The sequence below is a fragment of the Ananas comosus genome, linkage group 5, assembly GCF_001540865.1.
Source record: "Ananas comosus cultivar F153 linkage group 5, ASM154086v1, whole genome shotgun sequence".
NCBI lineage: Eukaryota > Viridiplantae > Streptophyta > Magnoliopsida > Poales > Bromeliaceae > Ananas > Ananas comosus.
In genome coordinates, this window is record NC_033625.1 from 9,985,449 (window position 1) to 10,057,537 (window position 72,089).

The window sequence follows — 72,089 nt, forward strand, 5'->3', positions numbered from 1 at the left end:
ACCCGACCAAATTGGCGGGGATTGGGGCGTGACAACGGCCCTCCACCAAGTATGGAAAAATTCGGAATACAAATCGAACACTCGAACCTCGCAATTTGCAAAGGTCCAGCGTGCTACAATCTAAGGTGTAGGGAGAGTTGAGAGAAGAGAAATGAGGGAGAGAGATGGTGGAGTGGCTATATAGGCTCTCTATTGTAACAAAATCCAGAAAAGTTCCTCTACTTTGCAACCTGTGCAAAGCCCGAACTGGGCAGATTTCGCCCAGAGGGACCGGTGTCTCCCTGCTTGGGACCGGTCTCTCAGGTCCATCCGGCAAAACCTGCTCTCGGGAATCGGTCTCTTCCCGCATGGGACCGGTCTCTCCCCACGAAAACGCGCTCGGGGACCGGTCTCATCCGCCAGGGACCGGTTGCCTCGCAAACTGCGGCAACACTGTTCTAAGGGGACCGATCTCTCCCATCAGGGACTGGTCCCCGAGAGTAAAAACTCTAAGGACAAAGCTGAATTTTCAGGATTCGAACTTTTTAGGTCGAAACACCTTCTACAACCCTCCACAAAGCGTGGAAAAACTCGGAACACATCCAATCACTCGAACCTCGCAATTTGCACAGGTCCAATGTGTTACATAATACTGACATCATCAAAGACAAAAGATGACATATATATATAGGGTATGCAACTGAGCAAAATGAAACCACCTCGGGCGGTCTCTGTCTATGGCGCGATACCTTTACCGCGATCGTCGGCAAGCTCACTCGGTCCCGGCTCTGTGGAAATAGTGGGGTAAGAACTACAACAAAGTTTTCAGTGGGTTCGGCCGCCGACCTCGCCGACTTTCTCACTAGGTCTAAATCATGCATAATAGAAGAATAGAGATAGATTGTAACACACTGGACCTTTGAGAATTGCGAGGTTCAAGTGTTTGGTCTGTGTTCCGAGCTTTTTCAGATATTCTAGAGGGTCGTTGACAGTGTTCCGACCTATGGCTTGCATCCCGAGAATCGAGGTTTTAAGCTTAGCGCCGAAGTCTCTCAAGTGAAGATTGTTGGCTGCTCTCGGGTTGCATTCTGCAGGGTTGTGTACCAGTACAACATTGAAGTTGTACCGGAACAGGCGGTTGTACTAGTACAATATTGAGTCTGTATCGGTACAGCCAGCAGCTTTCAGCCAACCCGAGGCTAGGGTTTGCGCATACCCTGGCTTTGTACCGGTACACTTTTTCATGTACCGGTACACAATGCAGCTCGCATACTGCTTTTTCTGGGAGGGTGTTTTTGCAATTGTAGCTTCCCTACGCCACTATCGATTGCAAGAATCGAACAGTAATGTTTAGAGAGCCGGGGCAGGCGGAGGTTGTGTACCGCGGATGCCAGAGTTCGCTGTTTGCAATGACGATTAGCTTCTCTCGAGCTAGACAGTTGATCAGCAGAGGCTGCGTAGCCTATTTGGCTACTGTTGTGTTGCGGGGTGATGCAGACGCCCCTAGGATTGAGGATATCCCCGTAGTATGGGAGTTTGGAGATGTATTTCCAGCAGAGGTACCAGGCATGCCACCGGATAGGAAGATTGAGTTTGTGGTAGATCTCGTTCCCGGAACTACTCCAATCTCAAAGGCGCCCTATAGGATGGCACCGGCAAAATTGAAGGAGCTGAAGGCACAGTTGCAAGATCTTTTAGATAAGGATTTTGTGCGACCGAGTGTGTCACCTTGGGGGGTACCGGTCTTGTTTGTCAGGAAGAAGGATGGGTCATTTCGCTTGTGTGTGGATTATCGTGAACTTAATAAGGTCACGATTAATAACAAGTACCCGTTACCGAAGATCGACGATCTGTTTAATCAGCTTCAGGGATCGAGTGTGTACTCCAAGATCGACTTGCAGTCGGGGTACCACCAGTTGAAGATTACACCCGATGATGTGTTGAAGACGGCTTTTAGAACACGGTATGGACATTACGAGTTTACGGTTATGCTGTTCGGGCTCACTAACGCCCCGGCAGCTTTTATAGATTTAATGAACCATGTTTTCAAGCCTTATTTACACAGGTTCGTCGTGGTGTTCATCGACGACATTTTGGTTTATTTTCGAAGTGATGCGGATCCCGAGAAACATTTGAGGCTAGTACTTCAAGTGCTTCGGGAAAGGAAGCTTTATGCCAAGTTGAAAAAGTGTGAGTTTTGGCTTAGAGAGGTGGCGTTTTTAGGCCATTTGATTTCAGGATCAGGTATAGCTGTGGATCCTAGGAAGATTGAAGCCATCAAGGATTGGCCGAGACCGACGAGTGTTACCGAGATTCGGAGTTTTCTTGGCTTGGCCGGCTACTACCGACGGTTTGTCGAGGGATTCGTAAAGTTATCTACTCCCCTCACAAAGCTCACACATAAAGGCACCAAGTTTGTTTGGAATGATGCGTGTGAAAGGAGCTTTCAAGAGTTGAAGCAGAAATTGACAACCGCCTCGATCCTAACCTTGCCAACTGCTGGAGCAAGGTATGTGATTTATAGTGATGCTTCTTTTAATGGATTTGCTGTGTCTTGATGCAGGACGGGAAAGTGATCGCGTATGCATCTCACAAGTTGAAGGATTATGAAAGAAACTACCCTACTCATGATTTGGAGTTTGCGGCCGTGGTCTTTGCATTGAAGCTATGGCGTCATTACTTGTACGGCGAGCGATGCGAAATATATACGGATCACAAGAGTTTAAAGTATCTATTCACTCAGAAGGAGTTGAACTTGAGGCAGCGCAGATGGTTGGAGCTACTCAAGGATTATGACTTGACTATCCTTTACCACCCGGGCAAGGCTAACGTGGTGGGGCAAGCGCTAAGTAGGAAATCGACGGAAAACTTAGCGATGCTTGTTGTTACTTAACCATCGTTGATCGAGCATATGAAGCGGTTGGAGTTGGAGGTGGTGGCACCTGATATACCCTTGAGACTGATGACCTTGGTGGTGCAACCTACACTTTTGGAAAGGATTAAAGAAAAGCAATCTCACGATGTGGAGTTGTAACGTATAAGAGCTAAGATGATTGATGGTTGCACCGGTGAGTTTACTGTGGACGGTGGTGGATTGATGCGATTCTGCGGACGGCTATGTGTGCTGACGGAATTGGGTATTAAAGAAGACATTCTTCAAGAAGCATATTGTGCACCGTATGCTATACATCTGAGAGGCACCAAGATGTACAAGGACTTGAAGTTGCTTTATTGGTGGCCCGAGATGAAAAAGGATGTTGGCGAGTTCGTTGCTAGATGTCTAACTTGCCAACAGGTGAAAGCTGAGCACTGAGTTCCCGCGGGGAAGTTACAGAGCTTACCGATTCTGGTGTGGAAATGGGAGAAGATCACCATGGACTTTGTGATGGGTTTGCCCTGCTCGCAAGCCGAGCATGATGCTATTTGGGTGATCGTGGATAGGTTGACGAAATCGGCACATTTCATAGCTATCCACACTACTTGGACTGGTGAGAGACTCGCACAGGTTTACTTGGACGAGATTATGCGATTGCACGAGGTACCTACTTCTATAGTATAGGATCGAGACCCTCGTTTTGTATCTCATTTCTGGAGGAGCCTACAGGATGCTTTGGGCACGCGCTTGATTTTAGTACATCTTTCCACCCTCAGAGTGACGGGCAGTCAGAGCGTACTATACAGACTCTTGAGGATATGCTTCGAGCCTGTGTGATTGACTTCCAGGGAGGATGGTCACAGCATCTACAGATGGTAGAGTTTGCTTATAACAACAGTTATCAAGCAAGCATCAAGATGGCACCTTTCGAGGCACTCTATGGACGGAAGTGTAGATCGCCACTTCATTGGAGTGAAGTTGGCGAGAGATTGGCTTTAGGCCCAGATGTGCTCCAGGAAGCAGAAGATAAGGTTCGCGTTGCTCGGGAGCGACTGTTGACAGCCCAAAGTAAGCAGAGGAGTTATGCTGATAGGCGTCGACGAGACTTGGAGTTTCAGATTGGTGATCATGTCTTCTTAAAAGTCTCGCCGACCAGATGGATTAGAAGATTTGGGATCCGGGGTAAGTTGAGCCCTCGATACATTGGACCGTATGAGGTTTTGGAGCGTGTAGGCCCAGTAGCGTATCGACTTGCTCAACCACCGAACCTATCGGGTGTACACAATGTATTTCATGTATCGGTCCTTCGGAAGTACATCCATGATCCAGCTCATGTGCTTGAAGCGACGCCATTGGAGCTGAAGGAGGATTTTAGCTTTGAAGAACAACTCTTGAGGATTTTGGCTCGTGAGGTGAAGAGATTGCGGAACCGTAAGATTCCCTATGTGAAGGTGCTTTGGAGCAACCATGATAAGCGCGAGGCCACTTGGGAGTTGGAGAGCGCACTATGGGAGCGCTATCCCCATCTCTTTCAGATGGAGGCTTGAGGTACTTTACTTTTCGAATTTCGCGGACGAAACTTCTTTTTAGGAGGGGTGAATGTAACATACTGGACCTTTGCAAATTGCGAGGTTCGAGTGCTTGAGCTGTGCTTTGAGCTTTTTCAAATTTTTTGGTGGGTTGTTGACAGTATTCCGACCTATGGCTCGTACCCCGAGAATTGAGGTTTGAAGCTTGGCACCAAAACCCAAAAGAATGGATTTTTGGTCAACTCTCGGGTAGCTTTCAGCAGGGCTGTGTACCGGTACAGGTTGATGGCTGTACCGGTACAACCATCAACACTGGCAGCCTGCACGCCAACCCGAGGCTCGGGTTTGGCTGTTTCGCAGGTGTTGTACCGATACACGGGCCCTTGTACCGGTACACAATGCAATGTGGGCTGGTTTTCGGGGAGGGGGTTATTTGCAATTGTTGCAAACCCTATATAGCTCACCCCAGCCCCTTGGAGAGCTCTTTCGAGCCCTAGACCAGTGGAGACAAGGTGAGATCTCCTTTCTTTGGTTTCTTTCCCATTTTTGATGGATTTGAGCTAGTTTTGATCCTCCTCTTCCTCTCTTTCTTGCTCCTTGTTGGATGTTCACCATGTGGAAGCTTTAGTTGGAGCTGCGTAGCGGAGGAACTCCAAACCTTAGAGGACTTAGGCTTGGTTTGGGGCTTGTGAGGTTAGTTACGCCTTGATTCTCCTTGGATCATAGTTTTGTTGTTTTACCTTATGAAACCCTAGATTTGGAAACCTAGGGTTTATTTGGGGCTTTTTAATTAGAAGCTTTTAGAGCTAATCTAATTGGATTAGAACCTTGCTTTAGGTTGCTTTGGAAGGGATTTAGCTTCCTTTTGAGCTTTGGAAAGGGATTTCTCCACTATAGGTGAGATTTTGGCCCTTTTGTCTTGTTGGTTAATGATTGAGCTAGTACTTGTTCGTTTACTTCTTGTAGCTCACTTTTTGATGCTTCTAGGGTGCTAGGAGATTAGTGGACATCTTCGTTAGAGCAAACGAAGGGTTGCGCGAAGTTCGGTGGGTTTGACCTAGCCTACAATATGAGAAATTCTCATATTTGGTGATTTATGTTTCGTAAAATGAAAATTCATGCATCTTTATGCTAGATGTATTTATTGTGAATTTTAGAATGCTTAAAATGCTTACGTTATATATAATGCATTTTTGGACCCCTATATAGTAGAGAGTGGCATGTGAGACTTAGACATGTATTTAGCATTCTAGATGTGACTCAAGATCATGTTCTATATAGTGAGAATGAGAAGTGTAATGTGCTTTTAGACATAACTCTCATGTTGGACATAGGGTCATGCAAAATGCCATAAAGAGGCTCAGGACTTGTGTTATTAGCAAACTATTGAGCCCATGTCATAAAGGGGCATTGAGCTCGTCATGTGCTTGGGACGAGTGAAACCTAGTGTCATAAAGCGGCACTAGTGTTGGAACAAGATTTGGACTTAGTAAAGCTAAGGTCAATTACATAGAATTTATTGGACGGTTGAACCTTCACATTGAGACATAATGACTGTGTTCTTGCGACGATGACTATACTTGTTTGCCATTTGTGCTCATTCGCACATGCTTGTGAGGGTCGCTCCCTACAAGTCGGCACTCCGGAGTTAGCCTACGCGACTTATGCTCGCTCGTGCGGTATCGAGAAACCTACGGGGTCGGGAGAGATAGACTCATTCCTAGAGTGGGAATGCTGGGGTTACCACCGACACTTAGGTGGCACAAGCTAAATTATATTTATATAGATCCTAGAACATGAATAAACAATGACATTGAATCGGAAAATGACAATCACTACTAGATAGGCTTAGTAGGTTGATTACGTTGACATGCTTATAGCATAGTGTTGGGACATCGGTATATACCTCATAATGCTCACCATAGAGATAGTGCCTCTATAGCTTTAGCACGAAAATAACCGCCACTAATTCGAGATCATGTATCGGGTAGTTCTTCTCACAGCTCTTCAATTGGCGCGAAGCATATGCAATGACTCGCCCATTTTGCATAAGAACACACCCGAGACCACTATAGGAAGCATCACTATACACCACGTAACTCTCTCCCGGCGTTGGCAAAGCAAGTACCGGGGTAGACGTCAACTTCTCTTTTAGCTCTTGGAAGCTTTGGTCGCAACCGTCGCTCCATACAAATCTTACTCCTTTGTGCGTAAGGCGTGTGAGAGGAGTAGTCAGCTTCGCAAACCCCTCCACAAAACGTCGATAATAACCCGCCAATCCGAGGAAACTGCGGACTTCCGCCACACTCGTCGGGCGAGGCCAAGCTCGAATCGCCTCAATCTTCCTCGGGTCTACCGAGACTCCGCTCCCGGATATCACATGGCCTAAGAAGGTTACCTCCGAAAGCCAAATCTCGCACTTCTTCAGTTTAGCATAAAGCTTCTCGTTCCGGAGCATTTGCAACACGGTTCTTAGATGTTCCTGGTGTTCTTCTTCACTCCGCGAATAGACTAGCACGTCGTCAATAAACACTATGACGCACTTGTCCAATAGCGGTCGAAAGACCCGATTCATTAGGTCCATAAATGCTGCCGGGGCGTTCGTAAGCCCAAACGGCATCACCGTAAACTCATAGTAGCCGTACCGCGTACGATACGCCGTTTTGTGCACATCCTTCAGCCGGATCTTCAACTGGTGATATCCCGACTGAAGGTCTATCTTCGTGTAATATACCAGATTTTGGTATAAAAATAAAAGTAAATAAAAATAGTGTGAGATACTATTTTTATTTGGTTTTTGAGAAACAAAGTATAAGTCTATAATGACTTGTGCTGAAATCGGAATGAAAACAGAAGATTTATAATTTTCTGTTGAAAACGAGACAGATAAATTAGCAAAAAATACAGAGTCTCAGAAAATTATGAAAATTGGAGGATAAGTCAGAAATATTTTTATGAGGCTAGATTTAAAGTTTCATATTTTTCTGACACCCGAAAGTTGAGAAATAAAATCCGAAATCTATCTGATAAAGATTACAGTTCGGTTTACAGTTTTCGGTGAGCCAAACGGCGGTCGAAACTGAACTTAAAAATATATTTTGTCGGGTACGCGGGTTTTTATAAAAGAAAACGAATATATGTCTAAATTTGAGCTCAAACGGATACTCTGAGAGCTCCGGCGAAATATATCAGATTTTAATGTGGTGTTTGGTTTTGCCCTTTGGGAGTGAATAAGTGTTTTGTGCGAAGCTCATAGGAGAGGAGTGGAGTTGTATAATTGTCGTTCTGGTTATGGTATATTATAGGACTTGGGTTCTTTCCTCTCATTATGTCACACTCACAAGCAACGAGAAAAATCTCTTCTACATAAAGAGAGGATTGGAGAAGAAAAGAAAGAACAATTGAAGCAAGCTTTGGAGATGTGTGGGTATGGTAGAGTAGCTTTGAAGTTGTACAGCTCTCTCTAATGGTGGAAGCAGCTTTCCACATAGTGGATTTAGTTGATGTGAATGGTGGTCTAAGTGAGAATCTTGGTAATTTAAGCTAGGATGTGTTTATCCTTAATACTTTAGTGTTCAATAGCCCTCTAATGTGTGATTAGCATGTTAAATCGCATTATAATTCGGTTAATGGAGCACGTGTAGAGCGTAGGTTTATAATGATGGATCTCTAAGAGCTTTAATTATATGCCTCTAAGAATGGATTTAGAGGGCAATCCTTAGATGCCTAATATGGATGGCTATTGCATGAATTAAGGATCATATGACGATTCTTGCCAATATGTGTATCTTAGGGCTCAGAAAATGGGGATTTTGTAATAGATAGGGTGTGATCTCGTTGCCTCCGTTACAGACCTAATTGTAGGTAACACGAACGCATTGTGAGTCGGTTCGCGAATCTGACGATGCCGTTACGAAGTTATAAAGAAACGGAGTGTAGGGCTTCGGGATCCGGTGGAGACTGGAGGGCGAAGGCGGCGTCGAAAATCGTGGAGATGGATTTGACGCACGTGTAGCATGTGCGAAGAGATACTGCACTTGAAACGTTCGAACGGACGCTCTTGCTAGTTCGCTGTGAGAACGGCGCCCAACGCGGTGACGGGCCGGGTGCCGCGGAGCGTTGTTGTGATGAGTGGACGACAAGCGAATACGGAACGCATATTGAGGTGTTGTTTGCTCACGAGACATTTAGGTCGCTTTCTGTGCAGGTAATGTATGTTTACTATTGATGCGATCGGATAATGAGTATGTGTAGGTTTTTTAGAATGCATGATAAGTATGCTATTAGAATGCATGATAAAGTATGTTGATTTAAGATATGCATGATAAAGATAGATGGCCCAAATGAACTGCATGAGTTGATGTTAATGTTACATGTGCATATTATAGAATTGTAAACAGATGCTCAAAATGAAAGTATGAGATGAAAGACACAATGTGACGTAAAGAAAAATGATAATGGCTAAAGATAATGTAAAACAATGTGATGATAATAAAGAACACTAGAAATTAGTGTGAGGCAAAAGAATCAATGTGACGTAAAGAAAAATGATAATGGCTAAAGATAATGTAAAACAATGTGATGATAATAAAGAACACTAGAAATTAGTGTGAGGCAAAAGAATCAATGTGACGTAAAGAAAAATGATAATGGCTAAAGATAATGTAAAACAATGTGATGATAATAATGTAATGTTGCATGATGTGACACTACAAGAAAATTGACAATTAGTGGCATATATAAATGTTGCTATATGTCCAAGAAATGCATCTGAATCTTTTAGCAACATTTAAAGTTTAGTGTTGCTTATGCCCATGTTGCTGAATCATTTAGCAACATATACAAAAATTGTTGCTAATGTTGAGTAATTAGCAACACTTAATAAATGTTGCTATAGATAAATTTCATATGACATTTTCAAAATAATTATATATGTATTGTAATTAATTCATGCATTAATAAATTCTCCTAATTTTTTTTTGAATTTTTTTATTATAATTGATAATTATAGTATTTAAATTAATTTAATTAANGTATTGTAATTAATTCATGCATTAATAAATTCTCCTAATTTTTTTTTGAATTTTTTTATTATAATTGATAATTATAGTATTTAAATTAATTTAATACAAAAGGTATCTAATAAAATGATAGTAGTATAAATACTATCATAACAAAATGAAAGCTTAAATTGCTTCACGAACATTTCTTCAATTTGAACTTCTCATGTTTCATTCAGCTTTACTTGTGCTTAACCTGTAAAAAAGAGTACACAGAAATTAAATTTGATCTGCAAAGTTATAAAATATAGTAAGAAATTTTTTTTAAAAAAAATAGTATTATGTGCATACAAAGGTATATGGCCAAGCCACCGTTACGCCTACGGCATCTCCAATGAGGAATTTCTTCATAAAATTTTTTAAGAAAAAAATGTATCAGCAAACAGCAGCTTAACAGGCATTATATAGCCCCAAAACCCTACTCACTTAAACCTCCTGAGTGTAACCCCATAATCTACTCAAGAAAATTAGAGAAGAGCCAGAGGGTAAAGAACTAGGAAGCTACAAAAACAAATCCAAAAAACTACTAGCAAAATTTTGTTCCTATTCAATTTCAAATTAAAGTATTGATTTCAAGCAATACATGTTTCACAAAGAAATTTGTGTTGAATAAGAAATTACAATTTTGTTTTCATGCAAAAATAAACAGTCAAGCCTCAACTACAAAAACTCCAATAAATGACAACACTTAATAGCATTTATATTAAGTAAATATTGTTCCCACAAGAAGCTAATAACATTGCCATATAGAATTTACATTGTTCAAAAGGATAACACACACTAGAAAGTAGCAATACTTGGTTTGCAAAACGGATTAAATAGCATAAGTTCTCAGAGGCACGATCAATAGAAGAACATAATAATAATAATATTAATGATGATGATGATGATGATGATAATAATAATAATAATAATAATTTTAGTGCAAATATTACCGATAATATGGGTTTCTGGTAGGTTCCATAATGGTTCACAGAACCCAGCCAAGCATGAAGTTATTCTCCCCTCCGGCGGTTCTCGGAATGGTTGCTTCAGGAGGAACAAATTGGTGATACCTGTATGTGAAAACAATTTTGCTAAATTGGTTTGCTTCTGTATGTTTCAGAATAGAGAACTATGCATCTGTAAATAATTTGAGTAGATTTCAAATCAAGTATTACAGCTCTTAGAGCAATATGGGTGATACAGTTATCCTATTTGCAGAGTGGGTTCGCATTCCATGCCGCTCGACTGGGCGTGCTGCATATTGAATGCATTTCCACTCACAATAACATCAGAAGCCTATGATCCTTGAATGGCTCTAAAAGCGCCACCTTCGGCCTCAAGCTAAAAGAATAGGATTCTGGCAAGTTAAATTTGGAACAAAAGTAAAGGAAAAACAAAAAAAAATCAAAACTCAAACGATTTGTATCTCTGCAGAAAAACCTTGTTTCTAAGCTGTTTATTTATTTCTCCCAGTTCACGTTCCTGCAAGTGTAATAGAAACAGCATTTAGCACCAGGATCTTTTACTAGAAGGTCATATTTAATAGAAAACAAGAAATTCCTGTGGAACATAATGATATAAATTACACATATTTCATTTCGAAGGTCATGCAAAGAGAGAAATTTTGTGACTCAATGGACACATGTCATTTTCTCTTTTCCTACAACCACAAAGGCTTGCAACACATGTTATTACATCACATGACCTTGTCTCTACTTTGATATATTAGAACATAAAGAAACAAATGTTAAAAAAAAAATCATCAAAGAAAAGCAATTATTCTTAAACATTTTGCATAGATTTCACATTTCTATTATGATTTGCTATCATGTAATTACGTTATTATACGACAATATTTAATAGAAGGTTCCTAGACACTTCGACGAATCGTAACGCCACATAAAAGTTCACACAGCAAAATCTGTTCATTGAACTTACAATGGGCAATCTATGTACCTTCAACAGTGTATCAAACATTCAGGTAAAGAATGTTTCAAAGTTCACCCAAAGTTGAAGACCTTAAAATCTAAGCCATAAGACTCGCAGAAATCAAAACTCTGAATTAATTTCGCACTTTTTTCTCATACTCTCTCCAAGAACAACAAAGAAGATTCAAAAAACAAACAATCCGTCAGGTAACTTGGGAAAATAGAACCAATAGATTTGGATACCTCGAGCTTGGAGAGTTGTGCTACGGCGGCGGATTGGGCGACGAGGAAGAGGCAGCGGCGCCAATTCGTTGGCCCAGGCCTTAGAGAGGGAGAGGGGAGCGGGGCCGAGGCTCTATCATTGAAAAAGAGTTTGAGCTTAACACATGATCCAAACAAACCTTACCAACTACATTTCTGCAGAAGCATAAGATCTAAAGGAGATCACTTCTTTTCCACATAAATCACACACAGCACATGATTATGCCCACTCAAATCACTAGAAACGAAAAGAAATATTGCTAGCAACTAACAGATTAGCCCAACAGAGAGCAAGAGGCAACACACAATGCACGAGAGATTAAGAGATAAAAACCTCGTCAACAACCGACTTCTTTACCTCCCCTTACCCTAAACCTCACTACGGCTAGGGTTTGGATCGACGACGAAGAGCACCAACCCCGTCGTTGGCGTGTGAGGGCGGAGGGAGGCCGTCGAAGCGCCGCCGCGCTCGTGGAGGAGGAGGCCGAGGGCGACACCGTCGGCGGCAGATCTTCTCGAAGCACTCGAGGCCGAGAAGATCGGGATCGAAGCTCGGAGAAGACGCTATTAAATTGCATTTTCTCCGAGCTCGGAGGTCGGGGCCGAGAAGATCGAGATCAGAGGTGAAGGAGAGGAGGAGAGCTCGAGCTCGCAAAGAGGGGAAGGAGAGGGAGAGAATGGGTCGCTCGCGAGCCCTAGATCTCGAGCGAATAAGGTCGCGATGGAGACAGGGGGGGTTGGGTTCGGGTGGGTTGGTACAGGATTCAAGTAATTTAATTTGTTGTAATTTGAGTTTGGGTTAATCTCTAATATCTTTTCCTATTAATGACTTAAACTACTAAATATAGTATTAATTTGTGGTTTTGATTGATTGATCAAACTAACAACTTACATTTATAATTAAAATTAAAAAAATTCTATTTTCAATTTAAATTTAGAATTAAAATTAATAATACAAATTTAAATATGTAATTTACTATAATATTTATATTTAAGTTAAAATGCATTACTAAAGTTAGTTTCAAAATCAAATTTAAATTTGAACTTTATATTTAAATTGTAAATCGAAATTTGAATTCAAATCTTAAACAGTTATTAAATTTATAATTTTAATTCATATATAAATTTATAATTTGATTTTAAATTATAATAATATTAATTTAATTGCATATTAATTCTTATTGCGACATATAATAATATATGCTGGTAATTATAGCCTTTAGCAACATTTATTATATAATGTTGCTGAATTTATATATTCAGCAACACTTTCATTTGTGTGTTACTAAAATAAAATAAATAGTAACATATACTTAAGTGTTGCTAAAAAAATGTTGCTAAATATCAATATTGTTTGTAGTTCAGCCATTAACTAGATAGTTATTCCATCACCCTTTTCCCTAATATCATTACTACTATTAGGGTCATTCAGTGAGGCACCGGTGGTACGCAACCTTGCTCTATCCTCTTCTTCTCTCCCACAGCTTGATCTCTATATATATTATTACCAAGAACTTTCCTCCCCTAATACTAGATACGTTCTGTGAATCTCTCTGATGGAATCAATGGTAATTCTGACACGAAATACTATGAGAGCTTATCATTGCTTAGTGCTTTCGTCCGCCTCTGATAACTTCCCGATCACCACTCCACTATCGTCGCTCACCCTCCCCTAACGTTAGCTTCAAAGGGCAAATTGATGTATTGGAATTCCATGTGTAAATGCTTGTCTGTGGGTTCCATTTTTATATCATTGCCACCAAGAGTACGTCCATTCTGAGTCAAACACCGACTCTATTGTGATTTATCTCTACTTTATCGAGACCTCTGCCCGGAGCCCATTCATGGGAGAATATCGCGAAATCATGTTCTCTATTACCACCACGGCAGAAGTCTTTGGTGGTATCCTCCAAAGTGTTGTAGCAAGGGTGTCTCGGCAATATGTTTGTGCAGATTTTGGCCCAAATTTGGTTGAATTTGTTGCGAGCCACCGGTTAGGACATTCGCTCTCTTTCTTTCTCAAGTATTTCGGTGTAAGGCCACGTATGTCCTTCAGAAGCAATGTATGACACTGACTTTAAGCAAATTTGCAAATTCATTAGTGTTAGAATAGTATTTGGAGCTATTCCTGGTATTCTTGAGTGTCGTTGACTGTGTTCCGACCAATTACTCGCGTCTTGAGGAGTGAGAGTTGGAACTCAGCACCAAAACCTTCAAACTGCAGGTTTAGTGGTCTTTTTGGGATTGTAGCAACTCTATAAATAATCCTACACCCCCATTAGGGTTCCCTGTGCTAGGAACCAGTGGAGAGAAGAGGTAAGCTTTCTCCTCCTCTTCTCTTTGTGTTTTTCCTCTCTTTTGCTTGGGATTTTGAGGATTGATCTCACATTTTGCTTCTCTTCGCATGTGTGTGGATCTTGGAACCTTGGAGAAGCTTTGGATTGAGGATTGGAGCTTGTTTGAGGATAGATCTTCAACCCTAGCACCTTTCTAACTAAGTTTGGAGCTTAAAGAGAGGTTAGTAGTTTTGATCTCTCCTTTGGATCATGCTTTGTTGGATTTTTGAGATGGAAACCTAGTTTTCGAAAAACTAGGGTTTTATTTGGGGGTTTTTAGCCTTTGGGGTTGAATTGATAAGTGTAGAACTCTCTTTTAGGTTGGATTTGAAGCTTTGTAACTTCGATTGGGACTTTGATTAAGTTCTTCTTGGATAAAGGTATTTTTCTACCTATTTAGGCTTGATTTTTAGGTATTTTTATATGATATTTGTTCGAAGCTTGTAACCCTCTCAGAAATTCTTTTAGGGTGCTAGAAGCTTGGTGGACAATTTCGTTCGAAGGAACGAAAGGGTTCGAGGAGTATCCGGTGAGTTTGACCTCACCAAAATAGGTGAACTCGCTTTATGTCTTCTCTATGGTTATTAGATTTAGATAGATGTGTATTCTCGCTTAATAGGACATGATAGAATAGAGTACATAAAACATATGTGTTGCATGTAGAAATTTATACTCTATATAGTAGAGATGCATAATGTGGACTTGTATTCTACATGACATATGTTTGCTTTACTTACTATGCAATGATGGAAAGCATGTCAGAGATAAACAAGGGACCTATCTTGTGAACCCTACTTGGATTGTGGAATAAATGTGATTTAGCAATTAGTTGCATGATAATACTAAACTTGTTGTAGACAAGGTAAATATGACATTGTGACATAGAGCATGTTAAGGGCAACATGAATCAAAGCTTGGTGCTTCTAACCTAGTTGAACAACTAGTACATGACATTGTAACATTGCATTTGATCTAGTGCTCGATAGTTGTATTCCATGTTTTAGACCTAAGGAATGAGATTCTAATGCCTTGGGGCGAGTGATAAGGAGGATAATTGTATATAACTATTATTGAATTGAATCACTTCCATGATAATTGGTTTACTCCATGTAGTGGAGGCATTGGTAGAAAACATATGCATGACATGCATTATGAATCTTGTGAATATCTTGTAATACCTTTTGCATTTGACATAAGAAAGTGACCCCTTTAGTTATAGTGGGATAGGGTGTTGTCAACCCTTAATTGAGACTTGAACAAGTAGTAAACTATCCTAGATAGGATAATGGCAAGTTATACGTGCTCACAAATTAGTGACTTATGCTTAACATAGTAAACATGAACGTCATGTAGTGACACTTGAGTTAGTAAATGACTAAACCTTGGCAATGTGATACTATATTGGACCTTTAGGTCATTGGTATTTATTCCATATTTTAGACATGATGACTGAGGATTGGATACTATTGATCATGCTTGCAGGCCATTGTACTCATTCGCACAAGCTTGTGAGGGTCGCTCCCCACAAGCGGGCACTTCGAAGTTAGCCTATGCGACACAAGCTCGCCTATGCGGGATTGAGCGTCGAAGTGGGATACCGTGGGTGAGACTCATTCTTAGGATGGGAATGTTGACTGCCATGGGGTCATTAGGCACAGCGCAAGCCGAACTATACACGTGTAGATCCATGACGAGATTGAACTTTGACACCTAAAGCATAATGTGGACACCATTACTAGTTAGTGTATATTAGTTGGACTTGTGGACATGCATGATAGTACATGTTACTTGGACTTTATATTAGTCATTCATAGCATCGACAAATCTAGTGGTAGTATATCTACAGCTATGTTGATTAGTATGGATGCATGGATAGAATAGCATCAAAACATAATTTACTCTTTGTAGCATTATGGAAATGATGAACATACATGTAAACTGGCATTGACATATAGTTGATTATGTGAGATTAGAGTATCATGTATGTCACGCCCTGGGGCCCAGCGGAAGCCCGCCCGGCGCGTGTACAGACCCGCCATATGCCTACAACATATAAGGCGTCTACAACAATACGATAAATAAAAGAAGAGATAATAACAACTAGCATGATATCAGAGCATAAGTACTTCTAATCTTTAAAGACAAGTAAATAATAAAAGAGCTAAACAACGAACATAAACCATAAAGTAGAGTATACAACACAAGATCCAGAAAAATACAACTAAGTACAAAAGTGGTGGTCTCTATACATCGGGTACAAAACGCCACCCTTTCCAAAGAACCTTCACATACGGGATATCGCGATTCCGAAGTTTCTTCACCTCGCGAGCCAAAATCTTCACAGTTTGCTCTTCTAAGCTCAAGTCTTCCCTCAGCTCCACTGGCAAGGCATCCAAAATATGAGCCGGATCGAAGATATACTTCCGGAGTACCGAAACATGAAATACATCGCGCACTCCCGATAGGCTCGGTGGTAAGGCAAGTCGATACGTTACCAGGCCTACACGCTCCAAAATCTCATAAAGTCCAATAAACTAGGGGCTCAACTTACCCCGAGTGTCAAATCTTCTAATTTCTTTTTGTCGGCGAGACCTTCAAAAAGACATGATCTCCAACTTGGAATTCTAAATCTCGTCGCCGCTTATAAGTATAGCTCTTTTGCCTGCTTTGAGCTGTCAACAATCGCTCTCGAGCAAGGCGAACTTTATTCTCAGCTTCCTAGAGCACATCGGGGCCTAAAACCAATCTCTTGCCAACTTCACTCCAATGAAGAGGTGATCTACACTTTCGTCCATAAAGTGCTTCGAAAGGTGCCATCTTGTTACTTGCTTGATACCTATTGTTATAAGTAAACTCTGCCATAGGTAAGTGCTGTGACCATCCTCCCTGAAAGTCTTTCACACAGGCTCGAAGCATATCTTCCAGAGTCTGAATAGTATGCTCAGATTGTCCATTACTCTAAGGGTGGAAAGCAGTGCTGAAATCCAGTCGAGTGCCTAAAGCATCCTGCAGACTCCTCCAAAAGTGAGATACAAATCGGGGATCTCGATCAGATACTATTGAAGTAGGCACTCCATGAAGTCGCACAATCTCATCAAGGTACACTTGTGCGAGTCTCTCACTTATCCAAGTCGTGTGAATAGGTATAAAATGAATCGATTTCGTCAACCTATCCACGATCACCCAAATAGCATCATGTCCGGCCTTTGAGCGAGGCAAGCCCATAACAAAGTCGATGGTGATCTTCTCCCACTTCCAAACGGGAATAGGTAAACTCTGAAGTTTTCCCGCGGGTAATCGATGCTCAGCTTTTACCTGTTGACAAGTTAAACACCGAACTACAAACTCGCCAATATCCTTTTTAACTCCGGGCCACCAATAAAGTAACTTCAAATCCTTGTACATCTTTGTACCTCCCAGATGTAGAGCATAGGGTGCACGGTGAGGTTCTAAAAGAATATCCTCNGAGACTCTGTTCGTGTGCAGGGGAAACCCTGTCCGTTCGGCGGTCTGTTGGCGTGCCCGAATCCGACCAAAGAGGCGGGCTCGGGGCGTGACACTTCAAGTATACCCGCGACCCTTGCAACTGATCAAACAGGTCAACTATTCTCGGCAACGGGTATTTGTTCTTGATTGTCACTTTATTCAACTCGTGATAATCAACGCAGAGTCACAGTATACTGTTCTTCTTCTTTACAAATAGCACCGGAGCTCCCCACGGTGACACGCTCGGCCTCACAAAGCCTTTGTCGAGCAAATCTTGCAACTGAGCCTTTAACTCTTTAAGCTCCGCCGGTGCCATTCTATACGGAGCCTTCGAGATTGGCGCCGCTCCGGGAATCAAGTCAATAACGAACTCGATCTCCCGATCCGGTGGCAATCCCGGTAACTCCGCCTGTCACGCCCCGCCCCGAAACCCCTACCAATTTGGCTCGGTTCGGACGCGGCGAGCGGATGCCGAACGGACAGCACCTCCCCTGTCCGCCCAAGGCTCAACAACAGGAATGTGCACAAGAATTTATCCATAAATTCAAATTCTAAACATACACATTCAACGGGGCACAAACAGTGCCAACAACTAAGAGCAAGTAATCCACTAGATATACGAGTGAAATAAAAAGAGTACCTTACTAACTATTACAATAGTTTTGCATTCTTTTACATTTACATCTTTTCTCAAAATGAATACATTTGATCATCCAAAATACATAGCTCTCAAACCTCACCTACATGAATCTCTTAAATACATAGGTGTGCTAATGCAAAAGGAAAGCTACTATACTACCACGGTCTCACTGCTCGGGCGCGATGCCCTTGCCGCGGTCCTCTCTCGACAGCCCTGTACCTACCACTGGAAATAGAGTGGGGTGAGAACTATCTTCCATAGTTCCCAGTGGGCTCGGCCGCCGACTCCGCCGGTCTCCCCACTAGGTCCAAGTGGGCACAAGTAACAACAAGTAGACAGATAGATAGATATATGAAAACTGTAAATGACATAATAGAAAATCTATGCTACTATACCCATAATCATGTGTAATGAATGCATGCATCATATAGTAAAGATATACTATCATGCTAACGAGATCGATCTATATTCGATAAATAATGTTCAATGACAACATTAACTTTACATTTACCCAATCTATGGTGAAACCCTTGGGTTCGCCCTCAACTGACCTTTCCATCCCAATTGGGTAGGGGAGCTCCATGTGCCCCCAAACCCGGGACTATCTCCGGACCTCCATGTGATCCCTATTGCCCGACACTCCAGAGTACTCGACGACTATCCTCTCTATGTGAGGATATGGATGGCTATACCACCCCAAATAACAGACTGTGAGCTAGATCTATCCTCTCCAAGTGAGGATACCCTACGAACTAGGGTCAACATCTCAATCAAACTAGTCTATGTCCTCTCCATGTGAGGATACCCTACAAACTAGGGCCAACATCTCTCGGAACTCATTTATTCCGATAGTCCTGCAAAACACTTTAGCTTTACTAAATTCATTATTCACAAGGCATTTTCTAAGGGATTCCACCTATCCCTAAGTCCATAGACTTCTAGTGTCAAATACACTACATTAATGCCACTCAATATGTTCTTTAAATACTTAGATGTCATTTTCTATGCCACCAAACACCCATCGTGTCCATCTCTTTTTTTTAGCACTATAGGATCCACGTTTCGACCCAATCCTTATCTATCCATTTTCACCAAGTATTCCATGTACACTAGGTTAACATTAGAAGCATAAGAAAAAGGCATTACAATGCAACATACAAGAGATGAGATTATGCTCTTCTAAGACATAGAAAAGAGCCCGGTTGCTTCGGGATGACACCCCCCACCTTTTCTCGTTGTAGAGGTTCTAGAAATGCCTCTCGTCGAACATTACGACGAAGTCTTGACCTCCTTGGTCCAAAACAATGCTCAATCGGCCTTATCTTTCCGATAGTTTTAAATCCACTCGATGAATCGTAATTCCGACGTCGCCTCCGCGTTTAGACACCTAGCAATTAGGTTTACAATGCCTCAAATGAGATCAATCTCACACTTTACCAAAAACCCATTTTTGGGTGCCCTAGGGTTCCATTTTGTTGTTTGCACTTTAGAACCCTAGCTCTAGCTCTAATCCACCAACAAGGGTGCTAGAGGTCCATTTGACTCCAATTCCAAAGCCCAAAACCCAAAAACCCTAAGTTCTATAAGCTAGGGTTTAGTAGCTTACCTCTTGAGCTACACCAATGAGAAGAGGAGAGGGAGGGAAAGATGTCCAAGATCTTCCTCTTGATCTCCTTGATCTTCTTTTTCTTCTCCTTTCTTCTCTTCCTTCCTTTCCTTCTCTTTTCTTCTTCTCTTTCTTTTCTTTCTAGAGAGAGAGAGAGCTAGAGAGTGTGAGAAAGAGGGAGAGGAATGAGAGGCTAAGGGAGAGAGAGGGCCCATATGCCTCTCGAGATGTTCTACTTTACTTTTACCTTAGTGGTATAGTTTCCTTGATTTTACTTGTTGATAGATTCTAGTAGTATACTCGCTCTGATATTTCTAGATACTTTTATCCCTTACTCCTTTATCGCTATTGTTGTAGACGCCTTATATGTGCAGGTATATGGCGGGTCTGGGCATGCTACCGGGAAGGCCTCTGCCGATCTCGGGGCGCGACACCGAAGTACACCGCTTGAGGAGGAGCTACCACCCTCAAGCTGGAACTAATGTGTGAGTACGATCCATTCCTCAATTTGAGGAAGTATAGCCAAACCTGTCTCAATCACAATATCTTAATGCCAATGATAGGTTACTACCATATCATGTATACCACTATATCTGATACCACAATGGTCCTGATACCACAATGGTTAAACCTTGTTTAGCCGTTCTCTTTTCCGATACCAATCAAGTCACTATAGTCAATGTCACCTTTGTTTACTATTGTCATAGTCTGTTCTCGCATTCACATACACATAGGGTTCTTTCATACATGGTTCACATGGTTCTTTATCAATTCACATATTCTTTAAGCATCTAAATGCATTTCAACCAAGAACACATATCACACTACCCTATATGCATGAATGCTAACGCCAATATGCTCAAAGAAGGTAACATAGACATAGAGAGAAATCCGGTGTTTCCGGACAGCGCCCCCCACCTTTAGTGATACTAGGATGTGAGCTGCGGCAATCACGTGTTCAATTTTCGTGATTTTTAGACACCTACGCCGCGAGCTGCGGCAATCTGTACCAATTTGGCATGTTTCTTCAATATCTTCGCGTACGCTCATTGTATCGCCGAATCGAGCGCACCAACGCGTTCGTTGACCTACCAATTAGGTTAAAATGAGATCAAACCCAAGTTTAGGCCTCATAAATACAAAACCCCAACTTTCACCCCCTATAGGATATCATCTTTTCAAATCAAGTCCCTAGACTTGAAGAATCTTGGGGAAAACCATCTTAAGAGCTCCTAGATGCTCATACTAGAAGCAACACCAAAACCCTAACTCAAAATCATGGAAACTCACCTTAGAGTCCCAAGTTTTCCTTCAAAAGCTCTTCACAAGCTAGCCACCACCTTGGGAAGCTTCTTCTCCAAGCTTTTCTACTCCAAAGGTCCTCCTTGGTCCAAGCTCTAGAGAGAAGGAGATGGAGATGAGAGGTTTTTAGAGAGAGAGAGGGAGATATTCTTTTGTTTGGGTTGAGAGAAATGAGGCTAACCCTAACCCACATTCACTTAAACCATCCCTCATGCCATAATAGCACTTAAGCCCCTCTACTTTCCATAATCCATGGCTGCCCGCACTAGGCAGATTTCGCGTACGGGGTCCGGACCCTGAAGCTAAGGTCCAGACCCCGAGAGCAATACCACTCCCAGTCAGCCCGCGCAGGGCATTTCGCCCATACAGGGTCCGGACCCTGCAGCTAGGGTCCGGACCCCGAGAGCATGATTTCTGGTACTTAGCCAAATTTTCACAGGTTTGCTCTCATGGGTCCATATACTCTATACAATGGCCCTAATGATCTTAGAACCCATTGCGGACCGTTCCGACTTGTCCGACTCCACGTTCTGTTCGTTTCGACGGAACTCGGCATGTCTTACAGGGATTGATATATTACACCCATTGACTTAGAGCCAAGCAGGGTTGGTGATTCCATTCTCAGGCACCCAACAATACATGGCGATTTCACAACTTATGAACTAGAGGCAAAACAGAGGTAGCAATTCTGTTCCCCGGCACCCAATGATACGTGGCGATTCCGCAACTTATGGACTTATGATCAAATGGTGTAGCGATTCTGTTACCTAATAATGCCTACATGAACGTAGTGATTCTGCAAATGATTGACTCATAATTGAGTCAGGTGACATGTGAACAGGATAATGAGATAGTAAGGAAAAATAAAAAAATAACTTACATATATGATTTCATTATCGTATTTACTTGAGGCATAAGCATGGTTATTATTATTAATTACATATAATAGAATTTATATGCTTACATAGTTGTATGTATATACTGACATGCTTATTTTGCTTCCTTTGGATCTGGTGTGTAACACCCCAATAATCTTACATTGGTTGAGAAAATAATTCTGATTAGAATATATGAGGCCTACATGCTAATATTAATAATTGGACTTAAACATTTTGGGCCGGTGGTTTGGGCCCAACAAGTTATTGTTGCTAGCGGGTCGGGTCGTTACAATTGGTATCAGAGCCAAATACCAGCCGGAAGTGTTGATAGTTAAATGCTATGCGGGGCAAAGTGCTACACCAACAGATTTGATGGGAGCCACCTCTTGAACTCGTTGGAGCCATTTTTAAAATCTCATATCACTTGGTAATTTTGATCTGCATCTGTGATCTGATTTGGACCCGATGAGGACATCAAGGTCTAAATAGGGGGACTCATAACGCCCCAGTAGTTCCACATCGGGTGGAAAAATGATACTGATTAGAATATATGAGGCCTACACGTTAGTAATAATAACTAGGCTTAAGCATTTTGGACGGCGGTTTGGGCCAATGAGTTATTGTTGCTAGTGGGTCGAGCTATTTCCTTGGATAACTGTATCCACTGGGAACTATTTTTTAATTCTCACACTCATATTTTACAGATCCACACGTGAGCATCGCGACAGCACGAGGAAATGACATAGCTCGATAGTTTAACGTCCTGTCATTGTGACAAAGATTTATGTACCCTAGAACAACGTAGCTTAAGGTATAGAAAAGATAAGAGAGAAATTATAGTAACAATTTGATTGTATTTAAAAAGCAATAAATGTAAATGTAATTTGAATAAATTGTAATAACAATTTGATTGTATTTGAAAAGCAAAAATTGTAAATGTAATTTGAACGAGATAAATGCTTGTAATAGAGTAGTTATTTTATATTTATAATACTTTTCTTATACAATCTGGTTACGAATTCTGTTCCTATTTAGAATGTTTTGAATTATATTGATTGTGACGTCTTGGGCGGACAGAAAAAATTCTACTCGTTCAACGGGTCTAGCGCCTGTGCCCGCGTGGGGCTTCTTCTACCTATTTGGGGAAGGAACAGTAGGGCGTGACATCCAAAAAGCTCTGCAACTGCAAAGTTCAAGAGTTTTCCTGGCTAATCTCATTACTGAGTATCGATATTCTACTATTTAGTATCGATGGATACATGCATAAATCTACAGCTTTCCATATTTTAATTCTAAAATTTTATTTTCACTCCAAAATCACTCTAACACCTTAAATTCTACCAAACCTATTTAAATAGTTCCGAGTACTAATTTTTATTGAAATTTTGCTAATTTGTAAAAGTTAGGAGTACTATAAAAAAAAGTTGTCCTAAATTTACAACTCACTTTCAATTATAATCCTACAATAACCCCAATTCAATGGCTATCTTTATTCACTTGTCTCATCACTTTATTTTTATTTACTAAAAATTGAAAAGAATTAATAAGACTCTCAATACTTTGGATAACACGTTATAGTAAAAATATATTAACAGATTGAGATGACAATAAACATAAGGCATAGAAAAAAGACAAAAAGAACAAAAAGGAGAAAGAGGGAAAAAATTTTAATAGATAGATGATTATGCCTCAAAGGAAGGATAATTTTGTAAGGTATTAAAAATTTAGAAGGATTTAAAAATTTAGAAAGATGTATAATTTTTTTCAAATTTAAGGCGATATATCAATTGTTGGTATGTTTTTAAAGAATGTGCTTGTATTTATCCGATTTTTTAGTGCAATAGTTTTCTCCTAAAATTTTATTCTAAAAATAGACCTGTTAATTTTTTATTTATAAATATGGTACTATAAAAGCGGTGAATCATGTACCACCGCTTTCTTTCTTTTTCTCATTTTTTTTTATATTTCTATGATTCTACTCCTAATGAGAAGTTATGAATGCAGTGAATCATTCACCGCATTTAGAGATCTATTTTTATAAATATTTTTTTAAAAAAAATATTTTTATAATTATAAAAATCGTATTTATCCCCCGTTGTTATTATTATTATAATAGATAATAGACGTTACGCTCGAGACTATCCACAGCAACATATCGCCGATTGCGGCAAGAAGTAGGATCGAGCTACACGCGCGGGGTCGAGCTATACGCGCGCGGGGATCGGCGAAGGAGATCGAGCAGAAAGAGAGGGTTGGGGGGGGGACGTAGTCGGGGTCGGGGGAGGAGTGCGAGTAGGAGGAGGAAGAAGAGATGCGAGGTAGGAGATGTGGAAGGAAGTCAGGGACAGGGAAACAGGTACTCTACTCCCCCTTTCTTTGGTCAGACGTCTCCGCTCCCGCCGCCTCGCCGCTCTCCAGCTCTCCAACCGCAAGGAGATCGTCAGCCCCCACCACGGCGCCGTCAACTCCCTTCAGGTCAAGCCCCTCCCCTCTCTCTCTCTCTCTCTCTCTCTCTCTATCTCTCTCTCTCTCTCTCTCTCTCTCTGAACTCCCGGATCCAATTTAGACTTGATCGAAACAGCGAACCGAGCCGAGAGAGAGAAAAACGAAGATGATATAGATACAGTTCTATCGTATCGTGCGTTAGGGATAAACGACTGCTTCAGGGAAACCGAACCTCCAATAAAGAAATAGTAGAGAGGGAGAGGGATAGAGAGAGGAAGAGGGGGAGAGAGAGAGAGAGAGAGAGAGAGAGAGAGAGGAAGAAGATAATGTAGACAACTAATTTTCTTCATTATTCATCAAACCCTAAAATATACTTTTTTATGTGCCCCAAGACCATGTTTCTAATTTATTGGAAATATAGAAAATATCCTAAATGGCTACTATGATTTTCCATATTAACATCCTAATCTAAGGACCGATGTGACTCCACTGTCCTTGAAAACCACTATGTCCATAAGTTGGAAAATCCAAAACATGGTCTTGAAACTTTTGCCCGCCAGGTTACAGTTTGTTGATCGAGCAACTGCTCCTAATCTAGAAAATCGATTCCTTAATCCCTTAAATGTGTGTAGCCGCCTTTATACAGTAAGGGGCGTGTACATCTTTAAGAAGTCCCCAAAACCAAGGGTTTGGAGTCCTTGATACCCAAGTTCCACGTCTTAAACCCCTTAGAGGAAGCATATGTGGATCTATCTTAAATTGAGAAATCTGCTATAGTAATAGGTAGGTTGGACCATTTGCCACTCTTTGATATTTTGTCCCTATTAGCCAGCATGACGTCAAAAAGATTTTCTTCACTTTATTCGAAATTGCATCTTCTTCACGAATGAGTTATACAAGAAAGTCATGAGTGTTCCCCAAATCAATGAGAACTGTGATTGGTTGCTACTTTGTATGTCCCTTGACTCCCTTCACCTGCATTGTTTTAAGAGATAAGGAATTGATGGTGACATGGACAGAAACTTTTTGGGGGAAAAAGAAAATGTTCCTAAGCCTATTCTCTGTACCCTTTAGATTGTCTTCTATAATCTTGTTGTATGGTTGCTTTGACTTGCATTAATGCTAGGAACTATTTTTTTATCACGCTTGTTGCAATTTGCAAAGGCTATCTTTTCTTGCTTTTGCTTCAGTTGGTGTAAGGCATTAATGGGTGGAAGCATCTATTTAGAAGTTTATAGTGTGACATTGGACTGTCAATTTCTTCCCCTCGAGATGAGCAAGGTTTATAGTGGCTGACATAAAAGTGGAACAAAAGACTCAAAGATCATGGTTCAATCTTTGTATTTGTAGTATAGTTGTAGGAAATAGAGGGCTTGCATTAAAATCTAAGGTGGAAATATTCATAGCTGATGTAAATTGTTGGCTATCAATCTTTGTATTCATGGTGGCAATTTAATTTTTGATATCACCGGTGATGGCTCTCACCTTGGTCCCAAGCTTGGCGAATAGATAATCAACAGCACCGGTGAAGGTCTTCACCTCCATCTCAAGTTCGAAAAACGTGCATCGGTAGCTTCCTTACCTACCAACTTTATTTCCATCCTCTTCAATAGATCCTTTTGTGAATGGGTTAGGACCATACAAAGATTTTGTACCAAATAATAAGGTTCCACCATATTGATAGGGATGAATGGATGCTTCGAGGGGATCGAACCTCCTAGAAAGAGAGAGTGGAGAGATAGGGCGAGGAAGAGGGAGAGAGAAAAAGGAAGAAGATTATAGGAAAGACGGCTAATTCCTTCATTATTCATCAAAACCTAAAAAGTAGATATTTATATGCATAGGCCATATTTCTAATTTTTGGAAATAAAGAAAGTACCTAAAATGGCTAATACAACTATCCATAATAAAACGCTAATCGTAGGACTCGTATCATTCTCAATATTAGTAGTGTTAAGCAATAATGAGATCTTTGGATTGACTGCTTGATTTTAGGCTTTATAGTGCTTTGCCAATATCTCTTCATTAGGTAAGCTTAAGGAATTCACTCAAACCTATCAATCTGGGGGTTAATTTGAATTATGATCTCATCATTATAGGCGATGAGATATTATTAAGGAGATTTCTAGAGTGTATGTTCACTTAGGGCATTGGCCTGCCTGTTTCCAATCTGTATCCGGTGAAATCCAACTTTTTGCTTTCTTAGTTGCTATTTCTTCTCGATTTTGTAATAATATTTGTTCACTAAGAACCTCTATTATAGAAAAGGAAATGTTATGGTGTTAAAATATATAGAAGAGAATCAGGATGATTGAGTACCTTGAAAATGTCACACAAATAACATAGGCCCTCCATTATTATCAAAATGAAAAAGAACTTTCCATACCATAACAATGATGTAGAAACTTCTCGATTTCTTAGACTGCTATAACATGTCGATAGTTAGAGGTGGTTCACTGCTCAGAATCAGTGGACCTAATAATGTAGAAGTATCACTGCGAATTAGTGTGGCTCATGTTGGCCTGAGGCTTTACAGCACTCAACCTTCTATTAATATTGAGGGGGCTTATTTCTATTAACTGATGTTTATTAATTAATATGCTGGTTAACCTTATCGCAGTGGCATAAAAGCTGCTGTTATGTTCATAAATGCTACTGCAGGCCTGGCAGGTATCTGGTGGGCTACCATAAATGCAGCTAAGATGCATGTACTTTCTACTTACACTAATAAAGAATTAATATAGTTTTCGGTCATGTCAATTGACAACATAATCAGGTTGATTTGACAGAAGGGCGATATCTGCTATCCGGGGCATCAGATGGATCTGCCGCCGTTTATGATATCCAGCACACCACTGATTATGATGGAGGCCTGATAGCCAAGCATAAGAACCTGTTTGTAGTTGACAAGCAACATAATCACGGCCATAAATTTGCTATATCAACTGCTATATGGTATCCCATTGATACTGGGCTTTTTATAACTGGGTCTTTTGACCATCATGTCAAAGTGTGGGATACAAACATGATTCAAGTAGGTTTCATTTTTGTTGATTTATCTCTTATTTGCCTTTCCTGGGGAGTTTTGATAGAGATTTTCCAAAAATTTGTTTGTATTTTATAGGTTGTCATGGATTTCAAAATGCCTGGAAAGGTTTATGGCACAGCAATGTCTTCAATAGCAACTGCTCATATGCTGATTGCTACTGGAAGCGCAGACGTTCAAGTTCGTCTATGCGATATTGCTTCTGGAGCGTTTACTCACACATTATCCGGTCATCGCGGTTAGTTTCTTCTGGAACAAAATGGGGCGCTTGAATGCTTAATACCATGTGAGCCTAATGAGTAGTCCTTCAGGTTTTTTCTTTAGGAGATTATAACATTACCAATGGATAGCCAATACCTATGATATAATGATTATTTGAATAACCTGTGGATTTTTTCTGGTTCTGGTCATTTATCAATCGCTCAGTGAAATTGTGCTCTTTAACTTTTTCTCTTGACTTCTTTTTCCCATTTGACAATTTGTTTTTCTCTGAACTTGGAGGATAAAAATACTGCAAAATCAAATCCCTTTCTTACTGATTCCTTTTATATTTCATTTTCCTTTTTGTAACTATCAGTTATCCACACGACATTTAAAATGTTCTGAAATATTGACCTAACTACAGTTTCATCTTGCTCATTAATGACAGATGGTGTTATGTCATTGGAATGGTCTACCTCTAGTGAGTGGATTCTAATGACTGGGGGGTGTGATGGTGCAATACGCTTTTGGGATATTAGGCGTGCAGGATGCTTCTGTGTTCTAGATCAGTCACGGTCTCAGCTTGGGAGAAGGCCCCCTTTCTCTCAAGGCACGCCAAAGAGAGTATGCTCCATCTTCTTCCATTTTTGTCTTAGTCAACTAAAAATCACAATAAAGAGATATTACATACTTTCTGTTAGACTATAGTCATCTCATGGTCAAAATTACTTGGGGATGTACTTATCTGGAAACCATTGAAACAGCTTGGTGTCATCACATCAATGCCGACTTAAGCAGAATTTGTCTAAATAAGCTACATGTGCTCATGTCCTTTTCCGAAAGATGATGTCTTTCTTCTTTTACATACTTGTGCTTTCTTGTTATGATGAAGAGCCAACTTGAATTTCTGCTTGATTTCATTTGCATCTATGGTGCGAAATGTAATTTCCTCTTTTATATTTCTTGAAGGGGATTCAGTCTCTTAAGTAACTAGCGACTCTGTACTATAATTCTGATAAGGGTTCTTAATGTACAAAAGGATTGCCCTTGCCTCCCGAACTGTATTGAGAAAACATATATTTTTTATATTTTTTTGGGTTCTTTTAGAGTTTTTGTGAGATAAAAAAGTTATTAATGGTTTTTTTTTAACTTAAAACATGTAGATCTTATAAATCTACAAACTTTTTGTTGTAAATAGAGGGTCCTATTGCATGATTATACCAATTTGTTTGGCAGTAAAATGACTTTGACAATTGCTTCCATTTTCTTTTATCATTTTTTATTTAGTGATGGTGGTGTCTTCATATAAGTTTTTCTTCAATTATGACTATAATTTTGTCTTTGTGAGTGTGCTTTATCAAGTTAAAATTGTACTGTTGATTTATTAAGATATTTATAATTCTATTCATGCTAAATTTTGTAAAATATTGACATTTGGACTATTTTTGAAGGTATTAGAGGCAATAAAACACTCTGGAACTATTTTCTATGAAAAACTAATAAAGGAATCCGTGCCGAAACATGCCAATGTGCTAGTAACATGCCATTGGCACAGAGGGCCATGCCGACATTGACACGGAGTGTGCCACCATGCCGTGTCATTGGCACAGCGGCACACCCTGTGCCACTTGCACAGCACCAAGGATTCTCACATTTTATCATCCACCATGTAAGATTTTTTTTTAAATTCTGCTTGGGAGGATTTGTTTTTCAATGTGCCTCTCTTTTTCTCTTTCTTCTTAAGCAGGATTTTATAGCCTCGACAGTTTCAACAGGAAAATCTTCTTTCGAAAAAACTCCTGTATCTCAGAAAAGGATGCCTGTTGGCAATGGGAAGAAGCAACTAACAACATCTCGGAAAAACCAAAATGTATCAGGAGGTCCTTCAACACAGAGATTACATCCCGGTATGTCGTCCTCTCATAATCGTGCAACAGCTCATTATGGTGCTGTTACTGGACTCAGAGCCACTTCAGATGGCATGTATCTTCTAAGCTCAGGTTAAGTTACTTTCTTTACTCTTCAATCTATTCTTTCAGGCCTGTTGGTTGCTTAAATCATGTCATGTGCTTATAATAATGCAATACTCCTTTGATTCGGGTTAATCTAAAAGGCAACTTATAAAATTGGTTTAATTTCATTCGTACCTCTCAATAGTTTGAAAATACCATATTTACCTTCTTAGAACTTTGAAATATCACAGATTCCCCATAAATTCCTTCTTGGAAAGGCATCTATGGAAATTACGAGCACATCTATAGGTAAGTTTCTGACAAGGAATTTGTGATATTTTCAATTTTTGGAGCACGGCATTGTAATTATGGGTTGCTAGATATAGTGTACGAAATTTTTCCTACCAGATCTGTCAGCTTCTTTCATGAAATAGATAATGCTGGTTGTTAAAGAGCTTCTTATGTGTCATGACCCCTTCATTCCAATGATTAATTAAGAGAAGAATAAGACAGAGTGAGACCAGTAGAGGAACTGAGGAAGCAAGGGGTACTAAAGATATAGGGAAGGACTCCCAGCCAATCTTCACATTATTCATTACTTGCATTTTATATTCAGAAGTAACAAAGATAAGCTATCTTCCTACTTCGCTAGTAGCAACCACCTCATATGCTAACAGCTAACCAAGCAACTCCCGCAAAAGACTCCAACTAACTATAAATTCTAATCCAAACCACTGACTCCAACTAACGAGAAATTCTTATCTAGTGACTTCTCCAACATAAACTCAAGACCCATCAGGCAGCACATTGTGCCCATTTTAGCTAGTGACGTGAGTTGTAATATTATGATTCCGCTTCAGGTTCAGATTCCCGTTTAAGGTTGTGGGATATTGAATCAGGCTGTAACACTTTGGTCAACTTTGAAGCTATGCGCCTCCAGACTAGCAAAGCCATACAGCTAGCCGCCTTTCAAGATTCATCTCTTGTATTTGTACCATCCATGGCGAGCGTAAAGGTTCCATGGCTCTTTCTTATCCGTGCTGTTTCTGTGTTTATATGCTGATTATCTATATGATTTACTTGTTCTTGTTCTCTATCTATTTAGGCATATGATATGTGGTCTGGTACTAATTTAGGGACCTTCCGTGGCCATTATGAACTGGTGAACTGTTGCTATTTCAATTTGCAGGATCAGGTGAGCTTTGTAGCTTTCATCCTTTGCATCGTATGAATCAGATGAAATAGTTTGGATTGATCTTTAGGCCTATCAAATGTAGGAACTGTATACTGGGAGCAACGATCGACAGATTCTTGTGTGGTCCCCATCCATTCCTGCAGTAACTGTAATGGTGAGGCTTCTCCCTGCCTCTTTAACTTTCATAATGGAAAGTCGAGATGCATATGAACTGTTACTGCTATTCTATCTCGGTAACTGTTAGGTTTTATCAAGCAAATCTAAAGTTGGATTGTAGAGTGGGTTTTAATCTTGACAGGGTATCTTTTTATGATTTCCCTTTGAACTAGAGAAATCAGTTCAATGTTTTAAGAGAGAGAAGTGAAGATGAACTCTTTGTCAGATTCAGTAATGCTCTATTTTTAGCTCCGATCAGAGTTTTACTCTGGAGAAGGGTGAACTTCTAAAGTTCACCTCATTCTCAGTTAGTCCCATAAATAAATAGCAAATTTCACTTGTCACTCCTCTGAAATATGCAACTGTTCAGTGTTTCTGGTCATTGTCCATTGCTCAAACTCCAAGAGTGAATGTTCTTAACAAGAATATAGGTTCACTATTTCTTCCAGTAATTAAAAATCCTTAATGCATGAATCGTGAGCGGCTCAATAATTTTCTCAACCCCTAACATACATGCAGGAAGAAGATGACAAGAAAGGGCAGACTTTGTCAACAGACCGAGATAACTGGAGTGACTAAGAAAACTTCTCGTCTTACATGAAGAAGCTTCGAATTTTCATTCCCCATTTGTAAATATGTTTGACTGACCCCCACCTAGCTTAACATTAATGCGAGTTTATTAATTATCAAATGTTTAGAGGAAAGATGTACCTTGTAATGTTCAGGGTGTCTACTATCCACCTTGTCTTCTTGTTGTACAACAAAATGGAGCTGAAAGAGACTGTCTCGTTGCACATTTATCTTTTCTTTTGAAGTTTTCAGGTGTCATATCTATCATCTTCTATTTGATTACTATTGTTGTAGAGATGTATAACTGATCTGAATCATGTTTTATTTGTTTAGCTAATCAGCAAATGCCAATATAGTACGAGTGCTAAAAATATTCTGTCTAACTTTTTATTTCTGCGTGTCCTTGTCACTATTGCATTACTTTCAAAACTTGAACTTTTTATTATAGCAAAGCTGTAGTAATAAATTACGTGATTTTCGTCTGTGGTAAATGCAAGCTCTCTTCAGATGGGGAATGCTGTATGTAGTATACCAGATTTTTAATATAGAAACCAGTGTAAATAATAATAGTATGAAATGTTATTTTTGTTGGATTTAGAGAAGTAAAAAATAATTCTAAAATGATTTGCAGTGAAATTGGAATAAAAAGAAAAAAGACTTGGAAATTTTTTTTTTTAGGAACATGACTTATACTGCAGCTGAAAAATTGACGGTGGTGAAAAATTTTAAAATTTTAAAAAGTTGTCGAAATTATTTGTTAGATTTAAAGTTTTGTGTTATTTGGATCTCCGAGTAATGAAAATGAAGGAGGTTAAATTTAAAGTTGTGTGTTATTTGAATCTTCGAGCAGTGAAAATGAAGTCTAATTATAACCTCTTAAAGATTTTAGTCGGTAGAAATTTTGGTGACTTAAAATGGTTTAAAATTAAAAAGTTAAGATAACTTATTTCTGATTAACTTTAATTAGATCTGTACGTTACATTTGAGCGCAAATGGATACTAGACGTATCTGCTCAGACTTGGACTTATGTTAGAAAACTTTAGTTGTTAGGGACCTTTCAGCATTTTGTGGCTTTTAAGTAGCGGTTGCCTACCATGCGTCCGAGGATGTTTATCCTCTCCATCTTCTTCTCCTTCGTGTACTCGAGAGAGAGAGAGAGAGAGAGAGCGTGCGAGAGGAGGGATTGTAGGAGGTCCAAGAAGGCGACGATTTTCTGTCGCATCAGATTAGAGGTTGCTATTAAAATATTGCTCATTGCAGCTAACGTATAGCGACTCCTATTTTCGAGCAACTACTCTCCTCATCGGCCGATTGGCTGCGCGGTGTCAACGTCTTCGAGGCGCCGAGTTGGGCAGGTCCGGTGTGTAGGGATGGCGAGTGAGTTGGATCGCCGGGTCACTGTGAGGAGCAGCGACGACTCGCTCGAGATATGCCTGGTCCTCAACGGCATGTGGGAGACGAGCAAGAGGCTTAGAAAGGAAGCTGATTGGAGCTTCCAATCTTCAACCTCAACAGTTGAGCTTGGATTTAGAACTTGGATCAAAATTACTAATCTTCCCAGACTCCCTCTAACTTGTGGAAATTGAGAGTAGCGTTTTAGTATTCTAGTTTTTCAAAAACTAGCTAGGGTTTATTTCGAGGATTTTCAAATGAGGCCTATAGGGATGGAATTGATGTGTTTAGAATACTTTTATAGGTTAGAATTGTAGCCCCATTATCTTGGTTCTAAGGTCTAGCAAGAATCTCTCGCCTTGAGGTAATTTTTCAACTATTTTTTTAATGTGATTTTCAGTAAATTTTGGGATGAGCTCTTTAAGAGGTTGCAATATTTTGGAAATTTTTCCTTGGATTAGGAGAGAAGAGGGGATAATTTTGATTGAAAAAACAAACCGATTTTTGCAACCATTATGTGGGTTCGGCCTAACCAAAATTTGCCAACTCTCTCTACGTCTCTTTCTCCCTTGTTGAGCTTCTACTATGTTTTAGCATACTAGTTAGAACATTTAAGAACGAATTAGCATATGGTTCCATGGTTATTTGCATGTTGAAATCCATACTCTATAATAAAGGCCATATGATATATAATGTATGCACTTCATTGTACTTGAACTTTATTGTTAGTAGTACCATTCATTTGGTGGTGACATAAGTTATTTATCTCCTCGATATGTTATAGTTGAGGTGAGATATATGCTGTCACACCTCGATGTCGCCACTTTGGTCGGATTCGGCGCGCCAACAAACCACCGAATGGTCAGAATTTTTTCTATCCGTCCAAGACGTCACAATCGGTACAATTCAAGTAGTTCTAAATAGGAACAGAATTCATGCACAGATTGTATAAGGAAGGCACATAAATATAAATACTACGCTATTATAAGCATTCGTCACATTTCAGATTACATTTACATTCTTTCCTTCCAAATACAATCAACTTTATTACAATTTTGTTTCTTTTTTTTCTATACCATAAGCTATGCTGACCCAGGGTACATCTATCCTCTAGTCTCAAGTAGTAGGGCGCTATCTACCGAGCTACGGCCTTTTCTTGTGCCGCCGCACCGCTCATGTGTGAACCTGAAAAACATGGGGGTGAGAATTATAAAAATAGTTCCCAGTGGGTACGGCCACCCAAAAGAAGAGCTCGACCCTCCAGATTCTAAGAAGGTAACATAAGCGAGTTAGTCCAATATATATAAACATATAAATATAAGCAGCTAACAAACATCATGCTTATGGTTCAACTAAATGGAATATAAAATTCATGCAAGTAGATCTACCATTTCTATTTCACAACCCATTGCATTCACAATCCGCTCCTAAGGTTCTTTTACCTTAACTAAGCTATACCACCCGACTTAGTCTTGAGTTAATCATCAACGGACTACCGATCACATCCAGGTCTGAGGATAGAAATATGTTGTGCACCTCAGTCTTCAATCCACACACCAAGGTGCCCGATGAGCGGCGAAAAAGCTCTGTACACCTGCGGTCAGGGATCCCCCAGTGGGAGAGAAACATGCCACATACACCCGCAGCCGAGATCCCTGATAGGAAGAGGAACATGCCACATGCACCCTAGCGCATGAAGATTCTTCCGGTAGGAGAGGAACAGGCCATATGCACCCGTGGCCAAGAATCTTCCATAGACACAACTCTCGAAGTTCTTGCGGTGGGAGAAGGAATATGCTACATGTACCCACGGCCAAGAACTCTCAACGATCACAAGTCCTGTGATTCTGGAATCCACTTTCCAAATATCAAGGATTCGTTACCTACCCTAAATTGTGAACCTCTCTAGGTTTATGTTCATATATCCAACCTACGTTCAATGACACCAGGTTCAATGATATTCCAATCCAAGTGGTCTTCCTACCATTATGTGTCACGTCCCGGGACCGCCTATTTGGTCGGTTCAGGCGCGCGCAAAGATCGCCAAACGGACAGAGTCTCCCCTGTCCGTCTAAGGCTAAACAAAACATGTACATTGAATTTCACACAAGAAATACAACATGATACAGTTCTGCACGAGGGCATCACACAAGAGTGAGAATTTAAACCTAACTATTACAACATTGGGCATTCACATTGTACTTACATTTTTCCACTTATATAATACATGAACTCCTCAAAATACAACTTTCGCTCTTTAATACATTTGCTTTCCAAATTACATTTACATTCTTACTTATACATAGGGCAACCTAAACTGGGTGACCCTGCTTTCTAGGGCTCAACGCTCACGCCTCGATCCGCTGCCGCTCCGCAAATGGTGGCTCTGCAACAACAGGGGGTGAGAACTAAAAGAAGTTCCCAGTGGGTTCGGCCGCCGACCTCGCTGACTTTCCCACTAGGTCCAATAAGGTATAGTAATACGAAAGGAAATAGCAATGCAATATATAAGTAACTGAACATGTAGTCTACCACTACTAAACATACAACATGCAACAATGTCTATTACTATGCCTTACAATAAGGAATGAATGTCATGGTCCAATATGTTCAACAGTGTCCCTCACACACTCTTGACCCAATTCATTCTTGACCAAATTGGGGCTTCTCACAAGACCAGCCCAACTCACCCCACTCAGCCTCATAGAGACTAGCTACCGCTCCATCACTCACTATAGGCTACTCACGGGGATATTATGATTGACCCATCACTCAACCTGTGATCTCACTATGCTCACTCTCTACATAAGATGCAATAATGCAAACTAGCACATGATACAATATGATCAATCAATCTGTCTCTTTTCTCTTTGACCCAATCATACCGGCTAACCCAAAGGTTGAGCCCTAACTCACAACCTAATCCCACAAATGAGGAGCACCGCTACGACCTATTGGGGACCGTCTACTGGGTAGCTACGTTAACCCACCTGAAGAACTCCGAAGACCAATGCTTGGGTGGAGCAACCACCGCCAAGCTGACAGGCGTAATGTGAGCATAATCCAATCCTCTAAACTTGAGGATACTCTACCAACTAATGGTAACAATAATAGAGGACTACCAATCCCTAGGATGGTCTAGAGGATCTATTTCAATCCTTCGCATGCTCAATAACATCATAGTACTAGATGCGACGCTACAAATGTATTGACCCAATCTTTTCCACATACACTCGAGAGTTTACCCAACTCATGTAGCGTGCATCAATGCGATATACAAACACCACACAATGTGAACACAAGCAACTATGCAATGCTTCATAATGATATGGTAACTCAATATCATGCCACAATGCGATGATCCAATTTCGTATTCATACTTGAGGCTTTTTCAATTCATGCCATATCCCTATCATGCACAACACATTATGCCCAATCCATGTTTCTATCACAATGTTCACATTCAATATCACAATGACAAACAATGTATCATTTATTTCAATGTCCACAATATTTTCTATGTCAAATCCACTAGTTTGTTCTCTACTAGTTCAACATGTCACTAGGGTTCATGTGTCACTAATTTTATGCATCCTAAGTTCCAAGTTAGTATCACAATTATTTATATATACATCATAGGAAACATGCAAGTTTCTATAACAATAAATATTTGAACCCTACCATGCACAAATAATACATGTATATATGCTCAACAAGAGGGAATTAGACATAGGGAGAAATCCAACCATTTCGGATAGCACCACCCATCTCGCTTCATTACCAATTGCTAGGATTTCGAAGCAATTCGATTTCCGACGCCGATTCGCCTTGACTCATGCCTGACGAACCAAATTCCGCAAATCTCTCAATCAGACGCCGTAATCTCGTCGTAATCCAAAACGAAGTTGTCCTTCGCGTCGAATTATCCTTTAATTAAGGTTTTACAAGATCAATTTGATTCAAAACCTCTTAGAGACAAGAGCCCCATTTTCTAAGCCTAGGTTTCAAGTTCTACAAGGATACTCTAAATTTCATGATTAAACTTTAACCAATCTAGTTTAGAATCATCTAGAGGTCCTACATATCTCATTTACAAAAGATTTAATCTAAACCCTAGCTTAAATCACAAAACTCACCATGGCCACCTTGGGAAAGAAGCTTGATCCACCATTGGAGAGCTTGCTTCACCACCAAGCTTCTTCTCCAACTTAATCTCCTCCAACTTCTTCTCTTTAATGGAGAAATTGTTAGAAAGAGAGCTAGGGGAGAGGGTGATGTGAGCTTAGAGAGAGAGAGAGAGAGAGAGAAGACTCTCACACCTCTCTCTCTCTCTCTCTCTCTCTCTCTCTCTCTCTCTCTTGTGTTGGACCAAAACAAAGAGGAAAGAGCCACTTGTTACACATATAGCCCCTAACAATTGCAACTTACAATTTAGTCCAGTTCAGAATCTGACACTTTTTGCCGGAGCCCTTCTGAATGTCCGTTTGCGCCCAAATTTGATAGTCATACTCGGTTAAAATCAATAAGAAGAACATGATCTTAACTTTTCAGTTTTGAACCATTTTTTGTCACCGAAAAGTCTACCGACTAGAATCTCTAGCAGTTAGCAGTCAGATTTTGTTTTTCACTTTCCGGGTGTCGGAATGATATGAAACTTTAAATCTAGCATCAAAAAAATAATTCTGACATATTCTTAAAATTTCATAATTTTCTGACACTGTAAATTTTCTGCTAAAAGATCAGCCCCATTTCTTACAGAAAATTCTAAATCTTCTGTTTTCATTCCAATTTCAGCATAAGTCATTTTCGACTTATATTTTACTTCTTTAAGTCCAATAAAAATAGTATCTTACACTATTTTTATTTATATTTACTTTTATATTCAAAATCCGGTACATTACACTATATTTTCCAATCTAAGTTCGATGACACTAGGTTCAATACCCAATCACGTTCTTTCTTTACCCTAGTTGTCCACACCTAGGATTCATAATTTCATGGCATCTAGTCCTTTGTTTCACACTTGTCGAGTTGTCTAATTTTTCTAGAGTTCAGTGATCCATGTTCAGTATCCACATCTAGACATATATATACATATGTGTATACATATGTATAGATATGTATATAGAATTGAGCTAGAATACTTTTATAAGTATCGCCCCTTTTTTACTTCTAGGTTTCTAGCCCTTAGATCTACTCCTTGATTACTAATAGCCTTTGGATCAAATACTATTCCAGGTACCACCACCTACCACCACCTACCACCATCATCCCAACCTTATATTTCTCCATTCAAGGGTTAAAAACTCAAAAGCACCAATCTCTTGGTGCTTTTGAGAGTATTCTAGCTCAACTCTATATATATATATATATATATATATATATATAGGCCGTAGGGCTACTATACTATTATGAGTATTGGACCCCTCGTACTCATAAGTTGTTTTCGATGATAGAACTTCCGAATCAACAATCCACTCCGTTAAATATGATCTAGAGTATTTGAAACTTCTAGAAAAAAAATTTCATAAATTTTCGAAATCAGAATAAAGTCCATCAAACGGACATAAAATGAACGATCAAAATCGAACGACATCCTAAAAAAGAATCATCGGATCATTCAATTCAAGATCGGAGTTATTGATCTTTATCTAGGTAGTGAATAGAATTTTCTATCAAAAATTCAACAAATTCCAATTCTTTTACACCGTTAAACTAGCAAGTATCCCATACCGGCCGTCAAAAATTGTCAAATTTGTGACCTCTTGATCGTAAGGTAAATGATATCGAAAAATTATAAAATTTGACTTCTAAAAGTTTTAAATGCTGTAAATAACATTTAACTGTATGGNATATAGATCATAGATACAGATAGATATACATATACATACGAAAACATATACATATGTATATATACGAGGGCGATCATACATGCATACATAGTATATATGTAGACAGGAACATATATATATATATATATATACATACAGGATAGACATACATATATACATACATGTATAAATGCATAAATGCTATACATGTATACATGTAAATATGTATACATATATATAGACAAAAAATATATATAGGGATACAGGATAGATATATATNAGTAGGGCTACTATACTCTTATGAGTATTGGACCCTTCGTACTCATAAGTTGTTTTCGATGATAGAACTTCCGAATCGACGATCCACTCCGTTAAATATGATCTAGAGTATTTGAAACTTTTAGAAAATAAATTTTATAATTTTTCGAAATCAGAATAAAGTCCATCAAACGGACATAAAATGAACGATCAAAATCGAACGACATCCTAAAAATGGATGATTGGATCATTTAATTTAAGATCGGAGTTATTGATCTTTATCTAGGTAGTGAATAGAATTTTCTATCAAAAATTCAACCTATTCTAATTCTTTTATACTGTTAAACTAGCAAGTATCCTTACCGGCCGTCAAAAATTGTCAATTTTGTGAGCTTTTGATCGTAAGGTACATGATGTCGAAAAATTATGAAATTTGATTTCTAAAAGTTTTAAATGTTTTAGATAATATTTAACTGTATGGATCGTCGATTTGGAAGCTTTATCATAGAAAACAACTTATGAGTACGAGGACAATCATACTCATAAGAGGATAGTAGCCGGACTCTGTATACGTATATATNTATATATATATATATACATATATATATACATATATATATGTATACATATATATATGTATATATACATGTATATACATGTATACATGTATATATGTATACATGTATATATATGTATATTTATATATACATACATATATACATACATATATACATACATGTATATATGTATATATGTATACATGTATACATGTATATATGTATACATATATATATACAAAATATATATATATGTATACATATATATATATATGNAACTAAATTTCAGATTTTTTTGACATCATTTGACTAGTGATCAAAAGATCTCAAAATTGATAATTTTAATGGCCGATGTGGTGTGTTTGAGAGTTTAACGGTGTAAAACAATCCAAATCCGATGAAAATTTTATAGAAAATTCTTTTAACTATTTAGAGTAAGATCAATATATCTGATCTTGAATTTAAATCTTTTATCATCATTTTTTATGAGATTTTTATTTTCAGCCGTTCAATTTTAGACTACTTGTTTGATAGGTAAATGGTATAAAAAAATTATGAAATTTAGTTTCTAAATACTTTTAATAGTGTAGATCAAGTCTAATGGAGCCGATCGTCAATTCGAAAGTCCGAACATCGAAAACAACTTGGTAGCACGGAGCGCTCCGTGCTACCGATAGTATAGTAGCCTAGTTAGTTCTATATATAGAGAGAGAGAGAGAGAGAGAGAGTTAAGCTAGAATACTTCCAAAAGCAAAGGTGGTGTTTTTGAGTTTTTAGCCTTTGGATGAAGAAATGTGGGGTTGGGATGATGGTGGTAGGTGGTGGTAGGCGGTAGTAGGTGGAATAGTGTTTAATCCAAAGGCTATTAATAATCAAGGAGTAGATCCAAGGGCTAAAAACTTAGAAGCACCAAGGAGGTGGTGCTTCTAAAAAGTATTCTAACTCAACTCTATACATATATGTATGTGTATATTATATATATACATACATACATATATATATACATACATACATATATGTATATATATGTATGTATATATATATATATATATATATATATATATATATATATATATATATACATACATATATATATACATACATACATATATACATACATACATATATACATACATACATATGTATACATATACATACATATATGTATATGTATACATATATATATATACATATATATATATACATATATATATATACATATATATATATATAAATATGTATACATACATATATATACATATATATATATATATGTATACATATATATATATATATACATATATATATATATACATACAGAGCTAGGCTGGTATACTATCGGTAGCACGCTACCGAGTTGTTTTCAATGATGCTGCTTCCAAATCGACGATCGGCTCCGTTAGACTTGATCTACACTATTAAAAATATTTGGAAACTAAATTTCATAATTTTTCGACATCATTTGGCTAGTGATCAAAAGGTCTCAAAATTGACAATTTTAATGGTAGATGTGATGCATTTGTAAATTTAACGGTGTAAAACAATCCAAATCAGATGAAATTTTTATAAAATTTTTTTTTTACTATTTAGAGTAAGATTAGTACATCTGATCTTAAATTCAAGTCTTCTATTATCATTTTTTATGGGATTTTTATTTTTAGTCATTTATTTTTAAACTACTCGTTTGATAGGTAAATGATATTAAAAAATTATGAAATTTAGTTTTCAAATACTTTTAATAATGTAGATCAAGTATAACGGAGCCGATCGTCGATTTGGAAGCGGCATCATTGAAAACAACTTGGTAGTACGGCGGCCTCCGTGCTACCGATAGTATACCAACCTAGCTCTCTCTCTCTCTCTCTCTCTCTCTCTCTCTCTCTCTCTCTATATATATATATATATATATATATATATATATATATATAGAGAGAGAGAGAGAGAGAGAGAGAGAGAGAGAGAGAGAGAGAGCTAGGCTACTATACTATCTATAGTACCGAGCTCCGGTACTATAATGTTTGTTTTCGATCTTAGGGCGTTCAAATCAACGATCCACACCGTTAAAACTGATCTAGGGTATTTAAAGTTTCTAAAAATAAAATTTTATATTTTTTCGACATAGTTTAGTTTATGATCAAACTATTTCAAAATTGTCAATTTTTAATGGCTATTATGACGAGTTTGAAGTTTAACGGTGTAGAAGAATCTAAATTTCTTCAAATTTTGATAGAAAATACTTTAAACTATATAGATTAAGGTTAACATTCTTGATCTTGAATTTAAAAGTTCTATACTCAAATTTTAAAGATTATTTAATTTCCACCGTCCATTTTGATATAATTTATTTACTAAGTAAACGATATCGAAAAAAACTAAAATTTTATTCCTAAGAAATTCATATACCCTAGATCATATTTAACGGTATGGATCGTTGATTTGAACGCCCTAAGATCAAAAACAAACACTATAGTACCGGAGCTCGGTACTATAGATAGTATAGTAGCCTAATTCTATATATATATATATATATATATATATATATATATATATATGTGTGTTCTCACATACCTATATCATCATATAATGGTAGGTAACATCATCTAGCAACATATGATTTAGGCATTCATATTTACAATACATTAACCTACCATTATATACATGCATCAACAATAATACCATCTACGGCATACATCTAAAATGCTGCACGTGTCGAACCCGTTTTTCCAAAAAATAAAATTTTGTTGAAAAACACCGAAAGAATACAAGTACTTATGTGACGACGACGACGACGACGACGACGACAACAACAATAATAATAATAATAATATGCTGCACAAGCATTTATATATGCACCCACATAGGATAAGCAACAAATGCATGCTACAAAAGAATAAACAAAATTATGTAAAGCACAAAACTTTTTTTTTGTGTATTCCAAAAATATTACAACACATGAATAATAAAGTTTTTTTTACTACACAGGAAAAAAAATCACCACAAAAAAGGGATTTTTTTTTTATAATGAGCAAAAATAAAAAATACTGCCAGAGCACAGGTAGAGCCAAACTGCGGGGTCGCGCCTGCGTGTGCACTTGGCCGGGCCGAGTTCGAAAGAACGCCCGAAGGCTGAGGGGTTGCCCCCCAAGAGCGACAGGCCGGGCCCGGCCTGAAAGCCTGCCTGAACGCTGAGGACCTGTGCCCCCAAGTACGGCAGGCTGGGTCGGGCCCGCAAGCTCACTTGAGCCTTGCGGGGTGCGCCCTTATGCGCGTAAGGCCAGGCCGGGCTCGCAAGCTTGCCCTAGCCCTGCAGGGCACGTCCCCGCGCGCGTGTCGAGCCAGACCCTATGGGGTCACTCCCGCGCGCGCGGTGGGTTGGGCCGGGCCCGCCAGACCGCCCGCCGTGCGTGGGTGGCCCGCACGCCTGCAGCCAACTGGGCCCGCATGCCCGTGCATGTGGCGGGCTGATCTGGGTCCGCAAGCCTATGTGTGTTGTGTGGGTCTTCCCGCGAGCACAGCCCGCAAGCTTGCGCGCACGGCGCACGGGTTCTCTCCGTGCCCCCAGTGGGGCCGGGCCCGCGAGCCTGCATGTGTGGCTGGCCTAGCCGAGCTACAAGCCCTCTATCCTGCGCGCGTGGGTCCGTCCCTGCCGCGAGAGAGCGGGTTGGGCCATGTCGCACAGGCTTGGGCCGGCCTTGCGCTCTTGCAGGGCACGCGAGTCCATGCCTATGGACCTGCAATGGTTGCTTGTTCGCAACCCCTTTTATTTAATTTAAATTGCGCAAAATAGAAAAGAAAAAATACAACTTATGTTTTTAAAAAATTTCGTATGTCTCGTAATCAATTCAAAAGAAAAAAATTAAAACTATTTTAGTTTTTCCTTTTTTTTTGGGATTTCACATAGAAAACAAAAAAAATTTTAGAACAAATCTACATAAAAAAATTTTGATTAACGAAGCATGTGATCTAAACACACACATCATAGGCATGATCATAAGGTGAAAACAAGCAAGCAGCTCTGATACCAATTGTTGGAATTAGAAGATAGCAGAAACTTACAAACTGGATAGCCAACGTATCTAGAAATCGGAATCGGATTAGGTTGCTTATTTTACTAGCCTGTTTGGATCGTCCTTGTCTCGATGCTTTTAGATCTCCCACGTATCTCGCCTTCTCCCACGCCTACGCCTTGCGTCACAAATCAGATGCGACAGACACGGATTGGATGCAAGTCGTCGGATAAGATGGATGTAAATCAAAGAGGGCTGCCAGAGTCCTCTTCTATATCCACACTCAAAAGCCCCGGGAACGTAGATGGAAATCTCAGAGAGAAAGAAGAGAGAGAAGAAAGAGTAGATTCTCCTCTAAAATATTTTGAATTTCACATAGAGATTAGGATTAGGATATCTATAATAGATATTCATTAGGAGATACGTTTCTTAACTGATAAGAAATGTATAATTCGTTCTTATCCTTAATTGTCACGCTCCGTGACCGCCAATTTGGTCGGTTCGGGTACGTCCACAGACGCCGAACCAATAGAACCTCCCCTGTCCGCCCAAAGCTCCACACAACATCAACAAGTATAGCAATTCATACAAGAGAATTCGAGTATATATGACTTGCACGAAGGCAACCAACCACAAGCTAGTGAAAGCACTACTACGATTCCATTCATACATGTATCTTGATTGCAGTTAACCAAATACAAACTATCCGCATATTACATTCTTTTCTCTTCTTGATACATCACATGTCCCTCAACAAAAGCATATGGATTTACAACCTTTATACATGTAAAGTACCGAACTTCTACGATTTTGAAGTTTCGGTGGGAACTTGCTCGAAAAGCTATTGGAGCAGTTCCGGTGAAGTTCAGGGGCATTCGGGTGTTTTCGGTACGCGTCGAGCATGAAAATGAAACTCGAAAAGCTATGATTGGACTTTGGCCGAAATCCGGCAAAGCGTAGGTGAAAAGATGGTTTAAACGCGCTCAAAAATATATTTTGGGGGTCTCGATACGATTAGAGACGAATCGGAGGCCCAACGAGCGAAAACGAAGCAAAACGGAGAAAATGCTGAAATTGCTGAAAATTTGACTAAGTCCTGAAATTCTGGGCTGGAGGGACTTACGGGGTCCGAACCCTCTAGCCAAGGTCCGGACCCTGAGCTCGAAAATTGCCCAGTTTAAGTAGGGGCTGTTTGGTAAATTATGGGGGATTGCTTTTAAAAAGGGGCTACACCCCTTCTTCTTCCTCCCTCAGCCCAAAAGCACCACACACACACAAATGGGTAGTGAGAGAAGCTCATCTCTCTCTCTAGCTTTCCCACCTTCCCTCTCTAGATCTCTCTCCCAAAATTGGAGGCTTGGTGGAGAAGGACCTTGGGAACGCGTTAGGAGCGACGGTTCGAGTCTTCGTGCGCCCGGTGGAGCGGCGTGCTTTCGACTCGGCGTTCGCATTTTGGTAAGTATTTAGGATTTGGTTAAATCATTCATGAATAGCATTCTAGAGATCATGCATGTTTCTCCTTTAATACTTGGGTTATTTGGGAGAAATGAGAAGTTAGGGCTTAGAATGGGGGATTTTGGGGTTTATGGGTTTTGATCTAATTGAACCTTATGGTTCTCTAATTGAAGGTTAGAGAAGAGCCCCAGGTGATTCTAGGTTGAGGATCGGCGAGTGTTCAGTGATCAATTGCGAGATCGAGCCAAACCAGATCACGTGTGCCACGGGAGTCCGATTGCAAGTGACTACAAGCAATCGGAAAGCATTACGAGGTGGGTTGTGCTTCACCGAAGTGATTAGGTCACTTCCATGTCAAAGTGAAGTGGTTTGTCATTGATGCATGTAGCGGTAGTTAATTACATATATGAATGCATAGGTAGATGCCATGTAATTGCATGAGATGATATGCATAACTACCCTTGGATGACAAAGAGTTATGCATGTTGTCATATGATAGAATATGCTAGATGGTATATGAATGTTGACATTGTGGAACATGCTAGATGAAATTATGCATGTTGGCAAGTTATAGAATGTGCTAAAAAGTATATGCATGTGTAATTGTGACATTGTGGTATTAGCTAGAGACATTGTGACATTGTGGCATTAGCTAGAGACATTGTGACATTGTGGCATTAGCCAGAGGCATTGTGATTACTCAGTATATGAGGATTGGGAGGTATTTATCCCGACTTGATTACTACTAGTTGGTAGGGTATCCTCGGGCTAGAGGATTGGACCATACTCACATTCGTCTGTTTTGCTTGGTGGTGGTAGCTCCACCCAAGCTTGGTCTCCGGAGTACTTCAGGTAGGGGCAGACGTAGTTGTCCCGCAGACGGCCCCGGGTGAGAGTAGCGAACGTCTCCTCACGATGCGGGATTTGGTTGTGAGTCGGGGCTTAACCTTCGGGTGAGCCGGAATGATTGGGTAACAAGCATATGAGTGGAATTGCATCCCAGTTGAGTGGATTTAAGGCCGAGGTGCATGTGAGATGTCCATCACCTCGAGCCTGGCTGTACGCAATATTCCGCAGATAATTGACTTGAGGTCGAGTCTGGTGGTTAGCTTAGCTGAGGTAGAGGAAACCTTAAGAGCAATTAGCCAATGATGTAAAATGACAAGATATATAAATTGTGGAAAAGCTATGGATAGCGAGATAGAAAGTAGAATCAGATGATCTACTTAGCTTGTTGCATTGTTGCATACATTACATATTGCATGCCTTGAGGCATACGCGTGTATTTAATACTTGCATTAAATATCTCTGGATATCTGTTGGACTAACATGTTTGCAGTGCCTCCTTTGGACCTTGTGGGTTGAGCTTCTCCTTTGGGTGGTCGTACCTACTGGGAACTATATTTATATAGTTTTCACCTCACATTGTTTTGGGGGATTTCAGGTTCACACGCGAGCTACACGGCGGCGCGAGGACAGGGCGTAGCTCCGTAGATAGCGCCCTACCATTGTGACCAGAGAAAACGGTACCCCGAAGTGGTCTAGCTTAGGGGTGGAAATCAAAGAACAAAATTGTAATAATTTGTAGTAATGTTGATTGTATTTGGAAGTCGAAATTGGAATGTAAAATAAATGTATATGAATGCTTGTAATAGCATAGTTGTATTTATGTTTTTGATACTTCCTTATGCAATTCTTGCTTGAATAGTACTGTTTCTGGTTGGAACCTCGTGTATTGTATTGATTGCGACGCCTTGAACGTACATGGGAGACTCTATTCGTTCGGCAGTCTGTTGGCGTGCCCGAATACGACCAAAGAGGCGGGTCCCGGGCTCTGACAATACATAACCATTTACATCACCATTTTTCATCATAAACAAAAGATGATAATAAACAGGGTACAAGCTAAACCCGGGAAGCCACTATCTAGGGCACGATGCCTTTGCCGCGATCTTCGATCGCCCCACTCGCGCTAGGATCTACAAGGTTAGTGGTGTGAGAACTAGTGATAGTTCCCAGTGGGTTCGACCGCCGACCCCGCCAACTTGCCCACTAGGTCTACTCAGGCATATGTAGAAAAAGAAGAGATAGATAGCAAACCATACTAATGCTACTACAATGCCTGTACAAGAACTGAATCAACAAGAAATATGCTCATGATGCATACATTTCATTTTTACCTTTGCCATTACCCAATTCTCTTGGTTAACTCATGGTTAACCTCAACTCACCAACCAAATCCCATTTTATCAGGGAGAATTCCGCTACAACTCGATGGGACCGTCTACTGGAAAGATTTCCGCTACAACCTAGTTGGTGACCACTCCGGAGCTCACTGCTTAAGGTGGAGCAACCACCCTCAAGCATATAGACCAACTGTGAGTATAATCCATTTCTCAACTTTGAGGATACCTTGCCACTATTGCCACAATGCTCATAAGGTTCTACCTTGTCTAGCATACCATATTTTCAGATGCTAATCATACCCGCTAGTGTCAATGTCACCTTTGTTTACTAATGTCATAGTCCAACATCCAAATTCATACATTTGTAGGGTTTCTATACGTAGGGTCCATTATCAGTTCATATGTTCTTTTACATTGAAAGCATACAAGAGATTCCCAACCCTAGCCACATATCACAATAACCCTACCATGCATGAATGCCACAAGTACACATATATGCTCAAAAAGACGACATAGACATAATGAGAAATTCAATGATTTCGGATAGCACCACCCACCTCGTAGTGATGTCCAAAGACTACAACTCAAGCCTCACGATTTATGGTTACCAATTTTCCTCGACCCACGACAAACGAAGCCAAAATAGAGTTTTTCCCCAATATCTTGACGTAGACTCGTCGGAATTCCAATCCGAGTCTCCCAACGCGTCGGTTTATCCACCAATTAGGGCTACAAGAGATCAAACTTAAGTTAGACCTCAATTCCCCAAAAACCCTAAACTCAACCCTAGGGTTTCTATCATTACCAAATACCCCAAATTTCTTAGAGATTCATGAATTAATCTACCATAACATCTTCTAGAAACCACAACTAGAAGAGATTAACCAAATCCTAGCTCATAACCACCAAAAAAACTCACCTCAAGTTCTAGCTTTCTCCACAATCCCTTGCACAAGAGCTAGCTTCACCCCTAAGTAAGCCTTCTTCTCCACCAAGCTCCTCTCTTGGGGCAAACTCTAGTGAGAGAATGAGAGAAAAGGAGAGAGTGGAGAGTCTTAGAGAGAGAAAGAGAATTTTCTCTTAGGTCTCATGTGAGGGAAAATGAGGTTAAGGGCATTAGAACCCACATATAAACCCTCCCAATAGACAATTACACTAAGGCCCCTCACCAATATGACATTTTGGACCAACCCACGTTTTCATGCGTACGGGGTCCGGACCTTGCACTCAGGGTCCGGACCCCGAGAGCATTTCCAGCACAAAAATTAGCTTGGAATTTTTCAACTTGCTCTCCAAGGTCCCAACCACTCATTTAATGTATTATGAAGCACTCGGAATAATTAACGGACCTCTCCATCTTGTTCATCACCACCCTTCGGTCAATTTGACCGAAGTTCGGTACAACCTATTGGGGATTCAGTATGTTACATTAACATATTAGGATAAACCCCAATCCATATCTTATATGGATCGGGTTGAATTACGACCCACCAATGTGGACACACCACATGGCAACAAAGCACTTTTTTGTGACGCAGATATGTCAGTTATAATTTGTTTCAAGTATATGTTATAGTAAATCGCTAACCAGTTATCAAGTTTTTATATGTTATTTTTATAAAAAATGAATAGATATTTGCCGATAAGTTTTTATGATTTTTACATGCTTCAATTAGATGTTGTACTTTTTTTAATTTTTGTATTATCTTATGATAAAGTTTAATTTATTCAGATAAGAGCTGACTATACCCGAATTGAGCTAGAATACTTTTAGAAGCACCAACCCCTTGGTGCTTCTAAATTTCTAGCCCTTGGATCCACTCCTTAATTACTAATAGCCTTTAGAGTCAAACACTATTCCAACTACCACCACCTACCATCATCATGTCAACCCTACATCTCTCAATCACTACTAGAAAAATAGTCATTAGTGGCATTTATTTATGCTGCTAAATGATTAACAAATGCTGCTAAAAGTTTTAGCAGCATATGACATCAAATACTACCTATGCCAATGTTGCTAAAAGTATTAGCAGCATTTATTATAAAATGCCGCCAATGTAAATTAATCTGTGTCATTGGAACATACCGCTAAAAGGGATTAAATGCTAATTTTAAATTATTTATTAGTGGCACATAAATATAATGCCGCTAATACAAATATCTGATAAATTCAATTTTTAATTTTAATTTTAATTTTTTTGAAATGCTACCGACTTTGCTGAAAATGTGAATCAACTAGGATTCGAACTTGAGACCTCGAGTACCAACCACCAAGCCCTTTGCCACTTGCGCTAGCGACTATTACTTATGTATATTTTAATTTTTTAAATTTTAAGTCTTCTATTTTAAATTTTTAAAATTTTAAATTTTAAAATTTTAAATTTAGATACTAAATTTTAAGTTTTAACTTTCAAATATCAAATTTTAAGTTTCAAAATTAATAGTTTTGAATTTGAAAATTTAAATTTAAAATGAATTTAAAAATTTAAAATTTTAAATTTTAAAATTTTAGAATTTAAAATTTTAAATATAAATTTTAAAATTTTAAAATTTAAATTATACGTTTAATTTTTAATATTATATCTTTCGAATTTTAAACTTTAATTTTAAAATTTTTAATTCTAAATAAAAAGGGATATATTAATAATTATATATTAACTAGTAATGATATTTAGTAATAAGTGCTGTTAGTTTATTATATTTAGCGGCATTTACTAATTTATGCTGCTAATTTATTCTATTTTGCAGCATTAATAGTAAATTGCTGCTAAATAATTAAATCTTGCGGCAATTATCAAGTAATGCTGCTAAATATATTAATTGATTTAAATAAATATTGTGGAGCAAGTATTGCTGCATTTAGCAATAAGTGCTGCTACTTATTACATTTAGTGTTATTTTTTATAAATGCTGAAAACTTCAGCGGCATTCACTAATTTATGCTGCTAATTTATTCTATTTTGTAACATTAATAGTAAATTGCTGCTAAATTATTAAATCTAGCGGCACTTATTAAGTAATGTTGTTAAATATATTAATTAACGTTATTTAAATAAATACTGCAGAGTAAATACCGTTAAATCATGAATTTGTTGTAGTGCATCCAAGGGCTAAAAACTTAAAAGCACCACCTCCTTGGTGCTTTTTGGAGTATTCTAGCTCAACTCGACTATACCCCATACAAAATTTTTCACGCTACTGTATAATATAAATCTACAACATGCCTAGCTGATCTTTGGGTGGGACTTGCTAATTAAAAGAACTAATATTTAATAAAATTTCCTTCAAATATATGTCACAGTAAATTAGCAACTAGCTATTATATGAAATACCAAACTATAAATTCTTCTTAAATAATGCTGGAATGTTTGTAACATATGTGAAAATTGAATTACCATTACATGAAGATATAGCTGAAATTATAAAGACAAATAGTGGCATAGAAAGTAAGGAAGATGCTGCTTAGATAGCTGTAAAGTGTGTATATATATATATATATATATATATATATATATATATATATATATATATATAGAGTAGGGCTAGAATACTTTTACAAGTATCACCAAGTGATACTTGTGTGTTTTAGCGCATTGGATCTACTTTTGATTACTAATAGCCTTTGGATCAAATACTATTCCACCTACACCACCTACCACCACCTACCACCATCATCTCAACCTCACATCTCTCCATCTAAGGGCTAAAAACACGCAAGTATCACTTGGTGTGATACTTTTACAAGTATTCTAGCTCTACTCTCTCTCTCTCTCTCTCTCTCTATATATATATACTATTATATATAGAGAGAGAGAGAGAGAGAGAGAGAGAGAGAGAGAGAGAGAGAGAGAGACCTGTCCCCTTGGGAGAGACGCGCAGCTACTGGGAGAGCCCTCTGGGACTGGTCCTAAGTCGGGGAGACCGGTCCCCCAACCCGAAATCTGCCTAGTTTGAGCAGTTCAATAAAATAAAAGCTGAGGGGCCTATTTGCATTTATGCAACCCAATGGTTAAGTTGAGGGCAATGAGGGTTTTTCCTCTCATTCTCTCCCTCACACACTCTATCTCATCTCTCTTTCTCTCTCTAGAAGACAAGAAGGAGAAGAAAAAGACAAGGAAAAGAAAGAAAAGAAAAAAGGAAAAGAAGAAGAAGAAAATGAGAAAGAGGGTGAAGAAGAAGCTAAGGAGTGAATCACCTCCTCTTCTTCCTCTTTGGAGCAACATAGGAGCAGGCTTAGAGGTAAGTTTGAACCCTATTCATGGTAAAACCCTAGAATGTGAACTAGTTGACCTAAAAATGGTTTTAGTTGAGCCTAATAAGTGTTTCAAGCTTTATTTTGCTTGTTAATGAGATCAAAACCATGGGTTGAGTGTGTGTGATGAAGCTTAGAGGTGAGCTGCACCCCTCTCATGGTGAAACCCTAAAATGGGTTTTGATTGAGCTAAGAATGGTTCAAATGGAACCTTTAGATGATTTGAAGCTTGCTTTTGCTTCTCTAAGAGATCAAAAACCTAGTTTTGTAGTGGGATGAGTTAGGGCACCCAAATTTGGGGCTTTTGCTCGGGAGGATTACAAAGTGTAATTGACCCTCTAGAAACCTAATTGGGGGTATTTTCGACACGTTGGTGCGCTCGGATTGATGTTACGAAAAGCCAATGTAAAGATATGAGCAAAATGGCCTAATAGGGCTTCGTTTTGCCGCAGGTGACGAACTAGGAGTCTAAAAATCCCAAGGAAATCGTTGTAGCATCCTAGTACGCCTACGAGGTGGGTGGTGTGTCACGCCCCGAAGCCGCTACCAATTTGGTCCGATTCGGGCGCGTCGAACAGACGCCGAACGAACAGGACCTCTGCTGTCCGCCCAAGGCTAAGCAACCAGATCACGTACAATTAAGCACCCAGGAATTTGCTTAAACAACATACATGATCAAACACGATGCACACAAGTGCAATACATCTAAGAGCAAGAACCACAAGTAATATACAAGTGTATAAAGAGAGATAGTCTAACTATCACGATCATTCAACATTTACATCATTTGAATATATTACATTTTCATCTTCCAAAATGTAAATACATGTTTGATCCAAAATATAAGTAGCCTTCCCATAACCATCCAAAACATGATCTAGTACACGAGGGTACTCTAATGCATAAAGGAAAAGCTACAAACTAGGCTCACTTAGGGCGCTATGCCCTTGCCGCGGTCCTCGCTCGGCTCTCCTCTGTGTGTACCTGTACCCCAAAACCACACGGGGTGAGAACTATATAAATATAGTTCCCAGTGGGTTCGGCCGCCGACGCCGCCGGTTTTCCCACTAGGTCTAAGCTGGCACAGATAGAGAGATAGATAGATATACAAAGATGAACTGCAACTACTCTATCATGCCATCAATGATAATAATGCATGCAACAACTACTATCATGCTAGTATCATGTCATGAGTATATAAAGGTGCATAGTAATGTAAACTACAACGTACACTACGTCTACTCAAGGTAATAATGCAAGTCTGCTATGCATTTCATGTTGATTACCCAATCCACTTGGTTAACACGAAGGTTAAACCCTCGACTCACTCTCAATCTCATAGGTGAGGAGAAACTGCACTCGCACACCGAGACCGTCTGCGGGACAACTACGTCTGCCCCTAGTGAAGTACTCCGGAGACTCGTGCCTCGGTGGAGCGACCACCGACAAGCAAAAACAGACTAGTGAGTATGATCCAATCCTCGCAAGAGGATACCCTGTCTACTAGGGTCAATGTGCCTTTGCTGCACAATCATGATATATAGTCAATGTTGGGACTTCTACTATCCCTAAGTTCATGTCAAGTTTACTACACTAGACTCGATGCCACTCGTTCGATCATTGTAGTAAGTTTTCTACTAGTTGACACGCCACTCGTCCACATTTAGTGTTTCTACTACACTAGTTCAATGCCACTCTACTGGGCTATCATATGTCCAAGTTCAGCTCTTTATGCCATTATAAGATTTCCATGTCACATGACCCAGTCCTCATGCTACCCTAGTTCGCGTGTTCGACTCATAGTTACACTACTAAGAAGCATGCAAGGGAAAGGAAATATACATCTACTAATCCTATAATGCAATATGATCAACATATATATAACTTAGACATAAAAGGAAACCCGGATGCTTCGGGATGACACCCCCCACCTTTTGTGTATAAGGAGGCTCTAGAAATGCGCTTCGACGTCCTTTACGACGAAGCCTCGGTGTTCTTGGTCCAAATGATGCTCAATCGGCCTTATTTGGCCGATAGCTCTCGACCCGCTCGACGAATCGAAATTCTGACTTCGCCCCCGTGTTTCGTTACCTAGCAATTAGGTTTACAAGGCCTCAAATGAGATCAATCCTCTATTTTCCCAAAAACCCCATTTTTGGTGCCCTAGGGTTAGCATCAAGCTAAACCCATTTCAAAACCCTAGGTTCTAGCTTCAATCCTACAATTCATGGTGCTAGGGATCCATTTGATCCCATCCAAAGAGCTAAAACCCAAAAACCCTAAATTTTCCAAGCTAGGGTTAAAAGCTTACCTCTAGGTTGGCTTAAAAGAGAGAAGAGAGGATGAGGGAGAAGTCCAAAAGCTTCCTCTTGTTGATCTCCTTTTTCTTCTCCTTCCTTTTCTTCCTTCTTTTTCTTCTCCTTTCTTCTTCTCCTTCTTTTTCTCCTTCTTTTCTAGAGAGAGAAAGCAAGAGAGTATGAGGGAGGGAGAGAGAGTGGACTGAGGGAGAGCGAGAGGGAGAGAGGGACTAATAAGCCCTCTAATGTAACAATATCCAGCTGGCCCCCTCTACTTTTCACCCTGTGCGCAGCCTTCACTGGGCGTTCTGCGCGCGGAGGGACCGGTCTCCCCGACTTGGGACCGGTCCCCGAGAGCTTCAGCTCGGGTCACGCGTTCGGGTACCGGTCTCTCCCAGAGAGACCGGTCCTCGGGAGACCGGTTCCTTCCTGAGAGACCGGTTCCCGAGAGTTAGGACTTCAGGACTTAGCCAATTTTTGGCTTCTCATGCTGGGATCACGTTCGGGAACCGGTCCCTCACTAACAGGGACCGGTTGCCTCAAGCAACCCCGCAACACCAGCCGATGGGACCGGTCCCTCCCTGCCAGGGATCGGTCCCCGAGAGCAGTTTTGCTCCAGTGCAGATCTCGCACTAGTTGCTCTTGTGGACTCGTTTCCAATGCACTTTTGGTGATTTTAATATCTTTGGCTTTTCCAAAGTACACCAACGCGACCCTTGGTCGACTCGGGATGAAGTCAAATCCTCGTATTTCGAGAATTCACTTCCTCACATGGTGCTATCCAAACTTGTTGGAATTCCCTCTATGCTTAATGTGTCATTTAATTGAGCATTTATGTATATGTTGTTGCATGCATTGTAGGGTAAAATGTGATGATAATTATGTAAATGCTGCATGATGTGAGTACACGTGCATTTCTAGTTGGTTGAGAACCTATAACACCCTATATATGCATGAGAGGTAATGTGAGAACTTAATGAGATAAAAGAACAAAGTAACACAAGAGCATAGATCGAGTGGCATTCGAAAGTATATAGTCGACACTAGAGTTAGTGTGTGGCATCAAAGAATCAACGTGATGAAAAGAACAATGACAATGGTTAAAGTTAATGCAAAGTATGGCATAAAGAATGAGTAAAGTTAAAGAACGATGATTGCTAGAGTTGGCAAAATAAAGTGATGTAAAGAACACTAAAGTTAGTGTAAAGACAATGATTGAACTATATATCCTTAGAGTTAAGGATCGATCATACTTGCTATGAGTTCCGTGCTCGAGGGCGGTCGCTCCCCCTCGGGCGATGCGCTCCGGAGTTTTGCATCACGGGTTGGAGTAAACCCGAGGACTGTCTTAGTGGGAGGCAGCTGAGGGCCCATGATGATGGACTTAATGTGGGCAAGTTAATGTGGCGAAACCCCTAAATTAGCCGTGAGATTAAAGAACAAGAACAAAGAGCAAAGATTAAAGAATAAAGAGTAAAGAATAAAGAACTTGCATACTTGCATGATTTATATTGAGCATACTCTTGCTTTATTGTTCAGGCATATTAGCATCATCATTATAGTTGGTTACTATTCTGCTTATCCTTTCTATTATGCCTGAGTTAGTCCTAGTGGGAAAGTCGGTGAGATTGGGGCCGAACCTACTGGGAACTTTGTTGTAGTTCTCACCTCACTATTCCACAGAGCCGGGACCGAGCGAGCCGGCGAGCGACCGCGGTAAAGATATCGCACCTTAGTCAGAGGCCACCAGAGTTGGGTTATTTCACATTTTGTTAGTAGCTACTCTATGGTCATCTTTTGTATTTGAAGATGTTTAAAACAAAGAAAGGAAAGATTGTAAAGTTTATTTGAGCAAATATGATGTAAAAAAAATGATGCAAGTAATGTAAAGAATTATGAAAATGAGGTTAAATGCAATGTTTGTGATCAAAAGTGAATCATAGTACTCATAATGTTTAGTTTCCTATCTTTCACTCATGGCTATTGCTTACCCTCGTGTAAGCCATTTGTGTATGTTTCCGCTAGTGCACTTCTATGTTGAAATTGTACAGGTGATGAGCTGCGGATAGGGGAAACTCTGTCCATTCGGCGTTTGTTTGACGTGCTCGGGTCGGCTCAAATTGGTATCGGTTCCGGGGCGTGACAATATAGGCCCTCTAGGGTTGAGTGAGTTATTGGTTTAATAGTATAATCTAACGGGAAAAAATAGTCAAAAGGTTAAATTTAATAGTGGAAAACTTGATAGCACCAAATGTTTAGTGTTATCGATAGTATCCTAGCCGGACTCTCTCTCTCTCTTTACTCTCACTCACTCTCTCTCTCTCTCTATATATGAGTCCGGCTACTATACTTTTATGAGTATTGGCTTCCTTATACTCATAAGTTTTCGGCCCTTAGATTTATTCCACTGATCATTTCCATCCGTTAGATCATACTATTCAACCAACTACCCACACAACCCTAGGGGACCACTATCATTTTAAGTGGGGACCACCATCATCCTAACCACACATCCCATCAATCAACGGTTAAAAATTTATGAGTACAAGGGGGCCTATACTCATAAGAGTATAGTAGCCCCAGCTATATANATATATATATATATATATATATATATATATATATAGTAGGACTACTATACTCTTATGAGTATAGAGTTCTTCGTACTCATAAGTTGTTTTCGATGTTGGGATTTTCGAATCGACGATCCACACCGTTAAACATGATTTAGAGTATTTAAAACTTCTAGAAAATAAATTTCGTAATTTTTCGAAATCATTATAAAGTCCATCAAGCGGGTATAAAATGAATGGTTGAATTAAATCGAACGGCATCCTAAAAATGGATGATCGGATCCTTCAATTTAAGATCGGGGTTATTGATCTTTTATTTAGGTAGTGAATAGAATTTTCTATCAAAAATTCAACCTATTCCGATTCTTTTTCACTGTTAAATTAGCAACTATCTCATACCGGCCGTTAAAAATTGTCAATTTTGTAAGCTTTTGATCATAAGGTAAATGATATCGAAAAGCTATAAAATTTAATTTCTAGAAGTTTTAAATACTCTAGATAACGTTTAACGGTATGGATCGTCGATTTGGAAACTCTATTGTTAAAAACAACTTATGAGTACGAAGGCGATCGTACTCATAAGAGTATAATAGCGCAAAGTTGATGTTGTTGACATTAACAACGAGGACATGATATGCTACAAATCAATGTTTGAATATATAAATTAGTTTTTTTTTATGCTTTGATCCGGCAGAACATCCAACTCAATAGTAACTAAGAAAACTAGAAAAAGAGAAATAAAATTCAGATATGCATCGAGTCTAGCGCAAACTCAACAAAATCACAGCATACAATGAAAATACTTAAATGAAATATTAAGAGTTAGAATAAAAATAATTGATAATAAGAAAAAAATTATATTATTTAATTATTATTCTATTTTGTATTATTTAATAAAAACTATATTAATATATTTTGCGGCTAAATTTAAGCGCGGTTACATCCCTAGGACCCCAGCGTAATAGATAGACGTTATCAAAGATGAGTTGTTGTTAAAGGCCGCGGAAGCAAAGAACCATTTAGCATATACTCTCGAACACTCTCCGGGTCTCCCGTCTCGCACTGAGATGTCGGCCTCCGCGGCCCATGCCTGCCTCCCCCTCCGCGGCGACTGCGCCGCCGTGGGCTCGGCGTCGAGGACGAGCAGGCGCCGCAGCCGCCTCCCGCAAAGGGCTCGGAGTCCCGCCGTCCGGTGCGCGCGCGCGGCGGAGGAGACGGAGAGCGCGCCGCGGGTGGCGACGCTGCGCAGCGGCGGCGGCGGGGCCGACTCGCTGGTGATCTGCCGCGTCCTGAACGGGATGTGGCAGACGAGCGGCGCGTGGGGCCGCATCGACCGCGATGCCGCCGTCGACGCCATGCTCCGCCACGCCGACGCCGGCCTCACCACCTTCGACATGGCCGATCACTGTAAACCCATCCCATCCCATCCCATCCCATCCCATTCCTCCTCTGCTTTTATCACTCCGGATTATTATATTATCCTGAAACCGTATGATTATTATTATTATTATCCTGAAACCGTATGGTGCTAATAATTTTGTGTTTTCTTATTCTTCGTCCTCCGCCTCCCGTGACTCGTGCTGCTAAATCTCTCGTACATCCTTTCTAGAATTTAGCTATCGACATTGTTTTCTTGGTTGGTCATCCTTTGTTTGTTATTATAGTGGCGTGCCGTCCTGTTTTTCTCTCCCATCCCGCCAAAGCAACTTTGATAATCTTACGAGTGTCCGCTTTCTAGTCCTCACTTCATGCGTGCATATGCGCCCCCTGAGATTACAAGCTGTGAATCGAATGCTCTCTGTGATAGGAGTGTGAACCGGCGAGCGGAATATAAGTCAGATCATCTTTCTTGGAAATTTTTTGTGTTGTTTCACATTAGCATTTCGGCCAACGTTATAGCGGCGTGCATTTTTGTCGTCTCCTGTTTCACAGAATTAATATCAATGATCTAGCTAGTTCCTGGTTCTCCAGGATTGGAAGTTGTAGGCGGAACATTCTCAGAAACACAAGTCTGAATCGGCGGAGAGCATATATATTTTTGATTTCCTTTTTGACCTTTAAGGCTTAGAATTGTAATCTGCGGTCGATTTTGAACGTTTTTTTTAATGAAAGTGGATTTGATTTGGCAGATGGTCCTGCAGAGGATTTGTATGGCATTTTTATTAACAAGGTCCGGCGAGAGCGTCCACCGGAGTTGCTTGAAGAGATCAAGGGGTAAATTGACTCATTTCATATAACACTATTTTCATCCCTCATGTTATATTGGATAACTGCTCAGTTCTATTATGTTCACTGACATATTAGGTTGCAGTAATAGGGTTGAGTGTCTTACTCAACCCAGCTTTGATTTCGTGCTAGGTGCTAAATGAATTCTCCGTCGAATCAGCAGGGATATATTCTCGTTTGAATTGTATTTTGCAGCTTAGGGTTAGATTTTATTCCAGGATTAAAAACAAATCCAATAATAAAATGGGAATTTTAGTAGTATGGGTGACAGCTGACTTGTCTCAAATCTCAGCTTTTTTATGGGTGAAATCTGACTTGTTGGGGATTTAGAAAACTCCAAATTATCTACACTCCCTTTTTATCCTCTCTCTCTGCTCTCTCTTTCTCTCACCTTCCCTACCTCTCTTCTCTCCCCAACTTCAAGCAGTGGTGACAGAGAACGGTTCGTTGGGCTCGAGTCCGAGTCAAGTCGGAATTGACTACGGCAAACTTTACGTAATAATAGTTCGATGAATTATAGAATTTAACTAGAATTTCATTTTTATGTGATATTTTGTTTGTTTTATCCGATCAAGATTTTATTTGTAATCTTGTTAGATTTGATTTGAGATTCGGTTAGGATTTAGTAAATCAGGATAGTTGTAGTTGGATTTGGTTTCTTTTTCTTATCACATTAGGTAATTTAGGGTTTTGAAACTTTATAAATATGAGGAATTGGCCTCATTATAATTTATGGTGGTTTTGAAAATTAAGAAAAATTTTGTTTGGAAAAATTTTCTTGCAAACTATTCTTTTGTGTGAGGCAAACAGACCAACCTGCGGGATGCCTCTCAATTCCATCCGTACGGAATTGGCCGTAAGTAAGACGCAGCCCTATTTTTTTTTTTTTTCTTTCTTCCGTCATTACCACAAAGGCTGTGGCCAACTTGATCAGAAGAAAAGAAGAAAGAAAAAACTTCAAATGTGCGACATTGACGCCATCAAAGCCCTAACACTGCCTTCCCTCCGATCGAGCCGTTGCAGCAACACTTGCGCCGTCATCTCCATGTGAGCTTCTCTACGCCAGCGTGCTATTAACGACTCCTTCGGCTTTTGTTTCGTTTCTGCAACTACTCTAACCCTAACCCTAATCTATCCTCCATTATCTTTTTCGAAAACCTAACCCTAATTATTTTCGTTCTATTAGATTAGATGTTCCAATCGAGGAAGCAATCGAGAAAGATAAACAATTCACGATTGAGAGTGTAAGAAGGGCAAAAGAGTATACACTCTTGGGTTGTATTAACCAAGATATATAGTATAAGGGATTGTTTTACTATGGTAATAATGACTATTATAGTAAGAGTATAACTGGGATTACATACTATATAGTTCTACTCTATAGAAGGCAATAATCCTACTGGGATTACATACTATATAGTCCTACTCTATAGAAGGCAATAATCCTACTCTATAAAAGGCAATAATACACGGTATCCTAATGTCGATAAACTAAACAAATATATCGTAACACCCATCGCAAGCTAAGCATCCGGTGGTCAAATGCGAAGATTGAGCCACAATATCGAAAACCGAGAGGGTGACAAAGGTTCGGTGATAATGTCGGCAAGTTGCTTGTTAGAAGGGATATAGATTAAGGCCAATATCACCAGACTGGATTTTTTCTGCAATAACTGATGGTCAAGTTCAATGTGCTTCGTGTGAGCATGGAGAACAGAATTGGCCGCAAGGTAGGTGGTGCTGAGATTATCGCAATAAATACTGATAGAGCACCATAAGAAAACATGAAGGTCACGAAGGAGACGACGAATCCAGACTGTCTCAGCAAGTGTGTAAGCTACAGCATGATATTCTGCTTCAGAACTGGAACGAGAGATGGTGGATTGTTTCTTAGCAGGCCAGGAGATAAGATTTGGCCCAAGAAAAATGCAATATCCAGAAGTAGAGCGACGTGTATCCGGACAACCAGCCCAATCAGCATCAGCGAAGGCCATAAGAGAAGGATTGTCGCAGTGAAATATAGAAACGCCATAAGACAGCGTCCTCCGAATATAACGTAGAATACGCTTGACCGCTTGCATGTGCGGTTCACGAGGTGCATGCAGATACTGGGCAACAGTGTTGACGGCATATGAAACGTCCGGTTTGGTGAAAGTGAGATACTTGAGAACACCAACTATCTGACGATAAGTATATGGATCCTCAAGAAAACGCCCCTCATAAGAAAAGAAACGAGACGCCGGCGAAAGAGGAATACAAACGGGCTTATTGTCAAGAAACCCATCTCGTTGACGCAGTTGATGCGCATATTTTTGCTAAGATAGATGAAGACCAAAGGGGAAGCGATGAACCTCAATACCCAAAAAATAATGCAGCGGTCCGAGATCCTTCATGGGAAATTCGCGGTGTAAAGTGACAATAAGACCATCGAGAAGAGATGAGGAGCTGCCGGTGACAATAATATTATCAACATACAAGAGGAGAACAAGAGTGCCAGACAACTAGACAAGGAATGACAAACAAATATCGAGGGATCAGCAGTGCTGCCAACAAAACCAATCTCAGAAAAAAAGGAAGTAAAGCGTTGGAACCAAGCCCGAGGAGCTTGTTTGAGACCATATATCGCTTTGCGTAGACGGCAAACGTGACTGGGAAGCGAAGGATGTATAAAGCCAAGTAGTTGATCCATATAAACCTCCTTAGAGAGTGTCATGAAGAAAGACATTCTTCACGTCAAGTTGTCGGAGAGACCATCCAGAGGGGAGAGCGACCAAAAGATCAGTACGGATAGTGGTCGACTTGACAACCGAAGAAAAAGTCTCATCAAAATCAATGCCTTTTTGCTGTTTGTAACCCTGAGCCACTAGTTGAGCTTTGAGACGCTCAAAAGAGCCATCCGCCTTTTGGTTGACTTTGTAGACCCATTTACAGCCAATAAAATTGACGAAAGAAGGAGCATGAACAAGCTCCCAAATATCATCAGTGAGCAATGCATCAAATTCTTCAGCCATAGGAGCACACCAACCTGCATCCTGAAAAGCTTCATGAAAAGTGCTAGGCTCAGTAGGAAGAGTAGTAAGAGCAGAAACCAGAAAGAAAGTAGACCTGGCAAAACTCTTAGTCATGGATCGAGTAAGCATAGAGTGTGTTTGGATTGGTAAAGAAGGCTCAGAAGGCGGAGGCGAAGGTAGCCAGTTAGATGTGAAAGGCGTCAACTCAATAGGAGAAAGGGAAGCTGTAGCAGTAGTAGGTTGGAGGGTGTGTCGTCTGGTATACACTCGAAGTTCAGGTTGACCAGCAATAGTGGCAGCATGTTCATCACTAACCTGTCTGGCATCATGATTCAAGGTAGAAGGAAAAGTTGATACAGTCTCAAACGGTGAAACAGGTGTATTTGAACCAACATCCGTAGAAGGGCGTGTGAAGGAAAAACCAGAGATGGCATCAATAGTAGAAGGACTTTCGCCCAGTAAGGGAGGATTAGAAAGAAAATGTTGAAACATTTGAAAGTTTAAGGTAGTGGAGGAAGGTGAGGAAGAAAATTTAGAAAGACAAGAATAAGGAAAAACAGTTTCAACAAAAGTAACATGGCGAGAAATAAAAACTTTACCAGTGCTTGGATAGAGGCAGTGAAAGTGTCACGCCCCGAGCCCGCCACTTTGGTCAGATTCAAGCACGCCGACAGACCGCCGAACGGACAGAGTTTTCCCTGTACCGCAGACAGAGTCTCCCCTGTACGTCCAAGGCATCGCAATCAACACAATGTACTAAGTTCCAACTAGGAACTCATTTCAATCAAAGATTGCATAAGTATCGAAAACATAAAACTACTTGCTATTACAAGCATTCACTTTACATATGTTTTACATCACAATTTTCTTTTACATTCAACTTCCGAATACAATCCAGTAATTACAATTATTACAAGTTTGATACATTTGTATTCTTTTCACTGTCTATACCCCTAGCTAGCCGACTGGGGTACTTCTATCTCTGGTCTCTGGGGTAGGGCGCTATCTACGGAGCTACGTCCTTGCCTCGCGCTGCCGCGCTGCTCACGTGTGTACCTGTACCCCTAAAAACAATACGGGGGTGAGAACTATTATCCATAGTTCCCAGTGGGCACGGTCACCCAAGGGAAAAGCTCGACCAATAGATCCGAGGAGGCACTGCAACATGTTAGTCCAACAGATATCTATGCAATTATTGAAATACATGTTTTGCCTCACAATATGCAATATGAAATTCATGCAACTATGCAAGTAGATTAAATGATTTTACTCTCTATCATTTGCCATTCTTAACTATTTGCAATTCTTTCTTATTAACCACTATTTCTTCTTAGCTATTCTCAACCCTTAGCTATTCTTTATTATTTGCTATTCCTTAACATTAGCCGTTCTTTATTCTGTATTCTTAGTCATATTATGCTCATTGGCCATTCTTTCCTAAGGTTACTCTTACCTTAGCCACACTATGCCACTCGACTCGGTCTTGAGTCAATCAACTGCGGATAATCCGCGCTCTGTTCGGCTCGAGGTGAAGGAACTCTCACAAGCACCTTAGCCAACCACAGCCCACCGCGGTCTATGACCTAGACACCCGGCGGGGAAATCGTCGCACATGCCGCGACGATGGTTCGAGTCAACCAACGGTATGATCCACAAACCGGCTCAACCGGTATAATCCACAAACCAGCTTACCCATCCGGCGGCGAAATCGTCGAACACGCCACGCCGATGGTATAGCCCCGGGCGGCGAAATCGTCGCACGTGCCCCACACCCCTCTCGGTGTGATCCATAAGCTCTGAGATTCCGGAATCCATTTCCACATAACTCAAGGGTTGGTCTTANCATCACAATTTCTTTTTACATTCAACTTCCGAATACAATCCAGTAATTACAATTATTACAAGTTTGATACATTTGTATTCTTTTCACTGTCTATACCCCTAGCTAGCCGACTGGGGTACTTCTATCTCTGGTCTCTGAGGTAGGGCGCTATCTACGGAGCTACGTCCTTGCCTCGCGCTGCCGCGCCGCTCACGTGTGTACCTGTACCCCCAAAAATAATACGGGGGTGAGAACTATTGTCCATAGTTCCCAGTGGGTACGACCATCCAAGGGAAAAGCTCGACCAATAGGTCCGAAGAGGCACTGCAACATGTTAGTCCAACAGATATCTATGCAATTATTGAAATACATGTTATGCCTCACAATATGCAATATGAAATTCATGCAACTATGCAAGTAGATTAAATGATTTTACTCTCTATCATTTGCCATTCTTAACTACTTGCAATTCTTTCTTATTAACCACTCTTTCTTCTTAGCTATTCTCAACCCTTAGTTATTCTTTATTATTTGCCATTCCTTAACATTAGCCGTTCTTTATTCTGTATTCTTAGTCATACTATGCTCATTGGCCATTCTTTCCTAAGGTTACTCTTACCTTAGCCACACTATGCCACTCGACTTGGTCTTGAGTCAATCAACTGCGGATAATCTGCGCTCTGTCCGGCTCGAGGTAAAGGAACTTTCACAAGCACCTCAGCCAATCACAGCCCACCGCGGTCCATGACCTAGCCACCCGGCGGCGAAATCGTCGCACACGCCACGACGATGGTTCGAGTCAACCAACGGTATGATCCACAAACCGGCTCAACCGGTATAATCCACAAACCGGCTCACCCATCCGGCGGCGAAATCGTCGCACACGCCACGCCGATGGTATAGCCCTGGGCGGCGAAATCGTCGCACGTGCCCCACACCCCTTTCGGTGTGATCCATAAGCTCTGGGATTCCAGAATCCATTTCCACATAACTCAAGGGTTGGTCTTCACCCTATAGTATCGACCTACCTAGGTCCATTGTCCTTTCCATCCTAGGTCCTATTGACTCTAGGTTTAATGCTTTTATCACATAACCTAGGTTTACTTTAACTCTAGATTCAATCTCAACCTATGTTCTCTAACATTAGGTTTAATGCCATTCTTGGTTAACCTATGTTTGCTAACACTAGGTTTAATATTACTCTTGTTCAACCTATGTCCTTGACACTAGGTTCAATGCCACTCGATCTATATGTATATATATGTCCACATGCACATGTCATTTAACATAGTTCTTTATATGTCAACTTGCATTAACCATCACATCATCATGCATTTTTTAGCATTATCCACATGCATCCATTTAGCATTTCTATATCATGCTTATCATATATTCACTTAGCATTCTTACATTAGCATTTCTATAACATGCAACGTGCATTCAACTAGCATTAATCAATGCATTTATCTAGCATTTCTATACTATGTCATTCATGCATTCATTGGTAGCCCATATAGCATTCATCTCATGCATTCACATACTCTAACATTAGCTACCACTATATGCATCAATGATAAACACTTATCTTAGACATACAGGTGACCTTGTCGCTTCGGTAAACTCAACCCACCTCAATTCGCACTCCGATTGTTTGTAGTCACTTGCAGTCGGCCTCCCGTGGCACCCGTGACCCGGTTCGGCCCAAACTCTCGCGCGACCACCTGAACGGCCACCAATCCACGATCCGGAAATTCTGGAGTTTATATCTCGACACCACGATGCTCCGTATCCGATCTCGTGATTTTTAGACGTCTATTCCGCATGCTGCGGCTATCTGTACGAAAAGCGATGTTTCGTCAATAACTTTGCGTACACTCGTCGGATTGTCGAACCGAGTGCACCAACGCGTTCGTTATACCCCTAATTAGGTTTCCACATGGTCAAAATAGATCAAAACCCCGTATGAGCAAAACCCCTCTCTGGGATGCCCTAACATGACATTTGCTCAAAATCGCCGATTTGATCTATAAAGCTAAGCAAAGCTAGCTTAGAATTCCTCTAGAAATTCTCTAGTATCATTTCCAAGCCATTCTACTCATCTCTAGGGCAACAAAAGATAACCCTAGCTTTTCACCATGAGAGAGCTTTGAGAAACCATGGATTTCATGGTGCTCATGCCTCAAAAGAGCTTCTAAGCTTGCAAGAAAGTCCAAAATACTAAACCTTAGGGTAAAAATCTAAACCCTAGATGTATTCTTGCATGAGAGCTCACCTTAGCCCGAGCTTTCCAAATCCACCTTGTAGGAGAGCCTCGACACCCTTCAAAAGCTCCAATCTCCACTTAATCTCCTCCAAATCCACCCCTTCTCCACCTTGGTAGAGGGTTTCTAGAGAGAGAGAGAGAGAGGGAGAGAAATGAGTGTAGGAGGGGCTGCTGTGAAGGAGAGGGTGTTTGGGGTTATATATAGTGTGCTATAATTGCAACTAGGCCCCCCAAACATTCTATTTTGCAACAGGTCAAAATCTGCTGCCAGAGCCAAAGTGTACCGGTACACGGGATTTTGTACCGGTACATTCTCGCGCAGAGGCAAACCCGAGAGCAACTCTCTCGATTTTGTAGCATTTGTACCGGTACACTTTCAATGCTGTACCGGTACACATTGCTGTATCGGTACACTCTCAGTGTTGTACCGGTACACATTGCCCAGAATGCTGTTTTGGCTCCGACTCGACTTTACTTCGCGTCGGTCGATGCCAAAACCTTTCTAACACCTTTAGAACCCATTATTAACTCTTCCAACCTTGTTGGAATGTTAATTGGACTTTGTCCATCCATTTTTCTCGCACACTTTAGCCAATTTGGCTAAAGTCCATTATTCTTCACCGAGTTTCGATATGTTACATTCTCCACCCCTTAAAAGAATTTCGTCCGCAAAATTTAAACCACACCTCAATTCGATTTATAGAACAATTTGAGGGTTCCAATGCACTTTCGCACTCCAGGATGGCCTTTCTTTCATCGGATCATCCAAAGGCCCACTACGGAGGATGTGAGGCTAGTTTCACTCACATTTGCTTAGCACATCATCGAAAGTGCATTACGATTCCCGCGAGTCTTGGTGGCAGCGCGAGTCGATACTCGACGACTCTACACGCTCCAACATCACTCGCAACTAGCTTGCAAAGAACTTTTCTTTGCATTTCTCACCTCATGTCAGGACACACCCCGATTCGATCACCGGCATTGCTTAAAAGCAATATCATGGGTGCATCGCCCAATCGCGAATGCTCCAATCCTATCTGGACCTTGCTCTACCAAGAGATGGCATACCTCGGCACATCTCCAATTCAATCCTCAAAAGAGCATTACTCTCCAAACCACGTGGCTATTCACCATCCAAGCGTCTCCTGGAGACCACTTTATCTTTTCTCTCATAAGCCACGGCCAATACCAATTGTTCTGACTACGAACTCACACGAATCACTCGTTCGTGTCTCCATGCCGAATTCATCGACAAAGCTATCGGCCAAACCGCTTACCTCGGCTTCCTCAACTCCACAGGTGATCTACAGATCACCAACCCTACGTAGGCCTACCGCCTAGACCTGACTTGCTACACGCGACGTCTCTCGCTCGCAAGCGCAGACCCAATCACAATCGGGCGAAATTCTTACTTGGGAATTCGCACACACTCCAACCAGGAGTGCTCAAGATCCCAAACCACGTCAAGTCCACGGGTTGGGTTACTACACACTCGGTGTATTCTCGATCTCATGATCCATCACGTGGCATTCCACGTCCCCGGGTCTAAGCTCGGACTACCACCTTGACCAAAAACTCTCGCCCTACCCGTAGGTACCGGGCCACTTCCACTCGTAGCTGACTGCGCCTGCCCAATGGGCCCAGGCTCCACAGTCCATAAATGGTCCAGGCACGGGTCGTCCCCAAGCACTACCGGCCAACGTCGTCTCACACGACATACTCACCCGAGCAATACACGTACCACTATCGGCTCCTAAGCACCTAGTGCGAGCCACCAGCCCCACGAGTGATCCATGGCCCGCTTCATATTTTGCCATGCCGAAGTGCTACTGCCATCTCACTCATCCGGCTGAATTGAAACCGCACTCTACGAGTACCCACACTCGAGCGCTCTGCACGCCTCTCTAGCGTTCCACACTAAATCCAGCATTAGGCAACCTTGCCTATGCACGCCAACTACACGGGTTCAACTGCCTACCTCACATCGAGGCACTATTAGGCCCACGTGCCCGTATTTGGCCACTAACCGGCCATCCTCTCAACAACGATTCCACTTTCACTGTTCGATCTAACGAAACGATATTCGAAACTCTCGGAGTATTCGGGTATCCTCAAACATCATGGCTCAATTCTCGCAATATACTAATTATTGCCTTGAGAGTCGCTTCACCATTTCATCCTCCTCGCGAGTCTCATTCTCGTCCAAGAATCATTGCTAGCAATTTGCTAGTGCCATCTAATTCTCTACCTGCTCCAGCAGGCGCTACACTCGCCGCATAAGCATGCCCAGGTATCTACACCTACCCATCCACTTGGTCCCTACTATACTAATGCATAATAGTAGCAACTGACCACATGATAAGTGCATGCAATGCATCAACTTGAGATTATGCAAAAGTATATGCTTGCCTAATTAACTCATACCTGCCCTGATGTCATCAGCAGCAGCAGGTTCCACAACTCGAGCTGCGAATCCACGGCCACCTGGCGCCCGTCGCGAACCCTCTGGTTGCATCGTCCTTAGCGGCCGCTCTCCCGACCATGCTGCAGGTGGCACACCTGCAGACTGTCCCAGAGAGGAATTGGCCGTCGCCAGCATCAAAGCCCGGCCTTCACCTTGCGGACACTCGTCCCGCATATGGCCCGGCAGCCCACACTTGAAGCATTTGCCTTCTTGCTGCCCACACTGTTGTGGGAAATAAAGGCCCCCACAAATAACACATCTTGCCGAGAACCGAATGCGGTATGTCCCCGGAGCTCGAGATCGCGAGCGCGAACTCGCTGAAGTCCATTGGGAACTTGACTGACCAGCGGATCCACTCGTTGGTCGTCCTTTCCCCTTCTCCTTGTAATACGACTTGCGTTCCTCCTGTATAAACGTGTTGCCTTGTTCTATCCACAAGGCCCGATCCAGAACTTCGGCAAAAGTCTGCAACTCAAGTATAAGCACAGGCTTGTAAAGATCCGGCCGAAGTCCACGCATGAAGCAGTCAGCCTTATCCTTGTCATCCCGTACCACGCTCGGGATACAATGCACGATACGAGAAAACTCCCGCTCGTATTGCCTGACTGAGCGGTCTTCTTGCCGTAGCTTCCGGAACCTTTCCTGAAGCTTCCTTTTCTTACTGTCGGGGAAGTAAGTCGAGAACAGCATTCCCCGAAACTCCTCCCAAGTCATAGGAGGGAGACTAGGTGATCGATCTCGCTTGACGCCTTTCCACCACACCTTCGCCGACTGTTTCAAGTAGTGCACGGCTAGGTGTACCTTGTCTCGCTCCACCGTGTACAGATCTCCGAAGAGTGTTTCCATGGAATCAATCCACATCTCTACGATCCACGATTCTGCATCCTCTCCATCAAAGGTAGGCGGATCAAATTTCTTGAAAGCCATGAGGACCCCCAAAACTCGCTCCCTCTTCGCCTCCACCTCTGAACCAATAAAGGTCGGATCGCCCGACCCCGACAGAAACGCCTCCGCCGCAACTCCCGGCCGTCCGCGACGAGCCGCAGCCGGTGCAGTCACCAGCTGATCCACCGTTTCTTGAAGCCTCTTCATGCGCTCCTCTTGGCGCATGGCAGCTTCCTGCTAACGCTGCACCACATTAGCTTGTTGCCTCATCATTCCCACGAGTGTGGCCAACTGATCACAAAGCTCTTGAGTCTCCGCTCGCGTCGGTTTGCTCGGGAACACCACTCGTTCCATCCCGTGCCGATCTAGATGAAGATCGCCTACGCGGTGCCATCGTTCCTTGAAACACGATAACTCGATCAGTTCTCGAGCCAAAGGGTTGAACACGAGACACTAACAATGACTCTAAAAGTCAATCGAGCGAAAGTCACGCAAAGGCGTCTATTCACATCACTCGGTTTCATGTTGTGTATACCCAACATGAACACGCTCGGTTGAGAATAAACCACATCTCGAGTCCACCTCTAATATCCGTCTTAGAGGTTCATGACGCGACCAAATCCATAATCCTTTCGCCACAAGTCACATTTCCTCGTCTCTCATGAGCCTTAACCTCTATGGTTTCACCATCCTAGGGTCTCCTACGTTCACATAAACCATCCCCATTCTCTACTTTATGCTCCGATACCATCTTATCTGTCACGCCCCTAGTCCGCCACTTTGGTCGGATTAGGGCACGCCGACAGACCGCCGAACGGACAGGGTTTTCCTGTACCGCGAACAGAGTCTCCCCTATACATCCAAGGTGTCGCAATCAACACAATGTACTAAGTTCCAACCAGGAATACATTTCAATCAAAGATTGCAAAAGGAAGTATCAAAAACATAAAACTACTTGCTATTACAAGCATTCACTTTACATATGTTTTACATCACAATTTCCTTTTACATTCAACTTCCGAATATAATCTAGTCATTACAATTATTACAAGTTTGATACATTTGTATTCTTTTCATTGTCTATACCCCCGGCAAAACTCTTAGTCATGGATCGAGTAAGCATAGAGTGTGTTTGGATTGGTAAAGAAGGCTCAGAAGGCGGAGGCGAAGGTAGCCAGTCAGATGTGAAATGCGTCAACTCAATAGGAGAAGGGGAAGCTGTAGCAGTAGTAGGTTGGAGGGTGTGTCGTCTGGTATACACTCGAAGTTCAGGTTGACCAGCAATAGTGGCAGCATGTTCATCACTAACCTGTGTGGCATCATGATTCAAGGTAGAAGGAAAAGTTGATACAGTCTCAGACGGTGAAACAGGTGTATTTGAACCAACATCCGTAGAAGGGCGTGTGAAGGAAAAACCAGAGATGGCATCAATAGTAGAAGGACTTTCGCCCAGTAAGGGAGGATTAGAAAGAAAATGTTGAAACATTTGAAAGTTTAAGGTAGTGGAGGAAGGTGAGGAAGAAAATTTAGAAAGACAAGAATAAGGAAAAACAGTTTCAACAAAAAGTAACATGGCGAGAAATAAAAACTTTACCAGTGCTTGGATAGAGGCAGTGAAAGTGTCACGCCCCGAGCCCGCCACTTTGGTCGGATTTGGGTACGCCGACAGACCGCCGAACGGACAGGGTTTCCCCTGTACCGCGGGCAGAGTCTCCCCTGTACGTCCAAGGCGTCGCAATCAACACAATGTACTAAGTTCCAACCAGGAACACATTTCAATCAAAGATTGCATAAGGAAGTATCAAAAACATAAAACTACTTGCTATTACAAGCATTCACTTTACATATGTTTTACATCACAATTTCTTTTTACATTCAACTTCCGAATACAATCCAGTAATTACAATTATTACAAGTTTGATACATTTGTATTCTTTTCACTGTCTATACCCCTAGCTAGCCGACTGGGGTACTTCTATCTCTGGTCTCTGAGGTAGGGCGCTATCTACGGAGCTACGTCCTTGCCTCGCGCTGCCGCGCCGCTCACGTGTGTACCTGTACCCCCAAAAATAATACGGGGGTGAGAACTATTGTCCATAGTTCCCAGTGGGTACGACCATCCAAGGGAAAAGCTCGACCAATAGGTCCGAAGAGGCACTGCAACATGTTAGTCCAACAGATATCTATGCAATTATTGAAATACATGTTATGCCTCACAATATGCAATATGAAATTCATGCAACTATGCAAGTAGATTAAATGATTTTACTCTCTATCATTTGCCATTCTTAACTACTTGCAATTCTTTCTTATTAACCACTCTTTCTTCTTAGCTATTCTCAACCCTTAGTTATTCTTTATTATTTGCCATTCCTTAACATTAGCCGTTCTTTATTCTGTATTCTTAGTCATACTATGCTCATTGGCCATTCTTTCCTAAGGTTACTCTTACCTTAGCCACACTATGCCACTCGACTTGGTCTTGAGTCAATCAACTGCGGATAATCTGCGCTCTGTCCGGCTCGAGGTAAAGGAACTTTCACAAGCACCTCAGCCAATCACAGCCCACCGCGGTCCATGACCTAGCCACCCGGCGGCGAAATCGTCGCACACGCCACGACGATGGTTCGAGTCAACCAACGGTATGATCCACAAACCGGCTCAACCGGTATAATCCACAAACCGGCTCACCCATCCGGCGGCGAAATCGTCGCACACGCCACGCCGATGGTATAGCCCTGGGCGGCGAAATCGTCGCACGTGCCCCACACCCCTTTCGGTGTGATCCATAAGCTCTGGGATTCCAGAATCCATTTCCACATAACTCAAGGGTTGGTCTTCACCCTATAGTATCGACCTACCTAGGTCCATTGTCCTTTCCATCCTAGGTCCTATTGACTCTAGGTTTAATGCTTTTATCACATAACCTAGGTTTACTTTAACTCTAGATTCAATCTCAACCTATGTTCTCTAACATTAGGTTTAATGCCATTCTTGGTTAACCTATGTTTGCTAACACTAGGTTTAATATTACTCTTGTTCAACCTATGTCCTTGACACTAGGTTCAATGCCACTCGATCTATATGTATATATATGTCCACATGCACATGTCATTTAACATAGTTCTTTATATGTCAACTTGCATTAACCATCACATCATCATGCATTTCTTAGC

The 72,089-nt window shown here is 40.7% G+C and overlaps 3 protein-coding genes across 14 annotated transcripts in view; 2 read left to right on the plus strand and 1 right to left on the minus strand.

Annotated features, from left to right (window-relative positions):
- Positions 10,414-11,405, minus strand: LOC109710687. Its single transcript, XM_020233422.1, has 4 exons — positions 11,385-11,405; positions 10,869-10,910; positions 10,757-10,769; positions 10,414-10,535 (listed from the first exon to the last, which is right to left on the minus strand). The coding sequence occupies exons 1-4, from the start codon at positions 11,403-11,405 to the stop codon at positions 10,414-10,416; spliced, it is 198 nt and encodes a 65-aa protein (XP_020089011.1).
- On the plus strand, positions 23,993-31,731 carry LOC109710145 (DNA excision repair protein ERCC-8-like). Of its 11 annotated transcripts, none has more exons than XM_020232599.1 (11): positions 24,124-24,340; positions 26,931-27,018; positions 27,087-27,344; positions 27,435-27,594; positions 28,006-28,181; positions 29,009-29,017; positions 29,305-29,557; positions 30,370-30,524; positions 30,699-30,704; positions 30,787-30,858; positions 31,380-31,731. In XM_020232599.1, exons 1-11 carry the CDS (start codon positions 24,177-24,179, stop codon positions 31,437-31,439), a joined length of 1,401 nt encoding a protein of 466 aa, XP_020088188.1. In that variant the 5' UTR covers positions 24,124-24,176; the 3' UTR covers positions 31,440-31,731. The 11 variants fall into 11 exon arrangements, with proteins under 11 accessions (XP_020088196.1, XP_020088193.1, XP_020088195.1 ...); XM_020232598.1 differs by having other exon boundaries at positions 24,125-24,340; positions 30,409-30,524; positions 30,615-30,704; XM_020232596.1 differs by having other exon boundaries at positions 24,127-24,340; positions 30,615-30,704.
- LOC109710530 (uncharacterized oxidoreductase YdjG) overlaps positions 57,196-72,089 on the plus strand; it is a 31,137-nt gene continuing 16,243 nt past the window's right edge. The window contains exons 1-2 of one of the 2 annotated variants that reach the window (XM_020233186.1): positions 57,196-57,649; positions 58,372-58,456. In XM_020233186.1, the coding sequence (XP_020088775.1) occupies positions 57,310-57,649; positions 58,372-58,456 (425 nt within the window). In that variant the 5' untranslated portion in view covers positions 57,196-57,309. The remainder of the gene's footprint in view (positions 57,650-58,371; positions 58,457-72,089) is intronic. The other variant, XM_020233187.1, reaches the window with a different exon arrangement.

Coding starts and splice junctions, on each gene's coding strand:
- LOC109710687 (XM_020233422.1), bottom strand. CDS start 11,405: ATGTTTGATACACTGTTGAAG. Junction 10,911..11,384: donor TGTTTGATACACTGTTGAAG/GTACATAGATTG, acceptor TTACACTTGCAG/GAACGTGAACTGGGAGAAAT.
- LOC109710145 (XM_020232596.1), top strand. CDS start 24,177: ATGCGAGGTAGGAGATGTGGAAGGAAGTCAGGGACAGGGAAACAGGTA. Junction 27,595..28,005: donor CACATTATCCGGTCATCGCG/GTTAGTTTCTTC, acceptor CATTAATGACAG/ATGGTGTTATGTCATTGGAA. Junction 30,859..31,379: donor TTCCTGCAGTAACTGTAATG/GTGAGGCTTCTC, acceptor ACATACATGCAG/GAAGAAGATGACAAGAAAGG.